Source organism: Mercenaria mercenaria, unplaced genomic scaffold (genome assembly GCF_021730395.1).
Source record: "Mercenaria mercenaria strain notata unplaced genomic scaffold, MADL_Memer_1 contig_907, whole genome shotgun sequence".
Classification (NCBI taxonomy): domain Eukaryota; kingdom Metazoa; phylum Mollusca; class Bivalvia; order Venerida; family Veneridae; genus Mercenaria; species Mercenaria mercenaria.
The window spans coordinates 1-71,237 of record NW_026463821.1 but is presented as its reverse complement, the minus strand read 5'-3'; the positions used below and the strand labels follow the sequence as shown (position 1 = coordinate 71,237).

Sequence of the window (71,237 nt, the reverse complement as noted above, 5' to 3'; positions counted from 1 at the left end):
CTTACAAGAATTATTTTCTTTAAAATTAGCGTTTCCTTATATTAATACATTATTAATCACATATCAAAATTTCAACAAAAAAATCAAACGATAAAATGATATAAATGTATCTGTTTTACGGCTGCAACCAGTTTGGAAAGTCACAAAAATACTCTAGAATGTATAGACTTTACAAACTACCGAAAAACGTAGCTAGGGAAGAAAATGTCAACTGTACATAATAAAGCGCCGTTCACGTGTCCTGTCGAACAAAATATTTTGAAATTCTTTCGTATGATATTTTACCGTTTTTATGTAAAAATAATCTACATTTCTGTATTCGTATAAATAGTATTCATCCGTATTCTGAAACCACAAATTTTACGTATTTTGTTTTTGTGACTTTCAAAATGTAGGATGTGGCAGAGAAAGAATTAATATTATATCTCTGCGTGTTTGATTGTTTTGATTTTTTATATATTGGTAACAACAAACTGATCTTAATATATGCTTAATTTAGAAAGAGTACTGTAAGAGCGTCTGAAGATATTGGCAAATTACAAATGACGGGTTAGCTATTTTGTTCAGTACATCCAATTCAGTCATGTAAAGTAATCTAACTCAACCGATTTTACCCTTTTATGTGATCCTCTGGAATGATACCGGTCATGGTAACGACGTCGTGACAAGGTACGTAACTATGTGGATTTTAAGGGATATCACTGAGCTTTTGTGTGTTCTTGGATGAAAAGTATTACTTAATAAAATTTCCATTCTTCCTTTTTTTAATTTTGAACTTGGAACTATTTTCAATATAGAAAAAACAAACTTTTAAGCAATTTGAAATATTGCGGTTGGAAGTTAGAAAGTGTTTTCTAGATTCTATACGTGCTAGTTACTTGATTTCGTAAATTTGAAGACCATTTGAAGATCTGGAACATATTGGAAGGGTATTTTATACACTATATACATGTATATTAAAAAAGGTACTGTCGTTGCTGTAACACTATCAATTTCAAGCTCAATAAATTTGTTTATCGATTAATGATATAAAGTGCTTCTATTCATAATAGTGTTATAAAATTAATTCGGAATGCGTATGTGCCCAATTTTAATGTCAGAATAATTTGTATATTTGATATATTGATAACGTAACACATAAGCACAGATAGTGATTGACTCCCTTTTTATGTTGTCCTTGCTATAATTATTGTTGAATTGCTGTAAATAACAGAATTTGGGTCATTTGTGGCTGATCTGGGTTCATTATGTGGATAGCTGGATCCCAGCATCACACATTATGTCATATACAAAAGTTAAACGGAACCAGATATTGGATAGAACAAGTACTCGTTGTAAAACGCTATGTTTAAATTTGGACCAAACAGAAAACAAGTTCTAAAAATAGCACGTCTGCTGAGGTATAAATAGGTAGATGGATGACAGAGAGGGAATTCGGTATCCAGCGGTGGAAGAAAACACATCGAGGATTCAATTAATAATTTATCCCAGTACCTTGATAAGGAGACTATTGCAGTTACCCTGTCAGGGCGGATAAATTATTAAAAGGAAGATGTCTGAAGTTCATAGAGTAAAGAAAAGTTGCAGAATTTCAACAAGGTTTGGTTCTATAGGGCCAGCGCATAGGAGTTTTACCTTAATGGTAGTCGAATACTATAGACGATAGCAGATATAGGCTGAGCATCGGGACGCTGAGACAGAGATCCAGAGTTTGGTAATCTACTGAGATAGTAGGAGAGTTCCAGCTTATAGACGGTTCAGCGTTATTGGCGAAGTACAGCCAAGGCATAGGGGATATACCTAAATGGTAGTTGAACGTACATGTGATAGCATATAGGCGCTGAGCATCCAGGAGTCAAGGCATTCATATAGAGTTGTAACTTCAATTAAGAGGACAGAGGCCGAGCATCTATGCGATAGGACTCTTATGTTGTTGACTCAAAGACATTGTCTTACGGGAACTTCAGCAAAAGGACCAGTCAAGTATAGAGTCTCCAGCCTATAGGAGTTTGAGCTCATTGAAAGTTGTTAGTTTGAAGCATTAAGTGTTTTGCCTGATCCCTGAAATTGTCAAGCTCACAATAAAAATCATTTACGAATCATTGGTACACGAATCATTTAGGCAAGGTAGCCAGAGGACAATCCTATATATGAGATATTTGGTCTCACCAGCTATACGTTTTAACAAAGGACATTCTATTTCGTTTGTCAGCTAGTCTAAGACCTAGTCACCTTAGGGATAGGACCCATTTTATTGTTCAAGATACAAAGGCGTAGGTACTTCCCTGGGTCATATAACTCGTATCCTGACACCATATTTAATGCAGTTTCAGATGTAATAATAATTATGACGTTGCTCTTAATTTTCATAGTGCTGCGTTAGATACAGGCATTTATTCAATGTCATAATTCTACCATCTTTTTCTAGCATTGCAAAAATCTAGCAATTTAAATATTGCACGTTAATTTTGAATCCATATCGGAAACAAACTGTCAAATGAAGTGCTAAGCTATATTGTACATGCACTATTTTTTCCTGTGATACAAAATCATAACTAATATGTTTTCGACACTATGTTAATCATATATTGAATTTACGAAGATATATACTAGTACGTTCGTTTTGATATGACCTTGGTCAAATTCATATAACAATACTTGTTTGGTATAACAGGATAGCAACATTTTTGTCCTCTGATATTGTGACAGTGTCTCTTCTGTAAGGTATATCGCGGATGCTCTCCGTGATGTTTAGGTGACGCTTTACGTTTTGCGATGCATTTAACGAAGATAATACTGTCTTTTTAAGCCTTATTTATATTTATCAATTTGCAATTCATAAATATATTATTACACTCAAAGCAACATTAAATGTTCCTTTTCGTCTGCTTTGATCTTTGTGATTGTTTTCACATCAGTAGTAGTATATCACTAGATATATAACATTAATGATGCCGTTGTAACATACATTTAAAATGCCATTCTTACATGTCTGTAAATAATTTATTTTGCTTAATATATATATATGTTCGGCTTTTTGCGACCCTTGACCCTGGAGAAACTAAGATAATCTGTCTATCTATCTGCTTTTTAAATGCAATCTAACTTAAGGGTTACAAATTTCATGTATTCAGCAACCACTTGTACATACTTCAAGCGTCTTATGTTACCTAGATATTAAATTCCTTTTATACTAATACATATTGTTTATGCCACTAAGGATTAGTTTTTTTTTTCTTTCTTTGACTACATTGTCTATGTTACATTTTCAGGGTGGCTAACTCACGTGAATTTTGGTTCTCAAACACTTCGCCAAACTGCTTTTCGTGCGTGGATTAACTGTATGGATGTCGTACACACTTTAGCAGCCGGGCGAATTGTTTGAGAAAAATACTGAGAACTAATTGCAGACGTTTTGTACGGAGGAAAGCACTTGCTTTCCTATTTTGGATGCTCTCGTATGAAAATCCATCCATGTTGGCCCATTTAAGCAAACGCCTGTGCCAATTTATTATGAAAGTAAAATGTTATTGAGCGGACCATAAATACTGCCTACTTGAACGTTGACTTTATCGTCAAACTTGACTTGCTTCTGCACGTTGACTCATTCTTTCAAGTATTTATGTGAAGATATTTATAAATCATCAAAAATGTTAAATGGTTCAGAACAAGCAAGAAATACCACCAGTTTGTCGTTGATTTCATCATATTAATTTGATCGTTAAGTGACACGAATGAAAATTTTACACCTCGACAATTATTCAAGAGTATAGAATGAAAATATACAGAGTTACGACTAAATGGCGGATACATACTAATAAACGATTAGAAATCTATGTAATAATTAAACAATGAAACTGTGCTTTTAGCCTGTGGCTCTGGTCGTTTCGGTGAGAACTGTGCAAACATGTGCCTTCACTGTTTATCTGGTACTAATTGTAACGGTGTGAACGGGAACTGGTTTCAAGGGGACCAAATGCGATATAAGTAAGTATACAGTATGATCCATTGTATCCTGAATTGCACCCTTGCATACAATCATCTGTCACTGTATCGCATGTTGGTGTTCCTTGTTTGCAGTTTACATTGCATGTAGAATTACAGCTTAAACCGAAATGTCCATTGACACAGCCTGAAGGAAAAACGACTGCTATGCAATGTTGGAAACTTAGGATAATACCTCAGGAAAAGATTGTTTCGTTCGTTTTCTTTTGCCTAACATATGTCTTTAAGAAACTCCATTTGATACAATAAGCGGACATTTACAGACCCAGAAGCACCGATTTCAGTTGTTGCTCATTTGCTGTCGGCTACAAATACTATTTTATATGAAAACATTGCTAAGAGTAGGAAACCGTTTGCATAAATGTTAACAATATATTTCTTACACCAAAATGGTTAGCAAGAACTACATGGAGTGGTATTGTTTTTATTTTCATCAGACAATACGAGTCCGCGGCAATCCAGTTAGATATTAAAGCAAAAACATCAACAAATTGCCTTTCAAACACACTGGATCCCGGAAGGATACAAGGACATAAAGATTATTCAGTATGAGAAAATATATGTTCAGACAGTGTCAAAAGTTAAATTATAAACCCGAGCGCTTTCGGCTTTAAAAAAAGTCTTTTTCAAGGGTAGAATAAATCAAAATGATACCGCAAAGTCCTGGTCTTTCCCATGGACCAAATTTCTTTAAACTTTATATACTGACTGCCAATGAAATCTGAAACAGAAATATAAATTTAAATGCACAGTTTTCTTGCCTTGATATTGAATTATCTGTCCTTGAAAATTGGATTTTTTTTAAGTATTTTCTGATTTTCAAGGGCAGATAATTCAAGATCAATTCCCGGATTTTAAGACATATTTCCGTTTTAAACTTGACTCTTAGTCAGTACACAAAGTTTAAAGAAATTCTGTACGTAGGGTATTCTGTATAGGTTTTACCTATATACATATAGAAAACTGTGTGATATGACTTTAAGTCCACACGTTTAGCCTTCGTATATTGATCAGGATGTGATTTTGTTCACACGATTTCTTATCTAACTGTTATTAAAATCCACCTGAAAAGATATTGTGATTAAGTACATATACATTCTGGTCTGTAAAATATTTCGGTGAAATCCCAGAACATATTACCAAATATAACAATTACATACAAGGCTTCTTTTATTAATTACGTGTGATTTCTTTAATGCGTTTACCAGTTTAGATGAAAATGTAATAAAATGTTTGATAAGAAGAATGCTATATTTCTTGCACGGAATGTTCAATAATTATTCTATCTGAAGAATGGCTTAACTGCGTGTAGTTTGTGGATGGCCGCCGTGACCTTATGGTTAAAATCTCGCTGAATTCTAGCTTATCCAGGTGCCAACCCGTGCCTAGATAATGCTCGGATGGACATGTGGTGTCTTCCTCCACTATCATAAGCTTGAATAAAAATTGTGATACGGGAGATGATTGTGATTTACATGGGGATGTAACCTGTAAACATCTTAATCAATCGTGCGAGCCAGGGTTCTCGATCCATAGATTCTTGAGGGATTTGTGATTCAATGTATTTATTTTTTCAGATTTGCAAGAAAATATAATCATGTTGAAGATTTCAGTAAGCATAAACAATAAACTCTTTCAGCAGAGCTTTCGTTGTCATGAACATTTAACATATTTTGCTATATTTAGTGTCGTAAATCCGATATGGTTTTAAAATGAATTAGCATTTTAAGACACTTCTGCGACAAGGCAGCGCAAAACCTGATTACTATAGGGATGTAATTTACAAACTTCATAAGATTTTGGATAATAGCAACTTTCAAAATATATTTGGCAAAATTATAATAAAAGTGTTATTTCAAAACGGATTATGACTGGGCTGCTTTGAGACACTTTGCATGTTTGGTAATGCGGAAGCAATAACAAGTGTTTCGTTTACATTTTTTGCAAGCCTAACGAAGACCGTATTCCTAAAAATAAGTAGTAATAACATAAAGACACCGGTTTGAAAGAAATACCGCATATAGTGAACATTACGTGTATGTTTTCCTGAAATCTGTAAAATGGAACAAAAATCCGAAAAAAAAAACAAGAGCAAATTTCCCAAATATATTGCCATTTTCTGTCTGTTGGCATAAAGCTAAAAACGCAGAAAACCTTGCATAAAAGCCCCCCAATGCCCCCCGATTGACCCTCCGTGCCTCACACACACACACACACACACACACACACATACACACACGCACACACACACATACACACACACAATGCCCCCCGACTGACCCTCCGCGCCTCACACACACACACACATTCACGCACGCACACACGTACGAAGAGAAATTTTTTTCTGTTAATTTCTGATCGAAACGAATAAATTTTTGGAGCCAATTTTTGAAGCTTCATATTGAGAGATAGGACACCATTTTGTCCAGATCAGCTAAAAGCTTGTTATCTGTTAAATTGTCTATTCTAGAACATCTTACCACAAAACCTGTCTTTATATTATTTTCATTACTATTGGGCGTATCTTTATTATAAGATTTTCATCCCGGCAAATTCGCGCCTGAAGCTGGAGACTACCAACTGGACGTTATGCTATCTTCATTGATTGTGTCTGATGGAACAGATGGAAGCTACCATGAAAGTCAGTTTTGGAAGGCCAATGGGACTGTGTCCATAGACATTTGTTTTCGTGCCTGCTTTGGCGTACCCCTGAATGGTGTTTCTCAGGACAAATGTTTTATTCTAGATTTTCAGGGTAAAGAAAACAGAAAAATCACATTCAAGGTACGAAGCTGCACAAACATCACTCCGCATGGCAATAGGATAAATTTAAACACGCGCACACCCAATGAGCATATAATTATAACCTTTAAATCATGACTTCCGGTGTAGTAAACATCCATGAGTTATAAACAGTTGAAAAAATTTGCTTTTAGATTGTGGCTCTGGTCGTTTTGGGGAGAACTGTGTAAACTTCTGTCATCACTGTTTATCTGGTGCAAATTGTAACGGCGTGACTGGGAACTGTCCAGCTGGTTGCAGTCCAGGTTTCAAGGGGAAACTATGCGATATAGGCAAGTGTCTCTATGGTATTTGTTTTCGAAGTAACATATTATTATCCTCAAAATCTTTTTCAGGAAGAAGCAAAAAGCAAAATGATAGCAACTTGCATTTTTTGTCTTACCTATCACAGCCAAAGGTTTACGTTTCAGGCTGTGAAAATGGACATTATAGTTTTAACTGTAATTCTACATGCAACAGAAACTGCAAACAAGGAACACCAACATGCAATACAGGGACAGGTGTTTGTATACAAGGATGCAGAGCAGGATATAATGGATCGTACTGTACACAGCGTAAGTTTTGAATAAGCACAAAGATCTAAGAATGAACTGACGCGTTGTTTTTTTTCTATCCTTTGGCATTACATATTCGGTCTGATATGAATTACAGAATATACAAAGAACGAAATATGTATTGTAATATCAAGAAATAAACAAATAGAAAAAGAGGGTATGCATGAAGCAGACTCTTTCTTTATATGATTAATACATTAAGTATATTTGTATATATAATTTGAAGAAATGTTGTTAATGGCGCACATAAACATTGAATGATATGAAAAAAGCATACATTTCATATAAGGGGAACTATTTTATTTAATTTTCTGCAATTTTTGCATCTATTTCTCAAACAACCTTCAGTAAAGACAACCTGCGCAGTTCCATTTACCAGTCAAATTAAAGTCGAGAAATTCGCTTTTTTTCCTAGGCCACCTATGTCCGTTTTCTTGGCCAAAAATATCACCTCATATATGCAAGTTGTCGCACTTTTTGAGTGTTCTGCATGCGTTCTGCAAATGTTTTAATTTACAGAAGGGAAAATAAGCACTACTTTTTTAAAAATGTCACAGATTTAACAAATCCATCGTGATTTCATGTCTCAATCATACAAATACGGGATTTGATCTGCAACAGATTTAGCGAAATTATCACCCCATGTGCGAAAATTTGGTCAACTGCTGCCACTTTTAGAAAAAATACCTGATTTGCTACTTATAGGGTACATACCAATAAAAGAAATTGTTCTTTGTTTCATATAAAATTCACTTACTTCAGAACACTTTTGATACACCTATTTTTCACAAGATATCCATACATTTGTTTCAAGAAACCGAAAAGGAAAAGGGGCGTTGAATAGTATGCAGGTACCCTCATATTGCCGCATTTCAGAAAGCGGTCCGCAGAGTAAACACCCTACTTTCGTTTTCAAGTAAACAACTTGAAAACATGCCAATATTAGCATGAAAAGTGTCTTATTTTATGTAAAATTCATTCCACGAATGAAATAATGCCCATTTCGCCACCGCAAATGCGTAAAAATGAAAACATTAGGATCTATTTATAAGGGATTTCTTTCTACACCACAGAAGCACATTTTTGACCGAATTACTGCTATATAACCCTCAAGTATTTTTATTAATTTTGGATCATGCGGCTGACTCAGTGTTGTAATATTTTCTTGTTCTTAGGGATTATGAAATAAATGTTTATGTGCTTTGGCCGGTGCTAGAGGCGAAAGTGATAATGCATGTTTTTATACCTCTCATAAACAGACTAAATCAAACTTAGTCTTCTACTATTTGATTGGTGCCGTATATAGAACGGAATTTCTGATAAAAAGCGAAATTGCAATCACAATATTGACATAATAGTTCCGATTATTGATAATCCATGTTCTGTTCTTCATATTAAACATACCTATTGTATTGCGTGATGCTATGAATATAATGTGCTAATTTGCCAACAATAAGTTATACTTAATCCGTAAAACAATTAAGAACCTAAGATACAGTTATATCCATCCTGTTTAGCTTGTGACACAGGGCGTTACGGTGAGAACTGCAAAAACATTTGCGGACGTTGTTCATCTGGAACATTCTGCAATGAAAAGACAGGAATCTGCCCAGCTGGTTGTGATCCGGGCTTTCAGGGGAACAAATGTGATAAAAGTAAGAGGTTACCGAAATTCATATTTCTATATTCATTATTTTAAGACATAATGATAAACATGCCCGTCAGATGTCATTTTTGATGAAAATCCGTTGTGTAGTGTAGCGACAGCTGACTACCTTCTCTGCGGCTGAATTAAAGATATTAGAAATTACACAATTTTAGGCAAATGTTATAACAACCCATTTATCAATTTTGAAACGTTTATTTATTAAAATCTTGAGATCTATTATCATTTTTATAGCCAATATATCATGTAATACAGAAGTAATAATGTTCTAAAAAAGAAGGAATCAATTGGATCTTTTTTTGCAATGGCTTACATGGTTTAATTGAACAGATTGAAATTTTTGTACATACCAAAATATTAGCTGTGTCTAAATTTTACAGTATGTGCAAACGGAACGTATGGCAAAAACTGTGAAAACCACTGTCATTGTTTAAATAATGCATCTTGCATTAAAACAAACGGTTCTTGTCCAAATGGATGTGACATAATGTGGGCCGGGCCATATTGTTCAGGAGGTAAGTATTTTTTAACATTCTTTCTTTGGAAACCATAAATGATGTACACTATTAACCATATAGGGTCGCTCAAAAGCTCATCAAGGCTTATGTTAATTGTTTCACAAAGCGACGGTAAATAAAATCTACCCTTACCTTTTACCTTTAATTTGTCTTGAAATTTGAGAAATTCATGTTTTACAGTACGTAATTTATGCACAGCTTTAAATATTGTATTGACTAAACTTACATTATGTTTGTATAGAATAAATGATGAAATGCCCTCCCATCTGACATAAGAGACTGTTAAACCTTGCCAGTGTTTTAAAAATGCGCTAAAGACGCATTATTTCCTATAACGCTCTGGGAACTAATTTCACTAATTACCTTATATTCTAGTGGGACAAAATAATATAAAATATAGAGACTTACCCTAAGCCCTCTTTACACAAGGGAAACAATCTGTTTATATAGTAAAATTGTTGAGTAAACACGGTTTGTTAATCCTAAGCCTGTTCATATTATATCAGTGCAATGGAAAAGCAACCTATCTATGTTAAATGCTATGCATGATAAGACAGTCATGCATCTAACAGTCCTGAAATTAATTTCTTTGATTTTCTCATAGTTCTAGATATTTTTCCCATACTTTGACGCATATGTATGGGTAGTAGAGATTATTTTTTTCCCAGCAGCAGCCTTTTCAGTATATTCTACCTTGTCAAACTCTGTGGGCTTTGACTTTTAAAAATAATCATCTGTTTGTTGACAAATTTCACCACAGGAATTGTCACATTTTCCCCAGGGCATTAACTTATTTGATCTTTACACTGTTATTTTCATTCAGGATACTAATCCTTTTGGCAATTATGCATGCCTTTATACTGCCAAGAGGTAAAAAGTGCATAGTTTGCATGAGATACAAGGTCAATAGCCAAACATTTTGACCGGGATCATTTTTTCAGCTCAAATAACTTTATTTTAAGAAAATGATATTTTAATAATCTTTTCAGTCTACGTATTTTGATAAAGTTAACTACACATATATCTAAAATAGATAGTTCCTACTTGAAATTTGTACCACTGCCTATAAATTATATTTAAGGTTATGATCTAATATCTTATACGTTGTGTATATTTCATTATTTTGTGGTTGTAATTAGGAGTTTTATGTGATTGCTTTTAATATAAAACGCTATGTGCTCGTAAAACCTCATTGTAACTATGATTATTTTTTAATAGTTTAATTGCCATGTTTTATGTAATAAAATCACTTTTGAACATATTTTATACGAATGAGTGATATATAAATTTGGCATATAATAATAATAATAATAATAATAATAATTAACAGCTTCGGTTCAGATATATCAAGGGTGTCACAATCTTAAGGCATGCACGCAATAATAACATAAATTAAGATTGCGTGTTTTAAAAAGACATCTTTCAAGTTGACAACAAAACTTTCAAAAACAACTTTTAATTGTTTCTAAAACTCATTTTTATTGAACTTTGTATTTGCTTTTAAATCAAAATCTAGAAATGCATTTTTTCTCGAAATTCCAATTACAATTAAACGTAGTCGTGTCTTCCTTAATGTTAGAAGATCGACAATCTGTCATTTATTATGACTGTCTGATATTCATGTATATAGACAGTACCTTTGTTTGAAAAAGGGTACTGTGGAAGTGTAAATGAATTTTTATTAAGCTACGGGGTTATTTAACACTGGTGAGTACCATTCGTAATTCTGTTGAAATCGTAAACTACACTGATAAATTACCTATTTTGTACACTATAATGAAGACTGATAAATTACTTGTTTCTTTTCCACCGTACTGAAGGAATGTCAAAAAAATCACAATTCCAAATATATTACAACAAAAGTTGTACATTCTCGCAATATTGATTTACTTTACTTAATAATAAATGTGTGCGTTATAAGGTAGAGTTTCTACAAGCATGAACACCAGAGAAAATAATGTAATCTTTCTTATTCCAAATAAACGTTTTCTAACTAAGAAATTGAGTGCTCACACAGGTTTCCTGATTTATTCTCGAATTTTACTGCTATTTACAGAAGAAATGCTTTGTTCCAATTGAGAATGGTTCTTTGTAGGAATCGTCCCGTGAAATATCGTAAAAGTTGTTAAGGACACAAATGTTAAAAGCTGACAATTCGAATACTGAATTCTAGTTGTAGTCATGTCGTAAAAAACAAAGACATCTCTTTGTTGTGCTTTATAGAGTGTGAAATGATATGGTTTATTTGGATATTTCACAAAAAAACAACAACATGCTAATGCACTTTTTTCGTTTTTGTCTGCTTTACCAATTAGAAACAGTATAATATACCGTTAGGTACAACTGCAGTTTGCATTTTATCAATTTGTCCGTTACAACATTTCACATAAACATGTCTGGTCTTAATGTTATTTTTTCCCGTCGTTTATATGACTGAAAAAGTGTTGAAAAGACGTTAAACCTGAACACACACACACTCACTTAATGTTTTAGTTCATTGCTTTTGGGTTCTTTCAAAATGAATAATAACCGTACACCGTCTCTTTTTATAAATATTGAGAATATTGTGGCCCTGTTGTACTTGTTATATACTTATTTTATTCTACTTACACGTATTCTTTATCTGAAATGTATTTGAAGACCGGAATTTAATCCGTCACATCGAAGCAAAGACATACCAATCTGGAACATTTCTAAATATAACTGATTACAATGCATCGAAGGCAATTGACGGTGTTGAAGAGTATTCGGTTGACAGCTGTCAATGTTGTAGTGTTGCAACAGCTTTACCTACTTCTTGGTGGATGATTGATCTTGGAAGACCATACCTGATCGCAGCAATTGAGTTATTTGGACGTTCGGACGGTAACTGTTATAAAAATCCCATAAAATCTGTAAGAAGATCCTAATGTTTTTAATTTCTATACACCCATTTTTAAAAATAGGGACGTATTATGTGTTGGCGGATGCGTCTATCCCTCCGTCTGTCTGTCCGTGTGTCCGTCATAATTCGTGTCCGGAGCATAACTTTATAACCATCAAAGGTATTGACTTTAAACTTGGCATATAGGTAGATGGCAATAAAAACGGCTCTGTAGGTCAAACGTCAAGGTCACAAATTGAGCTTAAAGGTCCAAAGTGTCCGTCATATTTTGTGTCCGGAGCATAATTAGATAACCATGCAAGACATTTGACTTCAAATGTAATGAATACGACATGAAATTTCAAGTACGTACTCAGTATTGGTCTTAATGCTTTAAGCTTAGTCAGACAGATTCTGTACATACTACTGTACATTTTGAATCAAAAATGCAAGATGTACCGTTGGTGTAATGCTAACAGCTAATGTTAGATAATGTTACTGAACTTTTATTTGCCTTATAACAAAGAGAATGTTTTTGTTTTAGTGTAAGATCTTAGTATCACCAAAGTAATGTAGTCACGCCCCCGCGTTGTCTGAGTGTCACAAGAAGAGCACAAGGTACAGCCAGACATGGACCTAAACCCATAGCTTCAGAGTAAAGTTTTAATGCTTGATCGACTGGGCTATTTGTCGATTTACAAATTTTATCCAAAAATGGTGAACTCAGTCAAAAAAGCTAATGTATATGAATGATCGATTGCATAACTGGTACGTATTCTTTAAAGCTCATTTTCTAAATAGTCCGTTTATGCGTAGTATATACATGTTTTCTTTTCGCTACACCAATCCGCCCATGTGACCATGCGCTGCTGTAACAATGTTTATATTTTTGTTTCTTTTCCCTTCCAGGTAAATCTAGAGAACAGCTTGATTTAGCAAATGTATATGCTGGGAATGACTCTTTGGCGTCCAGTGGAACACATGAATATCTGATTTACATCGTACCTCGTTCATCTGCTACTAAGTACAGTTTCTTGAAAGAACTTAACATCTCTCTTATAGCCCAAAAATTCCTCGTACGTTTGAACGATGTAGTTTTGACACTTTGTGAATTTAAACTGTTGGAAAAGGGTAAGACTTTTTCAATTAGCAGTGGCTGATATTTTTCGTAAACGTTAGAGTCACCTTAAACTTATCATTCGTTCGAAAGTGTAGTCGTCCGTTCTGTGGAATAGTGTATAAGAATTGCTTGTGCTATTGTAAAAACGAAAAAATATCTTTCGTGTACAAAACTGGCACTAAAGACGCATCCACGAGAGAAAATGCAAAATCTAGTGTTCATAAGAGGAAGACATTTACATGTAGATCTTGCATATAAAACAATAGTTTTCACAAATTGTTTACAGATATTTGTAACTAACGCCAAGTATCACGCTCAATATCATAACGTTTCACTACCTATACTAAGAAGTTTGATCTGTAGATATGACTGGCGTATATGTATGGGTCTAGCTTGATCCTATATATGTACTTATGCGCAAGTATTGAAGTATACGAAATCTTCTAACGCAACACCCAGTGTTATTCAATTTCCTACAAAATAATTAGCAAATTCATTTCAATTCAATATTCTTTTAGAAAACGGTGTCGGTCTTATCAGGTCAACATATTTAATTGTATCTTATCTAAACATTTAAAAAAAATATTGTAAAATACGCATTGAAATAATCTCAGTAACTCACTCATATTTCTAAAACATTTGTTAACGTTTTCTACAAGTGTCATTTGAGAAAACGCGTGAATCTGCAAAATGTAAAAGTACATAAACACTGATTTTGCTTGATGATGATGGTTTGTTAAAATTATAAGTCTCCTACTGGTCGAATATTAGGTTAGGGGACTATAGGATTTCGCTTTTACGTCTGTCCGTCCGTCCGCAGTTTCGTGTCCGGTCTATAAGTTTATCATTCATCAAGTGATTCTAATATTACTTGACACAAATTATCCCCATGATGAGATGACGTGTTATGCGGACAACCCGGACCCTAGATCCAAGGTCAAGGTCACACTTTGAAGTGTGATGTTAACGGGGCTTTTTCCTGTCTGGTCTGTTACTAAAAGTCCTTAAAAGGATTTTAATATTACTTGGCACAAAATACTCCAAAATAAGACGATACTTCATCCACAAAATTCAGACCTCTGGCTTAAAGGTCAAGGTCACGCTTGGGAGTCAAATGCTGATATTGCATGAACAGAGTCTGTTTCGTGACCGGTCCAGAATTCTGTCATCCATTAAGGGATAACAATATTACTTGTCATAAATGATACCTATAATGAGACGACGAGACTTGCGTAACACCTAGAACCCTAGCTTAAAGGATAAGATCAGAGGAGAAAAAAATGTCAATAGGATTTTCTAACTTTCTGGTCTATAACTTTGTAATACAAGACAGGATTTAATTCTTAGTTGACACAAGTATTTCCCTGGATAAGACGACATGTTATGCGCGAAACACGGACATTTAGCTGAGAGGTCAAGGCCACACTTGGAGGTCAAAGACCAACAAGGCCTTTTTCCTGTCCGGTCTGTAACTCAACAATCCTAACAGGGATTTTTATATTACCTGGCACCAATGTACCCCATAATAATGTCTTGTGCAACACCCAGACCCCTAGCTTAAATGTCAAGGTCAAACTTGGAGGTCAAATTTCTATAGGTTTATTCCTGTATGGTCAGTAACTCTGTCATCCGAGAAAGGATTTTAATATTATTTGGCACAAATGTTTTCCATTATGAGACAAGGCATCGACATAACCTTTTTATGCCTAGCTCAAGGGTAAGGTCACAGTTGGAGGTCAAATGTCTATATGCTTTCCCCTTCTGGTCTATAACTCTGTTATCAATTAAGGGATTTTAAAAGTAATTGACACAAATGTTTCCCATAATGAGACAATCTATCATGTGCAATACACAGACTAGCTTAAAGGTCAAGGTCACACCTGAAGGTCAAAGGTCAATATTGATCTTTTCCTGTCTTGACTTTTTCCTTGAAATTAAATCCTTTTTTATTTATAGATGTTATAAGAAATCAACAACTGTAGATGTTTGTATACATTGTATGCAAATTTTACTCCATGTGTTGTGTTATAAAATATTTTATCACATGTTTGACGTCGCGGGAGTGTAATAAAGCCATTAAATAAAAACGATAATACACTAGTGTTATAAAGCTTTGACGTCGACGTCGTTTATAGTAGTTGGAAACGTTGGTCAAATTGACTTATTTATATATTAAAAGAAAGTAGAATTTTTGATGTTTCGACAGGAAAGACTAACATGTAATGAAAAGAATATTACATTTGTGACTTTCCATATTGAATTTATTAAACTCGTTGAATAAAATTGATAAAATGCTTGGCATAGCCTTGCATTTTATCATTTTATTCAACTCGTTTAAAAAATTCAATATGAAAAGACACTCATGTAATATCCTCCATGTATATACAGTACAATAGTTTTTATGCATCAATAACAGAGTAGTATGTTATACTGCAGTAGAGAATTGTAGTTGTCTTCCAGTAGGAGACTTCATTCACTTGTCCCTACTATTTTACACTTATGATTTGATAATTGTATAATATAAGAATAATATGAATAAAGTTTCTAATAAATGTTTTGTCAGAAAAGATACCTTTCATCGATTCAAATGCAATAATGTTGGCTTAGATATCAAACGTTCTTGTGAGTTAATTCCTTCGCATCTGAATTCAAAATCGCGACATATCAGACGATTTAAAACGGGATTATTAGATAAGTAGAGTGCCTTTCCGTATCGAATGTATCAAATGAGTTGTGTACAATAATAAGATACGAGGCTCTTTCGAGCATTTTATCATTTTTTAGTTGCGTTTAATACATTCAATGTAGAAAGACACAAATGCAGGCTTAGCTTTTCCAGCTGACACATCAAAACTTCTTCGTCATTATTATAGATCAATTCAATTCGACCAACATCTCACATGCTTAAAACGACGCCAATGTCAAAGTGTTATTACTCTAGTGTAATACCAAAATTATGTCATAGCTTTATTTCATTTCCATTGTCTTAGGCCTACGATAAAAAGAAACTAAACTTAGCTTTTGACGAAAGTTTACAGTAAAACAAGTAACATCTAAAAATAGTAACAAATGACGTAACATCTAAAAATAGTAAAAAAATAACGTGACGTCTGTTTAACAGTGGTGTGAAACTGGATGCAACGGGAATGTGGAAAAGAAACTATACCACATTCAATATATTTGAAGTGAACCACATACATTACTGTAAGGTATGTACATTTTCTTAAGCTAGAATCACACTGCCCCGGATAGGCTTGGTGATGAGTTCCAAATTCCAATCCCCGGACTGCTCCGGATGTGTAAGAATAAAAATGATTTTGCGAATTTGTTACGTTATAAATCTCTAATGCAATCGTAACAGAACCTCAGTTAACCTTGTAAGAACCGTAATCGTAATAGCTCGTATGTTCTGAACACAGTGATTGTCTTCCGGACTGTTACGATCTTTTAAGATTTGTACGATCTTTTCAGGCCTGTTACAAATTTATTACGGATCCCTACGAATATATTATCCGTGGCAAAAGTTTGAGCATATTCAAAACAAAGGACCCTTGCCCCCGGATGCCCCCGATATCTGAACGGATACACCGGATGACTTACGAATGAGTTCTACGGATGCGTTACGGATTCTATCCAGAACTCATCCGCAAGCCCATCCGGGGCAGTGTGATTCTAGCTTTAGCAATAACTATTATAAAGATGAGGAAAGTATGAGGATGTTGGAATATCAATACAACGGCTTGTACAAGAGACGTGAAAATTACATGTTGTGCATGACTATTTTATTCATAATATCTGGAGATAGTGTTTAATTTGTAAATCCTATGCGACTCTCTTGAAATCAAAATTATGATGTTAAAAACAGTTCAAGAGTGTGTGTAAAATTAACATAATATAGCAATAAAAATAATTAAGAACCAACATTACTTCAAGCTAATGTCTTGATAACTGTCATTCATTTAACTATTGAGATTATTTAATAGGATATATGATACACGTGAGCGGAACAGTCAGTGTCGAAGTTAACATGATAAACAAAATATCTTTATCAATAAGATACATACAGTGTGTACCTACACCTTTATGTATATGAACAACATTGTGTCTAGATGGACAATCTCTACGATTTTGGGTCTTTTGCACGCAATCAAAGGTTGACTTTGGTGAAGCGTATCGACTGAAAAATTCAAAGAAAGATTAATTAAATGTTAAAAGAAATAAACTTTTTATGAGTTCACCAATATCAGCTAAATGAAGGTTTCGGCAACAAAAGGGATAATATTATCATTACAAGTAATTCTTCTCAATTACATTACCAACAACATCATTCGGGTACCCTTTTTCTTTAAATGGTAACGAATCATTAAAACTATCAGAAATAATAGATTTTTAAAACAATATTGAGTAAAAATTGATAAATAAGTAAAATTGATGACCGTCGTTACAACTGTGATAAAATTCAAATGTTAAATAATCAGAAGTTCGGATAAATACGAGATAAAATGGATTCATTTTATATTTTGTATGGACAAATGTGTTTATTGTCGTATAAACAACACTGGTATAATACTTTAAATGATTTTCCATTCAGCTAGATTGCACCTTTAATATGACGTCATTCACAAAAACATTAAGGAAATGCATCGTTTGAAAAATTAATTGAACAATGGATGCAAAATTTCAAAAGGGACAAAAATTATAGCTAAAACTAGTTGTTTTTGCGACGTTAATAGTCAAAATTGAATCGACACGGCTATATATTTTTACTTAATTTCACAGCGTTTTTTTCGACTATTGTTTTTAGATGTTGAACAGAACAACATTCTTTTCTGATACTCCTGTAAAGCAAAGCATTCATTTCTGGAACAAGCTCCAGTAAAAAATTAGATATAGAAATGAATGCTATTGCTATTTTTGTGCGTTTAAACGAGTACGAAATCACATTACGACTTCTTCAAACCACCAAAGAATCGCTCGCACTATTCACAGATTAGCAACAAACCAGAAAACATGTCATTAAAGTCTCGTGTGAGGTATGACATTTTTCATATTTCCTTATCACAATCTCAGCAAAAAATATCAATTCACTAATTATTCCATAAATACTTGCACATGGCATCCTGTTATGCTAAATTGGTCCATTAAATCCGCACGCCTAGAACCGGTAGGCCTACACGCCGAACCGATTACACGCTTCATTTACGGTAATTCTGCACGTTTGGATCGAAATTCATTCTACAACGTAGGATTTGATTAAACTCCAATTTTTCAAAACTTCAGAGTATACCTAGAAAATTCAGCAAATAAAAAAGGTAGGGTCGTGTGCTTGATTTTTTGCTAGGCTGGTTTGAAAAATTTGGACCTCACGCAATATTTCATAATGGGAGTCTATGGGAAAATCAGAACTTTCATAACATTTTTCGCCAATAGAATTTTTTCTACAATGTAGATTTTGATGAAGCTTCTCACAGTTGTAAATGAACACACGGCCTATAGTTTGGCGAAATAAAATATATAGGTAATATTAGAATCACTTGAAACTGAGAAAATTACAGAGAAGCAATACGGACAGTAGTTTAAATTATGGAAGGAACTTAAATGATACGTGACATTTCTATAAATAGCAGTGGCAGGACCGTTAGCATGAACGAACATAATGTTTTTCACAAAAGTATTGTTTTATCTTACCCTTAGTCTCTACATTTTGATTTAAGAATGGTATATCTTGATATATCTAACATAACCTTACGATAACTGGGCATAGGTTTAATAAGGTAAAATACTGAATCTCTCAACCTGGCAGAGTCACTTTTGCCAGATATACTGAAAAAAGTATGTTTTGTTTTTATTATATATCATTCAGCAGAAGTATGTCCTATTATAATATTAAAAGCACTATCGGTTTTTGCTGTTTTGCAGCTTTAAAAATAGAATAGGTATAGAACTTATCATAACGACAAACGAAGTATCCCCAGATTCATGAATTCCCACCTAGAACAATCATAGCATGCAATTCATTAAGTTTTTTTCTGCAGGTTTGAAAAAAAAATGTATAATGTATAAACTCTATTAAAGGCACTGGCCTCCAGATCGTTCGAAAACAAAACAAAAGGAGAATTTTAAGATATCAGGAAATTAATGCTAAATTTCTTAAAAATGTTTTGAAAGACTATATGTTACGGAAACACATGAGAAATAGTTGTTCTTACTTTTTACGATGAAAATTGAAAAGCGTTTGTAGCGCATTGCCTCGACTACAAATATCTATATTTAACGAGCATTGAACACTAAATCCTCTATAGCGTTTTGTTGACGACAGCGGAAAACCTTTTCATTGACGCGTCGGCCCGGGTTCGATTCCCGACGCGATCACTTTTTTTCTTGATTTGGCATTTTAAAATAAAAGTTTGGAAACAAAAAAAATTCTTATATTCTTATGTTCATAATATGACTAAAATTCAATTTGAAAGAAAGATCATTTTAGCCAACATCTGGAGGTCAGTGCCTTTAAATCCCAATTTTTACAGCATCTTTGTATCCGAAGGAAATTCAGACCGTTGTTTGTTTTTGAAAATGTTTGTTCTCCGGACAGTTTTCACAATAGGCTTTTACGCAAAACTTACACTTATGATGTATTATTCACATAAAGAAATAGTCTCACAAGGTTTAAGGTTGAAGTAGGTCTAAAGGCTTGCAAAGATTTTTGTGAAAACATGTACAAAATTAAAGCGCACCATTTCAAATAAATTGGATTGTCAGGTTTAAAACCAATGGATAGTTGTGTATCGTAATATATAGTCATTAATAAGTAAAACGAAGGGTTAAAGTTCAGTTATAAATGTTAATCGGTTCAAAGTACATGCGAATTCATCAGCATTATGTATATGTAACACAAGAACACCATAAGTAATGCACTTATTAAAATAGGAACAGGGTAAAGAACAGCGTAAGTATAGCAATTATTAAAATAGGCATAGGTTAAACAACATCATAAATAAAGCATTTATTACAAAAGGATCAGGGTAAATATTTTCAAATCAAGGAATAACCTAATGCGGTTTTGAATACAGGATATTTAAAGTAAAACTGATCGTGAGACAGATAAATTTGTTGTTTTGGTAAAATATATAGAAAGTTTTTCTCTGAACATAAATTCAGGCAAGTTACGAGGACTCTTCAAAAATAACGTAGACTTTTTCTTTAGCTTTTATGTACTTTAATGAAGCAAAACAAGAAATATACCATATTGATTTGCTATCTTTCTACTAACTGCACTGCAAATTTGATGTGATTATGACCATTCATTCAGAAGTTACGCCTCCTCGAAACAGTCACTTACACGGACCCGGCGAACGGCGATAATTTCAACGACGTTAACGACGTCGTGCCTTTAGTGTGATGCTTTCATTAAGTTTGCATTAATTCATATTTGTAAATTTATTTTAAAATTTTCGTGAACAATACTTAAGTCATAACAAGTTGTTAAAATGTATGAACACTTATGACACGCATCTCGGACAGGGTACTCAACGTGAGTACTTGGTCTCAATCTACGGCGTCATACATTGGCGTTAACGTTCATTCGCAGTTTTTCCTTTTTATACGCCCGTTTGAAAAACGGGACGTATTATGGGAACGCCCCTGGCGGGCGGATGGGCGGGCGGCGCCCACAGACCTTGTCCGGAGCATATCTTCTACATGCATGGAGGGATTTTGATGAAACTTGGCACAGTTGTTCACCATCATGAGACGGAGTGTCCTGCGCAAGAACAAGGTCCCTAGGTCTAAGGTCAAGGTCACACTTAGAGGTCAAAGGTCAAATTCAAGAATGACTTTGTCCGGAGCATATCTTCTTCATGCATGGAGGGATTTTGATGAAAGTTGGTACAATTGTTCATCATCATCAGACGGAGTGTCAAGCGCAAAAATTAGGTCCCTAGGTCTAAGGTCAAGGTTACACTTAGAGGCCAAATGATACAAGAATGAAAAATTCAAGAATGACTTTGTCCGGAGCATATCTTCTTCATGCATGGACGGATTTTGATGTAGCTTGGCACAGTTGTTCACCATAATGAGACGGAGTGTCATGCGCAAGAACCAGGTCCCTAGGTCTAAGATCAAGGTCACACTTAGAGGTCAAAAGATACAAGAATGAAAACTTTGTCCGGAGCATATCTTCTTCATGCATGAAAGGACTTTGATGTAGCTTGGCACTATAGTTCACCATCATGAGACGGAGTGTCATGCGCAAGAACCAGGTCCCTAGGGGTAAGGTCAAGGTCACACTTAGAGGTCAAGGATACAAGAATGAAAACGTTGTCTGGAGCATTTCTTCTTCATGCATTGAGGGATTTTGATACAACTTGGCACAAATGTTCACAAGCATGAGACGGAGTGTCATGCGCAAGAACCAGGTTCCTAGGTCTAAGGTCAAGGTCACACTTAGAGGCCAAATGTCAGATACAAGAATGACTTTGTCCGGAGCATTTCTTCTTCATGCATGGAGGGATTTTGATGTAACTTGGCACAATTGTACACCATCATGAGACGGAGTGTCATGCACTGGTCCCTTCTTTTGGATTACTTCCCTTTGCTGTTACTATAAATAGCTTATATTGTAACTTTTTCATTACAAGTCGTAGGGAAAAATCGAGACCACTTTTCTGTAGTACAACATGCATGTTACATCCAATTCTGAGGTGTATTTTGAGCTATCTCTACCTGGTAAGGATTTTTGTATGGACTTGTAATTCTTTTTTTTTTGATTTTTTTTTCTCTTTAAAGATTAACTTCCCTTTGTTGTTACTATAAATAACTTACATTGTAACTTTTTTATAACTGACCGTAGGGAAAAACCAAGACCACTTTTCTGTGGTACAACATTGATGTTACTTTCAAATTTTGGGTGTATTTTAAGGTATCTCTACCTGGTAAGGATTTTTTGTGGACTTAAAAAAATAAAAGAATTACAATAATTTCTAAAAAAAACAAACATTGTAAACAACTGGAAAATTAAAATTCCATTTGCAAATACAGGTGCTAGTGTAAAGAAATTTGCTGTGACGGGCATATATTGTGACATTCTGGCACTCTTGTTCTCCTTTAATTTTCGCTGTCTTTAAGCAATCCTGAACCACTTGAGAATCGTTTGTACCACTTGAAGATAAAGACACAACTGACTGAACATTTATGTGGCGTCTGCTTCATTAGTTTATGAATTTCAGTTGTTGTTCGCCAACATTTCTCCATAAATAAGCAACTGTCTGATTATCTATGCGAGACGAAGACGACATTACATGCATTATAAACAGTAATACACACTTAAGTTTAAACGTATTTTTCTTCCTCCGTCCATGTCGGAGTGACGCCATACTCTAGATGCATGTCACCCTGACGTGTTGCTGCACTTTGTCATATTTTGGGGTAAACAAGTATACTATTATTGAAAACATAAGCGATCGAATTCAAATCACGACAGATCAAAAAGCGGCTGCGCCGGTTATGCGTAGCTATGGTAATAAAGACGTTCGACGAGCTTCGCCTATCAACATTAATGTTACAAAAAATGTATGACCAAATTACAGAAAGATTCCGAATTACAACGATATATTTAACATTATTATTTACACAATATGCAACATTTGACAGCAAAAGTCTATTCTTTTTGAACAGCCCTCGTACACACCAGCTTATTACTTTCTATTATATTTGATTATCATTGTATAAACGAAAACCATTCGTTGAAGTTTTATTTTCTGTGTACCAATGGATTTTGATTTCAGAATGTCATGTTGGCTACTATGGTAATGGCTGTGCACGACGATGTAACTGTATGAATAACACGGGGTGTAATGCAGTAACTGGTCACTGTTTAATTGGTGCATGTAAGCCTGGATGGCAAGGGGATGCTTGTGATCAAGGCAAGTTATTTGTGACGGACATTATTATCATGTACATTTTAACATACTTCATTTTGTTAGATATGTATGTTTAACAAGTAATTGGACTGTTCTAGCCACAGATATCACACATGAGCTGGTATTACGTTTACAGTTAAGTGAAAGGAGTGTTTAATGCGCAGACAAAACAAATTACTGAATACTTCGTCACATTCACTTTTTATCTCGGCTTAACTCACTTCGAAGTTTTATTTATTTAGTACAAATGATACCGATTCTGAGTGATCACTCTAGAAATGCACCATATTAATTTGCCTGTTAAATTATTTTACAAATTAAAATAATAGTAAATTTTACATCATTGAATAGATCATCAATTTCCCTATCAGTTTTGAAAATTTCAGTCTTAATGATCATAAGGTTGTGTCATTAAGTTACAGTAAACATATGTATGTAAAGTATCCAGAGATCTTATCGATTATCACCGAAAACCCACAGGCATTCAAAGCAGATAAATGGATTAGTGTTGAATATTGATAGCAGTAATTAAGTGAAGATATGGCTCTTGGAATAAATAAGCTAACGGTTTCGTAAAAATGAAAACCAGTCAACTTTCATTAATTTAGAAGTTACTGATGATTTTGTCGTATTTCCCGATGCAATTGAATAACCTTAGGCTCAGGACCCACCCATACCCTCCTCAGCCCCTGCCAAATGTTAGCCAAATACGTTTGTAACATTGTAACAGGTTTATCAGCATTGATGACGATCATAATGTGGGTTTTGTGAGCTTACCTGAGCACTAAGTGCTCAATGATGAGCTATTGTGGTCAATGATTGCCTGGCGTCTGTCATCGTCCGTCACATTTTTCTTTACACAACATCTCGTCCTAAACCACTAAGTAAATTTTGATGAAACTCCACAGGAATGTTTCTTTGATGGACTGTTTTAGAACACATGCTAGAAAATTGAATTCTGTTCAGAACTCTGGTGTCCGTGCAGCCTTAAGGAAAAAAAAAACCTTTAAGAATATTCTTGTCCAAAACCACAGCTCCAGGAGCTTTTATATCTGGTATGTAGCATCATCTAGTAGTCCTCTACCAAGATTGTCTGGGGTCAAATATGGCCGCGTCGAGGCGGTCACATGGTTTATAGACTTATATAGGGAAAACTTTGAAAATAGTCTTGTACAAAACCACATGGCCTAGAGCTTTGATATATGGAATGTAGCATCATCTAGTGGTCATCTACTAAGATTGTTCAAATATCCCCCAAGGGTCAAGTATTGCCCCGCCCTGCCGGTCACATGTTTTAGAGAAAGACTTATATAGAGAAAACTTTGAAAATATTCTTATATAAAATAACATGGCCTAGGGCTTTGATATTTGGTATGTAGCACCATATTGTAGTCTTTTACCAAGATTGTTCAAATTATCCCTTTGGGGTTAAAATGACCTGGCCCCGATTCGTCAGAACATGGCCGCCAGGGAGCGTGGTCTCTTTTTCCTATATGCATATAGTGGACACTTTTAAAGTCTTCTTGCATGGAACTGCTTGTCCGATTTTAAAATAAATTCACATAAATGGTCCTTGTGTGATCATCTACCATGATGTTCAAATTATTCAGATTCCTAAAATATAAATGGCCACTTGAGGGTGTGTTTTTTCCCAATATGTATATATTGAAAATTTTGCTAAAATGTTCAAGATTAATGGAAAAGATTATTAGCTGACTGTTTTATATTTTGGAAAAACTCAGAGATTTAATTCATTTTGAAAAGATTTTAAATTCATTACATAAAGATATAAAATTCGTAATGCAACAGAGCACAGTTAAATTACCATTTCAGGATATAATGATTATTAAGAATGGAACTTCAGTTACCACATATATATATAGTTCAAAAGAACTGATTCCAAACAGTATCTAAATTTCAAATCATGCCATCCTAAACACACAAAACCAATCATTCCAATTTACTTAGAACGGAGAATATGTACAATTGTTTCAGACAAAAAGATACTTAAAACACGTTTGAAAGAATTGGCCGCCGTTGTCATTGAAAGAAAATATCCATTACAAGTTATTAAAACAGGAATTATCAAAGCAATGCAAATTCCTAGAAGTACTTTATTTTGCGTACAAAATAACAAAAATGAGAACATCACACATTATGTTTAAACATATAATCCTAAAAACACTAAAATTTAATGGCAACATGGATATTCTAAATAATGATGACACTATGAAAAGAATAATAAACGACACAAAAATTATAAAATGAAAAAGACAACTTCCTAATTTAAAAATACTTGGTCTTCTTATTAAATCTGAATTTAATGAAAACAGAACTTCTCCATCAGTACAAAAATGCAATGATTCTAGATGTAGTTTATGAGAGCGTCAATATTTAATGTAAAACTATTTACCTTGCACGACAACTAATGGTATCTGTGATCTAGGGTTTTGAGGCAGAGTAACAAAACAAAATGCAGTCAATGCTTCCCAACGAAATACACCAGATCCCTTGTGAAACTTTTCGACAGTTTAGAATTTTCGACTGAATGAAGCCATGTAAAATTAACAAGCGTCCGGTTTATATTGCATATCAAGTGGTTTTAAAATTACATGCTTCATTTAGGCTCACCTATAAAAATAATACCCTGAAACCTTAAACATATTCAAGAGGCATGCCGGCGTTATGATCCTTACACTTTACATTTTATATCATTTCAGAATGTCCATTTAGGACATATGATCAGAATTGTTTTTCAAATTGTCACTGTTATAGCAATACATCATGTACAAAAACTGATGGAATCTGTAAAAAAGGATATTGTGAAGCAGGTTGGCAAAGTCAATCATGCAGTCAGGGTAAATACAACCAAAAACGTCTTTCAATTAGACCTTTTTCCAACAAGTAAACTGTTTCCTCAAACTGTACAGAATAAAAACGATTTTCCATCAATTTTATTTCCAGTAGATAAATACATTCGCTAGCTTTTCAGAACGTAATGTAGATTAAACTGACTTTGAGTTTCAGTTAAAACCTTTGCCTGCTGAACTAACTGTATGCCATCAGAATGTCCATATAAAACATACCCGCATAATTATCTCGCTAGATTAATAAACAGTGCTCTCTCTAGTAAATTGGCAAGGCATCTTGAGAGTAAGCTCCGTAGCTAGTATTTGTTTTCCGACATAAACGGAAAAAAGTTTGATGCAATTTTTCCAGTAAGTACATATGTACTTTTAAAGCATGTAACGTCTGGAGGTGTACATAATTATATACAAGGAAAGAGTTCTTAATTTGGTATGATAATATATTTATAGTAGTAAAGTCAACAAGAACAATGATAATGACATTTTTTTTATATTACAGAATTCTAATTAATGTTGACAGCAGACCTGAAAGTCCAAATTTTGAGTGTGATCCTTTTTTCCAGTGTGCCCATTTAGAAGATATGGTCAAAACTGTACTGCCGAATGTCACTGTTTTAACAACACAACATGCAGAAATACTGATGGAATCTGTGAAATAGGGTTTTGTGAAGCAGGATGGCGAGGTGTAAGTTGTAGTCAAGGTACCGTACAAAGACACTTCAGTTCCTGTATTAACTCATTTGGTCGTCTTAGGAACACTTTATATGATGACACTTCTGACTCTTGTAGGATATTTATAGTCATAATTATCTGTTAGTTTAATTTTGATAAAGGTGTTCTGTTTTCGCAGCGATACAACTATTTGAGTATATATTAAATGGAAGCTGAAAACTTGATAGACAGTAAAAACCGCAAACGTCACTTCGTAGCTTGTTCATTATACCCCAGTCACACATACGGCGCGGATAGCTACGTCTAGCCACGGATAGAAACGTAGTAATCCGTATCGATCCGTACCTGAGCCGTACCTTAACGTAGTAATCCGTATCAATCCGTACCAATTCGTACGGCTCAGGTACGGATCGATACGGGTTACTACGTTTATATCCGTAGCTAGACGTAGCCAACCGCGCCGTATGTGTGACTGTGGTATTAAGGAAATAGAGTAAGATCCCATTCATAGAAATCCTGTTTTAATTACAGGTATAATGTCAGTTCCCTTTTACAGAAATGTTATTTTAAGTTTAGTAAATATGAGAAACCTTGAAAAACAAGCGAAATAAGATGTTGATCGCTCGAGATAAGATGTCGTGCGCATGAGATAAAATGTTTATCACTCGAGATAAGATGTTGATCGCTCGAGATAAGATGTCGTGCGCACGATATCAGATGTTGATCACTCAAGATAAGATGTCGTTCGCACGAGATAAGATGTTGATCGCCTGAGATAAGATGTTGATCGCTCAAGACAAAATGTCGTGCGCAAGAGATAAAATATTGTTCGCTCGAGATAAGATGTTGATCCCTCGGGATAATATGTGGTGCTCAGGAGATAAGATGTTGATTGCTTGAGATAAGATGTGGTGCGCTGGAGATAAGATGTTGATCGCTCGAGATAAGATGTTGATCGCTTGAGATAGGATGTCATGCGCACGAGACACGATGTTGATCGCTCGAGATAAGATGTGGTGTGCACGAGATAAGATGTTGATCGCTCAAGATAAGATTACGTGCAGTCGAGGTAAGATGTTGATTGCTCGAGATAAGATGTCGATCGCACGAGATAAGTTGTTGATCGCTCAAGATAAGATGTCGTTCGCACGAGATAAGATGTTGATTGTTCGAGATAAGATATCGATCGCTCAAGAGAAGATGCTGTGCGCTCGAGGTAAGATGTAGTATGTACAATATGTTTAACCTTAAAAACAATAATTGCATGTACTAAACGTACCGCCGTTCTAACATGTTTCTGTTAACATTTTGTAAATAGCGTGCATAAAATTTCACTGTTACAAATTTGTATGAAGAACTTCTAATCTTACTAAAAGCCATGGGGTCGAATTTCAGGGACTGGTATAAATTTAAAGCTACGGAGTTTTCTTGACGAAAGTTATTAAAGGGTATTTACACATGGGTATTTCTCTTTTTTTCATATTATTTTGTCTCTGATCCTGTGACGTAGATTTTTAGGGCTGAAAAGATTGTCATGGAAGTTCAGCAAAGATGATAACTGAAATACTACATAGTTAATATATCAGAGGTGATTTTTGGAGGGAATCGCTGATGACGTCAAAGTGAATTCATTAAATGATGATGATGATTATCATTGTTTTCAGCTGCTTTTACTGTATTGTTTCGAGTACGGAACTTTGCAAGTGTTATAATCCTATATATGTGCTAATATGAAATAAGGCACTGCCTCAATCGGGAATCGATCAGACTTCAACTCATCCCTTTAACATTTAAAAAAGACTGTCTACTAGGGTGTTAACAGGCAAATTGTTGAGAAGCACAATGACAGACTTAGGGTGATCACATCAGCTCACACTGTGCTCAGGTGAGCTAAAAATCATACAAACTGAAAAGTTACTAGATTGCAACTCACTGTTAACAAGACTGTAACAGACAGACACACATGTAACAATCTATTTGCACCACGGCAGGTTAAGAGCTCAGACTAGGGAGACATATTAGCCTTCTTGTGCAGGCATGATTTTTTGTATTTGTGTTAATTGTAATTGAAATTACTCGCTCTTAGTACCATGCTTGGTAAAACAAATCCTAATTTCACTTTTATATACACATTACAAAGACTTGCATCACACTTTATTTATTGAATAAACTGTCCACATGTTTATGTTTTATCTATATACACATTTATAATGATCACAGATCACATAATTCGTTTTATCCATACATGAAATAAAGCTGAACTGTGAATAACAACTTTTAATAACAGTACCGGATGCTTTTGTCAGGCTTTGAAATAAGTATTGTCAAAATAAAGAAAATGTGACTTGCTGTAATCTGTATTCCAAAATGCACCATTTCTCTTGCAACAAAAACAAATAAACAAGAGGGCCATGAAGGCCCTGTATCGCTCACCTGACCTATTGACCTAACGATCATCAAGATCAACATTCTGACCAAGTTTCATTAAGACATGATCATAAATGTAGCCTCTGAAGTGTTAAATAGCTTTTCCTTTGATTTGACCCGGTGACCTAGTTTTTGACCCCACATGACCCAGATTCAAACTTGACTTAAAGATCATCAAGATTAACATTCTGATTAAGTTTCAAGAAGATACAGTCATAAATGTGGCCTCTAGAGTGTTAACAAGCTTTTCCTTTGATTTGACCTAGTGACCTATTTTTGATCCCGCCTGACCCAGATTCAAACTTGACTTAAAGATCATCAAGATTAACATTCTGACCAAGTTTCATTAAGATATGGTCATAAATGTGGACACTACAGTGTTAACAAGCTTTTCCTTTGATTTGACCTGGTGACCTAGTTTTTGACCCTAGATGGCCCAATATCAAACTCATCTAAGATTTTATTAAGGGTAACATTCTGACCAAGTTTCATTAAGATTGGGCCAAAATTGTGACCTCTAGAGTGTTAACAAGCTTTTCCCTTGATTTAACCTGGTGACCTAGTTTTTGATCCCACCTAACCCAGATTTAAACTTGACCTATAGATCATCAAGATTAACATTTTGACCAAGTTTCATTAAGATACGGTCATAAATGTGGCTTCTGAAGTTTCCACTTTTCTCTATTCTAGAGTGTTAACTAGCTTTTCCTTTGATTTGACCTAGTGACCTAGTTTTTGACCCTACATAACCCAGATTCAAGCCGGACCCTGAAATCATCGAGATTAACATTCTGACCAAATTTCATGAAGATATAGTCTTAAATGTGACCTATACCGTGTTAACAAGCTTCTTCTTTGATTTGACATGGTGACCTAGTTTTTGAACCCAGATAACCCAATATTAAAATCGTTCAAGATTTTATTAAGGGTAACATTCTGACCCAGTTTCATTAAGATTGGGCCAAAATTGTGACCTCCAGAGTGTTAACAAGCTTTTCCTTTGTCCTGACCTTGTGACCTAGTTTTTGATCCCAGATGATCCGATATCAAACTCTTCCAAGATTTTATTGAGGGTAACATTTTGACCAAGTTTCATTAAGATTGGGCCAAAATTGTGACGTCTAGAGCGTTAACAAGCTTTTCCTTTGATTTGACCTGGTGACCTAGTTTTTGAACTCAGATGACCCAATATCAAACTCGTCCAAGATTTTATTAAGTGTAACATTCTGACCAAGTTTCATTAAGATTAGGTCAAAACTGTGACCTCTAGAGTGTTAACAGTCAAATTGTTGACAACGGACGGACGAACGGATGACGACGGACACAGGGCGATCGCAAAAGCTTACCTTGAGCACTTTGTATTCAGGTGAGCTAAACACTAGAGTTGTCACAGGAGTGACGAATTATACCCCCACAATATGGCCTTATCACAGAACTAAGCCAATGTCAAAGCAGCACTATCTTGAGCTTTGACCTAATGACCTCAAATTCAATACAGATCATCTGCTGGTCCAGATCAATCTCCATATGAAGTTTCATGATCCTCCGCCCAAGTGTTCTCAAGTTGTTGTATAGAAAAGGTTTAAATGTTCCGGGTCATCCTGACCTTTAGAACTCAAAATCAATACGGGTCATCAGCTGGTCAAGACCAACCTTTTACTAAATTTTGTGATCCTCATCCCATGCATACTGAAGTTATTGTCCAAAAACCGTTTTAAAGAACCGTTATTTATTTTGTTGGATTTAAAGTCACCCCGACACAGGATAGGTCACATGGCGACTTTCCAACTTTAATGGTGGAGGAAGACCCCAGGTGCCCCTCCGTGCATTATTTTAAAGAACCGGGTCAGTGTGACCTTGACCTGTGACCTCAACATCATTAGGGGTCACCTGCTGCTCATAATCCATAACAATTTTCATGATCCTAGGCTCAAGAATTTTATAATCTGAAAAACATTTCATTGTTTTGCCTTATTGTGACCTTGACCTACTGACCTCAAAGTAAAACTTGACCTGTAATTTCATGATGTAACACCTATGTACCAAACTTTATCATCCTAGGCTCAAGGTCTCAAGTTATCATTCGGAAACGGTTCAACTGTTCAGGGTCACTGTGACCTTGACCTTTGAATTACTGACCTCAAATTCAAACAACCTGTATTTTATCATGTTACACCTGTGTTACAAAAGCTATGATCCTAGGCCAAAGCGTTCGCAAGTTATCATCCAGAAACCATTTACCTGTTCAGGATCACTGTGACCTTGACCTTTGACCTACAGACCCTAAAGTCAAACTTGACCTGTATTTTCTGATGATACACTTGTGTACCAAAAAATATTTAAATCGGTCAAGCTTTTCCTGAGTTATCACCTGGAAGCCATGAAAACCAACTGACTGAAAGACAGACAAGCTTACTACATGGGGGTATAACAAAACTTTCTCTTTAAAATTTCATGCAAAATATTACTTAAATATAACTATGTTAATTAGTAGACAACCTTTACAAAATAAACCAGAAAACAATTATCTAAAATAAGATTAATGAAACTTTAGCATGTTTTATGAGCATAACAAAACCAATGTGATAATAGTACTTTATCTCTTAAAGTAACAGAGCTTAGTCCATCACTGCTGTTCTCAAAATAAATTTAGTTTCCAAGTAAATCCTGAATTCCTATCTTTAAAAGTTTTTTTTTTATTCAAGTTCCCTTGTTCTTCTGTCTTTTCATATTTTCTGGTGTTTCTTTCTTGCTTTTCAAGTATACTGGTTTTGTTGACCTTCCATTTTGTAGCTGCCTGCTCTCAAGAAGTGAACCTGTAAAACACAAATGAAACATTGTAAATTGATAAAAAGAGACCCCAACAAAAAAGACATGTTTTCATACTCAAAGCTTTCAGAAAGCAGGCAAACTAAAACAAATAAATATAAAATTTCTATTACAAATTGGACATTATTCTGAACAATTTGAAGTATTTTCAGCTGTTTCAATACAAAGTTGGCCAAAGTTTTTCCTAAACAAGTCTATGTAAACCATATGACCAAATGGCAGGGCCATATTTGACCCAAGGGGGATAATCTGAACTAATTTGGTAGAGGAACTTGCTTTTAACCGAAACGGAATGGCTAAGTCAATTTTGGTAGAGGGTCACCTAGAGATCATTTCCATAAAATAGTTTTGAAATCCAGCCAGGGTTTTTCACCAGCAAATTGGATAGAGGCCAAGGCCTTTAAAATTTGGAAATTTATGTGCGATAACTGTCCAGTTTGGGAAGAAATGCTATCTATTCAAGGAAAGATGGTGTTAGTGTATAAATTTGAACAGTAATAAATATTTTCAACTCAAATTTATTTTTTACTGTAATAGATTAGACTACAGCATTTTTCAGACTTCAAGTTTTACAAATCTAATCACAGGCCGTTTCTTCGGTGGTATTATTATCCGTACCCTCAAAGTTACGCCTTTTTACCCCAAATTCGAAAGATTACCTCCAATTTCTTTTGATAGATTTGCAGTAATATTTCCCGTTATATGACATTTTGTCAGGAAAATAATCAACCGCAAGTAAACATCAAAAGACGATTTAAATTTATCTCCCCTGAAGCACGGACTAAAATATAAATTCCGGGACAAGGAACATAACAGATTAGACTGGTATTTAAATGCATAACACGCAGTACTGTGCACTATAGTAAGACAAACAAGAGCTCCGCCAAGTGGGGCAATATACGCCCGAAGGATTACTCCATAAGATGGGAGCAAAATTTAAAGAACTTGACTGTTGTAGCCCAAAGGAGTGGAACAACAAAAGGAAAACCTCGAAAAACAAATCTAAGTCCACAAAAAAATATTCAAAGTCCACAAAAAAAAAATCCTTATCAGGTACAGGTATGCAGAAATACACATAAAAATCAGAGGTACCATCCATGTTGTACCACAGAAAAGTGGTCTCGGTTTTTCCCTACGGCCAATAATAAAAACGTTTCAATATAAGCTATTTATAGTAATATAAAAGGGAAGTAATTCAAAAAAAAAATTACTGTAAGTGAACAAAAAGAGATCTGCCAAATAAAAACAAGAGCACTGCAATGCAGTGCAATATACACAAAGCAGTCATATATGACCTTTGACCCTTAAGTGTGACCTTGACCTTGAAGCAAGTCATCCGGAACATGCGCTCTGCACATTGCCTCAGTGTGGTGAACATTTCTGCCAAGTTTCTTTGAAATCCTTCTAGCAGTTCACGAGTTACAGAGCGGACACGAAACAAACTGATATGACTTTTGACCCCTAAGTGTGACCTTGACCTTTAAGCGAGTCGTCCGGAACATGCGCTCTGCACGTCGTCTTGGTGTGGTGAACATTTGTGTCAGGTTTCTTTGAAATCCTTCAAGGGGTTCAAGAGTTACAGAGCGGACACGAAACAAACTGATATGACCTTTGACGCCTAAGTGTGACCTTGACCTTGAAGTGAGATATCCAAAACATGCGCTCTGCACGTCGTCTTGGTGAGGTGAACATTTGTGTCAAGTTTCCTTGAAATCCTTCAAGGGGTTCAAGAGTTACAGAGCGGACACGAAATTGCTAACGGACAGACGGACGGACACCAGCGTCATAACATAATACGTCCCTTTGGGCGTATAAAAATCGATACCCGAGAACCGCTTCCTCCGGTAATACTAAAATGTAAACAAAATTAAACCATTTGTTGATGTGATTCTTGGGAAATGTTACCTTGCATTTTGGGATGTTTCTCTGCCCAAGTTGAGAAAAAATGCAATATTTTTGGACTGGGAAGTGGCCGAATATAGGACTCTGTCATATAAGGATGAAAAGCCCTGCCGGCTAACAATTTCTGACAAGAAATCATTTTCAAAGTTTTTCTTTTCGGTTGCCATGGAACCAGATTTCTACATGGAATTAAATTCTTTGGGCAATTTTGAAAGAGGACTACCCAATGATCATTCTTGTGAAGTTTGGTGTAAATCTGCCCAGTGGTTCTGCAGAAGAAGATTTTTTACAAATTGTTGACACATGACGGGCATCAACTCATGTTGTCACCCTGTGACAGGACTGGTGTGCTAATAATTGTTTAAATTTGCATACATGTATAAAATTTAATGGTTTTGTCCAGAAATGTTTTTTTTTCATTCAGATACCATATCATGGATTTTCACATCAAGAAAATGAAATGGAGTCTTTACGAAGGCCTAAAAAAAACAAGTTCTTTGTTTCCGGTAACATGCTAAAAAAATTAGGGTATACGTAGGTCGGAAAAACTTTTTCTTTGGATTTTTTAAAATTATTTTTAGGGAGACTTTTCGGAAATTATTTTTGTGTCAAAAATGAATACAAATAGGGGGGTTATGCCTCTAGAGCATCATTAAGTTGATTTATAACATCACTGACCATGTTTAAAGCATAAAAAGTGCAGTTTTGCAACTTTTTGTAAAAAATTTGAAAAAAATGTTCTCCAAGGCCATAAAATCATTTATGGTCGGGCCAAAATTTAGGATAGGTCGGGATACCGGAAACAAACAATTTTTTTTTCGCCTAATGTTCCTTGATATTTGATTCTGGGCACTGACTCAACCACAAATCCTATCTACACAAATACTAATGATTTTACAGTATACCATGCTTTTTGAATGATTGAAACTGCTTCCCACTGCTGCAACTATAAAGAAATAGAAAGATAGAAATAAATACCTTATGAGCTGCAAGCAAGTGGTTTCAGTCTGTAAGAAGCACATTGGAGCAGTACAACAATACTCTGTATAATAGACCAAGATGCCTGAAAATAGTGAAAAGTGAGCAAATTAAGAAAACATGGACAACCAGCTGTTTTGAAATTTCTAAGGTCTAAGGGCTAACATCTTTTTCGCAAAAGCTGTTCTTTTTTTTCAGTTTTCATGCCAATATAAGATGACCCCAATTATATCATTGGCATGGCGGGAGAAATTTGTTAAATAAAACGTTTTTCAATGAAAATAAAACAGTAGCAAATTTTGTCAAAATGTATAATGAAACAAAGTAAATGCGGTTAAAAATTTCAGTTTTGAAAAAAAAAGTCACTGTACATGTATGAGTGGGTTTGTTTACAGGACTGACCAGCCAGAACGGGAGAACATTACTTTAACCCAGTGAATTCCATGTACCTTTTTGACTTGGTGGTCTATGACCTTCACTTTGCTCGATATCATTGAAAGGCAAAAACAGACTGGTAAAGCAGCTAGAAGAATTTGTTCTGCCTTCCTCAGTTTAGTATGAACATAGGAGCCGACAAAATGCTACAATTGTTTATTGGTATCTGACGGCCATGATTCATAAACGTATAACTTTAAACGTATTTGAGTATGCGTGCAGTGTACAAAATTCAGATTTCAACTAACCCATTCTGGCAACCAGATAGAAAATTTTCCAAGCCTGACACCAATTTCACATGCCTGAACTGAAAGCACCATAAATTATCTTAATTTTGCACCATAAAACAACTGGTCTCATACCCTCAAAATACTTCATCATATTGTTTAGGACATGCTCAATTGGGGATTCCTAGGAGAACAGGAACTGAATGCATCGGAACAGTCTTCCAACAAGTAATGTGAGCGGCTTCGGTTTGCATTGCAGAGCTCAAATTTAACTTTTTGGACCAATTGCAAATTTTAGCACGTAGCTTTTTTTTCTTGTTGCTAAATCTGAAAATCTACTTGCAAATTTAGACTTTCAATTAAAGATGTTAGAATATCCTAAAAAATCATGCTAGAACATCAATATTGTTTGCACGGTTTTCATTGGCGTACAATTTTGTGCATTACAGCTCAAAATGACCCTCAAAGTAATTCGGAACGCATCATTGATAGCGTAACTTAAGGAGGTAGGTTACCTTCATATTTGTAAGTGCGCATGTCCAACCGGAAGCTAACGTGACGATTTACGACGACGTTTACGACAAACAAAATGTGTTTGTATATTCATTTTTCTGAAAACAAATCATGAACCTGTCTTCGAGCTGATGCTTTATGGTTTAATAATATGGAAATAATGAATAAATTGCCGCAGAAACGCTTCAAAACAATGTTGCCTTTAAATGACGTCATTGACGTCATGACGTTACGTGTCAGTTACCGCGCAAAATTAATAGCTTTTATCTTGAAAGTACTTAATTCTGTGCATTTCCTTTATTTTAACTATTTTCAAATAACCATTATTTGCTAAAATATTTTTTATGAGTCTTTTGCTCAGAATAATAATCAATATTTTGCTTCTTTTTTGTAGTTATATTGAAATGTTATGCGGAATGTAAGAAAATGGATGATGGTAACCAATGTTATTTGGAATATAGTTGGGTGAAAGGTTACTTTTTACGGCCATTTTCAAATAAAAAATCTAGCAGTTTGATTTGTAAAACCTTTTTTTCAGGGTCCGTTGATAATTTGTTACTTATATACTAAAACTAAGATCTAAAATTGTTCAAATTTCAGTAGAAAATAGTGGTTTCTTAAACTGAATTGATGTTACCATGGAAACGAAGCCCGTGACCTATGTATCTAAATGTAAAATTCAAAAGCGTTGACACTGATCTATTTAAGAAACACAGTTTCGGCTTTTTATTTTCATTTCAACAATATCCATGAGAATAATAGCAGCAAGTTTAACGATTTTTCCATGAAAAATACCATACGAGGGGTACTGCTGTAAGTATTCTAACCTGTGAAATGTGTTTGAATAAATGCAAATAACACGAAAATGTAACTTACTTTAGAAATAATATGTTTTAAAGCCACATTAGCTAAAAAGATAATCTTATTCAATATTTTTTATAAGAAATTACGACAAAAAGCATGATAAAAGCTATTTTAAACATCTCTGTTGCCATGGTTACTTTAAACTTTAAGAAAAATAGGGCACCATGTAAAGTGCATGGTATTTTGCTAATAACATTACCCAAATATTCTATGATGGTCATTAACAGAATGGCACTGAAGCCGTCGAAAACCCCTATTTTTATACATAGTTGTTTAAAAATGAGAGAAAATGCGTTACCATGGAAACACGAGCCCCGCGACATATACATTTTAAGCTTATATTAGAAAGCTAACGTGCATACTAGTAAAATTATCAATTATGCAGACTTCTACGGATATCAGTGAAACTAAAATACTCTGAAAAGTGTTAAATTTCCGTATTTTCCTTCTTCTTTCAATATGAAATACGTTTGGAGGGTCATGTTCTTCAAACCTGGATAAAAATTGAACTTGAAGGGACAGAGAAAAACGAAATTGAGATTGTAGCAGTTAAAACTTCATATTACACGAAATACAAAAAAATGCTGCGGTTCAACTAATTTGAATTTACCCTTGTACCAAGGTAACCTACCTCCTTAACTTCAGCAAGGCAAATTTTCGTACCTAATATTATAAGTACCGATTCAACCGTATGTACGAAGTAGTAAGGTAGCCTGCATTCTAGATTTAATTATCCGATAGACCTCTACATCTCTTTATAATCAGTAATCCATTCAACAAAAAATGGCTAACCAACAAAAGATGTTGTGTTTTCTGTTATCTGCATGTGGGGAAAACACTGTCACTGCCTTTAATTGTCCTCAAATGAATGCGAATCTACAAACATTAATAAAAACCGCAACAATTTTGACTATTATTTGTATTTGCAAAATAAATTGTGTGAAATTTTTATCTTAACTCGTATTCCATGAAACCGACTTGCATTTAGCGAGTGCAAAATTTGAGCACTGTGATTTGTGAAAGTAATTACATCTTCTGCATGATTATGGTTCCGGCTAACTATTAAACTCTTGCATTTATGGAACAGTTTGAATTCAATTCCTTCATAATTCTGACCAACTAATCGAGCATGCTCGTATAGTTTCAATAAATCAATAAGTGTTCCTCAATCTGTACATTGTGCCATGCATTCTAGAAAAAAAAATAAATAAGTTTTATAAATGGAAATCATACTAAATAAACAAGATTTACGCATTTAACTAGCATGCTTTTTCAATCACATTAGGAAATAAATGGTATACATATATAGCCTGGTTGAGGTTGTATCTGCAGCAAATCAGTAGCACGAGCTGAAATTCTGTAGTCATTGGCTATTGAACTACCCCTAATTTCGAACACTGCTGCATTCACGGTTACGGGTAAAAGCATGTATATGCCTGGGACTCACTGACCTATTTTTAAATCAGATGTGCGAAATTACTGGTTTAAATGATTTCTTATAGAAAAGCTGATTAACGAGGTCAAATTTGTGTCCAGTCATGAAAAATAATGCAGTACATGCAAAATTCTGAGAACATGAAAAACCTTTTAAAATCTATATTTTTTTCTATAAGCCAATCCAATTCCCTATATTTAGGCTGAGCACAGCTTATGGGCAGAATCATTAGCTCAACTTAATTACTGTGTATGCAGTGAGGCTTAAGAAATAGTAATCTAAAAGGCCCATTTCAAATTTATGAATAAATAAAAATGTAAACAATTTCTATGCTTTTTATGGGTGGGGTGTTTGTTTACATTGGAAAGTTAGTAACTCACGTTTCTAAAAATGTCAGCAGGTCCAACCACGCACATGCTGTACTGGAGTGCCGTCCATATTCTATATAAAAGTAAAATAATTCCATTAATCAGTCATGCCTGCAAGTAAAATCACGGATTTCTTAATTTTAAAAAATCAATTATAGGCTTAGTGAGTAACAGAGAATTCCAAGAAATTAAAGTACCGGAAAGGGATTAAAATACGAACTGAAAAGCGACACAAAGGTGAATCTATTCTCTCATTCCCCGAGCTGAAGAACTCGTTGAAGAAAGTTTTTGTTTTCTCAAATTTTCAAAATGTCGGCGCCAGTGACAGTGTAACTGTATCTACTCTCACTATAAATCAATGTAAAGATAAAAATGTTCAAAATGTCGCCGTTTAAAAATGCTACTCAGTAATGAATAAAGCATGTTTGTATCCCAAATTATATCAGTGTAGTCATGTTACCGGCTGATTAGCTTGTGACGCAACAAAATTAACAGCTTACTGGGAATATTCTTTCGTGTCGCAGACATCTTATTGTGCGGATATTGCGTTTGGCCTACTGATCTGACGGACGCTTATTAACATTAGCGAAGACCGTGATATCCCGAATTTCATCGGGGTCGTCGCACGCCCATGGTCTAAACCGGAACTCCATATTTTTTTATTTGGATAGTATGTGTTGTTTGGATTACCTCGTATGTTACCGTAGTGGGATTCGATCCCGATTTTCGTCGCTTCGCGACGGAAATCGACAGGATCGATTCCCTAATAATTTAGGGAAAATTATGGTGCGTAGAACGAGGTTTTGTTTTAGGCGTTGGCAATATTTCATTGAATAACCCATTGGTAAAGTTATTTAAGCTGTGTTACACAATGGGTTATGTACTTTAATTGTTTTGTAAACCTGTATTTTGTGAAAGTTCCAAGATGTACACTATTTTCATGTGATATTTTTATGTACTATATTTACGTATTTTCTAAGCCACTGGAAATCGATGGATATCGGAAATATTTTGATTGGTTGGCACTGTATATAGTGATAAAGGTGTTTGTAGTAGTGAATTGCTGCATATTCATGCCCTGTTCTCGTACGGTGAAGGGGAATAAAACAACAACATCAAGACCCTCTTAGTAAATACACCAACGTAGTCGTCAGCATATAACACTTGAGTTATAATTTTCTTGACATGGCTATCTAATGTCCCAAAGCAAATAACGAATCAATCAACAACATTTGACCATTTTTACATGGATATTATATACGTTCACCTTATGGGCCAGCCCGCTTAAGAAAAATTCGAACTTAACATATCAAACTTATCATAGAATATTAGGTTACGTTTACAAGACACAGTTGGTTTTGCTTTTGAGTAGTTCTTGTAATTCAATGTTAAACTAGTATGAACTCCTATATGCTTGCCTCTAAGGAATAATATTTTAGGATATTTCTCTCTAAGGAATAATATTTTAGGATATTTTAGTTTAGAGGCTATTTCTGTCTCGGTTTTGTCCATAGAAGTCAAAGTATTTGCCATTTTATTAGTAAGTGTATTGTTTTCTAGTATATATGTCAAATAGCTCTTGGTAACGTATTTTCATTATGTTTAAGCAATGCCATTTTCTTTGTGACTCAAATGGAATATCAGCAGAATAAAAAATAATTTAATACCGTACACTACCGATCTCAAGGTTCTTAATTACCATGACAACGGGGATGTATATATTATCGTATACCTTGCAATGTTTTCATGATGCCTTTAGATTAATGACATATCTTCTTAGCTTTTTAAGGTTCATAGCATAATTTAACAGAGAAATATTTCTTTCATTTTCACTCATTTAGCTTAAAATACCTACAGCAGTACTAGTCATCTAAACTGTACACTGAAACTCATGCCAGTTTGCAATTATTATTCCTAAATTAAGCTGTTGCCAAAGATTTTGAAATTTAAATACAATTATTCGTTTCCCTGTTCACGTCACGAAATCAGTTTTTTATGCATAGGTATAATCTATTTTAAGAATATCTGACCAAAATTGAAACTGATCAGTAAAACACCAAGTTGACTACTTTATCTTGAAAGGGCCGTTGTTAATTTTGTACCCACCCATTCATTTCAATAAAACAAGTCTTCAAACGCTTTAACTAGATGAAGTTCTGGTCGTTGTTCATAAGAGGAGATTCATGAACACATTTTAGGATATGAGATGTTAACAGTTTAAATGAAACATATTGTCAAAATTCAGGTATTGTGAATATGAAACTTCTGAATTATGCACGTTATCAGAACTGTATGACGTCATATCAACAAAATAACGTTTTGAAGCATCTTTGTGATAATTTATTCATTACTGCACCATAACGTATAATTGTTCACTTTTCAAACTGGAGCTATTGTTTTCATATCTCGTAAGTACGGTACTCGCGGAGTACTCGCGTTTATAAGTACACTACTCGTTTGCTTTTAATTAGAGTGCAGTGATGCGTGGAAATTTCAGTTGTTCAATGTGCTGCCATTTGATAACTATTTTCTTTCGGTGGAGTGTGAAATCTATGGTAGTTATCAAAAATCGATTAAGCCGATTACCGTATAAGTATTATTGTGGTTTCACTGGACGGAATTGTCTTCGACAATCCGTCAAAAAAAGTGCTTGCATGTCTGGAGCGGAATCTGAAAAGGGATTGTTTTTAAACTTTGAATATAGTTGGTTATTTCCTGTTTCATTTTTGTCTTGTGTCCGCACAGTTCAATATTTCGAATGACAACGTTCATTGACATCAATAATTATTTTTCATTCACTTGGTAACACATGATCTAAGTGTTCAGTATATACACTTTGAGTTGAAATGTCAATATCATATTTTCTTTTGATAAAATGTGTAATTGCGTGAATATTTACATGAAATCTAAGGGTTACACCAATGACGTCAAATTATAAATGGGCCATCATAAATATGTTTGGCAGGCATATATACGATAGCATTTCGTTTGGAATAAAAAAATAAAGGAAAGAGACAAATGCTGAGCTGCGTAATATTTAGGATAAAAAACTTTTTATCAGTGGAACGGGCGTCATCAAAGTTCAGGAGAGTACCGCTGACGGACGTCAGAAGACAGTAACGCTGAGACACACTAGTCTTTGAAAATTACTGAGCTCTTTGATACGGATCGGTTCATCATACTTCAGTGTCCTACTTCGTCAGAATATTTTACGAACGTTTTTGGCAAGTAAAAAATGCACTCTAATGCGGGAAACTTTGGAAATCATGAGTTTTATCGTTTTAATGTTATGTGATATGACAGCGTCATAATGACTTTTTGCCGTTTTAGTTGTAGTTAATGACGTTGCCTTGGAAACGGTGAATAGGTTAAACAAATCTGTAATTTGTGTTCGAATTTAACAGGTTTTTATCTATCATATGTTCAAATGTCAGAAAAGTTGGAGAAGAAATAAAAATAGAGCACTTTTCTTGGTAATTTGTAACACCTCTACTAATTATCTATCATGCAATATCTTTTCTGCATTCTGTTAAGCATTTTTATAAATCGGTACTATCACATTTGTATAATTAGTTATGTATGTATAAAGATTTTGTTCTTAACCAAAATCTCTGTGATGTTTCCTCCATTTTTACATTTGGAAAAGGTTGAATTTCTAGTTTCTGTTATTAAGCAACAGCAAATAATGAAATTATGTCTGTTTATTACGTAACAAATTGCCTTTAATATTATTGATGATATCCAAACTATTAATTTACCACTGGCATTTTTATGCAGTGTCGCAATTAATGAAATGTATTTTTTTTCAGACTGTCCGGATAGGACATTTGGCCGAAATTGTTCTAATATTTGTTATTGTTTTGACAAATCGGCATGTAACCCCATAAGTGGAACCTGTCATAATGGATATTGTGAAGCCGGCTGGCAAGGTTCTTCCTGTAGTGAAGGTAACATTTGATTGTTGTTGAGCGTACTCAGAGATTTTAAGGAAACAATTTAAACGCCATCGAAGTAATAATGCCTTTTGATTGCACGCACATATTCATAACCATTTATAAAAAAACTTGTACATTATTATCACCAGAAAATGTGTACTGAACATAAACTTATTTCATTTTACTAATAATGTTGATATTCTTTGATAATTACGCAAAATGTTCATATATTGGTACACTAGTAAACTACACAGTGCACATTCATTTAAATGCTACCTTTTCTCGATGTTGTAACATTCACTTATTGTTTAGCAATTGACCAAATGGTATTATATTAATGTATTAAGAGGTTGATTTGTGTTAACGTTTAAATATAACATATTTGCCCGTTCATTTTTCCTGTACTTCAGCGGATTGGCTGAATAGAGCTTACATTAATCATTTAATGCATTTTCTGTATCTTATTAAGTCGTTTTATAAATCGGTATACTCAGATTTATAAAAGTTTGCTCCTTGACATTCTAGCATAAACTGTTTTTGTCACTTTTCGAGTATGTTTTAACAGGAAAGAAAACATGTGTAAACAGAGATTCTCGCCCTCATGTGTTTTTAATATGTGCGTTCCATGGCTAAGCGTAAACGGATAATTCAAAAGGAAATGACGTCAACGTGATAACATATTTACCCGTTCATTTTTCCTGTACTTAAGCAGATTGGCTGAGTAGCACTTGCATTTATCATTTAATGTATTTTCTGTATCTTATTATGTCGTTTTATAAATCGGTATACTCCGATTTGTAAAAGTTTGCTCCTAGCATTCTAGCATAAACTGATGTTTTTGTCACTTTTCGAGGATGTTTTAACAGGAGAGAAAACATGTTTAAACAGAGATTCTCGCTCTCACGTGTTATTTTAGCACCTTTTAATATATGAGCGTTCCGTGGCTAAGCGTAAATGTATTACGGCACCAAAACGGATAATTCAAAAGGAAATGACGTCAACGTGAAAACATAACGTTGACATTCCATCGCAATTCATGAAAATTCAATGACGTTGAGGGACAACATATTCATTTATTTGATTTTACGCGTTTTATGCTAGAATAGCGTTAGCGCATGTTCATTTAGGAAAGCATTTGAAAAAAAAAACAAGAAAAAAAAAAAAACATCCATTAACAGCACGTGATTTGCTTTGTTTTTACACGATTCTCTGCAAGAATACTACGTTTTAAAGTTTTGTTTGACTAAAATAATTTAAACACTTGCAAGGAGAACATTCTAATAACTACGTTAAAAACAACTTTTTCTGGTCGCAATTTTCAGTACATCTGTAAAATATTTTCAACGTCATACAAATGTCTTATTCCCTCTGGGAGTGTTTTTATATGACGTAGTAACTATACATAACTATTTGATTTATTTTCAGAACAACTGTCTTCTTTAAAAAATAGGAGAGGTTCTTCAATTACAATTAGTCTAGTGTCTTTGCACTTGGAGAGAGGGTTTTGGCCATTTTAAATCTCCCTCAAATTAGTCTTTGAAACAATATCAAAAGTGTTCGGACTTTGTGTATTAAAAGAGTTTCATGCTCTCTCATGTTTGCTGTAATCGCAGTTAGAGTAACGATCTGTGCCAGTGTAAATGTTGAATCTTTGTTCTTAGATAACGCAGTTATTGAAATCTGATTTTGTACTCAAGTCTGTAAAAGCTGGTATGTTTTTATTAGTACCTTCCTGTACGGGATACCTCTGCTATATGATTTCGTTACTTGTTCACTAGACACATCCTCTTACTTTATGCTGTGTGGATATTCTTATGTAGGGATATTTCGTTGCTTTTCTGTTAGGATTTCCTTCAATAGATGCATTACTTGGAGACCCACCGTTTTAAACAAGTGACATTACCGTTTGTACATTCTGGATTGTATTTGGTCTTTATGATGTAATGTTTGCCGTTCCTTAATGATCATGGAGTCTATTTAGTTATCGTTAGAGGACAAATCAGCTTATTTTTATGCCAGGGACGTGAGGGGTGTTCAACATTTCATTACCTCTTATGAACAAGCTCAATCAAACTAAGTCTGCTGTTGCAGTCTATGCTTGCTTCCAAAACAACTTTTACATTTTGTTACTGTCCTATTTGATGTAGAGTGAGAATATCATTTGCCGGTGACATAAACTTTTTTGCAGGTCAGATACTGGGTGATGTTTTGTGTGTTTCTTTTAGTCTTTTAGACTCAGTTTTGTTTTTCAGTGCAAGCAGTTTGGGAACGTGTTGCTTTCCTTTCACTTGTTCATCCTTCCCTGTATTACTGAGAGATTTTAGACTTTTTACTAACAGTACGCCATATCATATCTCATTGTTCTGTTTATCTCAATTAATTACAGTAGATTTTGTTTTGGAGACATTTTAAATACGAGGTCAATGCAATTTACTTCAGTGTATGTTAAGAGGTTGCATTTGGTGACGTAGTTCAGCATTTTTCATACGTGTGTTAAAGATATGTTCATGTTTTCAGATTCTTCTCTAGACAATGTTTCATAGGAATGTTTGACCAGGCTCTTTCTGTACTATTTCATCGTGATGTTTACCCTACGTACGTCCAAATGTAGAACATAGGCCTGCGCTTCTGGAAAGGAATAAATTTAAGTAGAGCACAATGCCATGAATAGAGATATGCGGCCGCGGAGAATGTTTTTTCTCGACAGCTTTAATAGGAGCATCAGCTCTTTGATTGATAAACGAGTAAATAGTCATAAGTTAGCATGCAATAAACTGTTGGAACAGGAAGAGAGGTTAACATACATAGGAACAACTTCATTTGATAGATCCATCACCGGCCATTCGATCTAACCTGATATTTTCTCACTTTGTAAACAAATGTGCATAAACAGACAAGTATCTAACAACAAAAACTGTGATTCGCTCAATCAAATGAAGTTCTAAAGTAAATGGAACACTGCATTATAAATAGTAAACTGTAAAAGATTACCTAATAGATATGTAAAATGAACTGTATATCTGTTTCCAGTCGGAAATATATTGCTGAAACTGAAAGGTCAAGTTAATACACAGATGTCTTCTGTGGCTCATAACTGGACGGCAAATCGTGCCATTGACGGACGTGTTGGTCCAGATCCTGATACATGTCACTGCTGCAGTGGAACGGAAAATTCTCAGCTTTCATGGTGGAAGCTTGATTTAAGCCAAAAAATTTCAATCAAGTCGATTGTCATTTACAGCAGGGACGAAGGTCTGTATTAAAATTATCATATGACTTTCGAATAAACACAAGTGCTTGATCGTCATTTATTCTTTTTCACACTGACATAATTATTATCCCTCATAAGCCCCACCTATCATCATCAGCATCATCATCATCATCTATCATTTTTAGCATTATCATAATAAAGCCCCTTGCCGGCGGGGGGTAGAAAATGCCGGCTGTATCTCCATGCAGAGGGGTACGACTCCCCCGAAAATGGAGCCGCCCGTTTGCCGTGGGTGGCGGCCCGTAAGCTGGAAGGGGGGTCCTGGATGTTGAGGTGCCCCATAGCACCCCGTGAAGGTGATGCATGCTTGTTTACATGTGTGCATCCCCTTTTCGGGGTGTGGGTGCCAACACATATTTTTGGCCTCTAATTCGGTCTGGTCATGCCAAGCCCTAGGAAATTGCACTTTAATTACTCTTACATCTTCTAATTCGTCATATCAAATTGCATCTGTTTTTTTTCCTTTTGACCATGCACAATTATCATCTTTTGGCAAATTAACGTCACACAAAATCAAATGTACTTTCCTTCTCTCGTCAAATTTTACTGCAGTCAGCAACTTTCATAGTACGTTCACACAAAAGTATTTAACACGTCATGGCAATATGTATTACAATTTCTATTTCCTAGAAGGCGGTGGCTTAGGGTCAATTGGTTTGGTAAAGTAGCAATCCCGTGAATCCCCTTATTGCATTTTTGCAATACAGCTGGTGATATAAACAAAATTGTAAAATACCTGGCCGAGTATATCACTACAGTATCCCTAACATGTTTGAGCTGGATATCCGCTCTGCTTACATGTTCCCTTGTTGGACTCCCCGGCGGGTGGGGGCTGCGAGTGACGAATCTAAACAAATTCAACATGGAAAATCAAAATAAAAACAAACGACCGCCTACCGAAACAGACTCAGATGGCACGGAAGGTGAGAATCCCTCTCACCGACCATACACATCCAACATGGCATTTCCAAGATTTTTATTAATCCTGTAAACTGATGAAACTTTTAAAAGGACAAGTCTTTCTCCATTCGTAAAAAACACTTCAAGGTGTAGCTGGTGTTCCAAAGTCCGTTAAAAGGTTACGCACAGGGGATCTGCTCGTTGAAGTATTAAAAGCAGCACATGTTCAAAATCCTTCTTCAGCCGGCCATGTAAATGCGTTGCACACTGCACTCTGAATTCATCAAGGGGGGTCATCCGCTGTCCTGATCTTGCTGGGGTTTCGGAGTCGGAAATTGTGCACGGCCTTTCTGATCAAAATGTCACGGCTGCTAGGCGAATCAAAATTAAACGATTAGGAAAAGAAATTAACACAAACACTATTATTCTTACTTTTGGCATACCTTTCCTTCCTTCAGTCATAAAAGTTTGATACCTCATGAAAAAAGTTACAACCTATATCCTAATCCACTTCAATGCTACTGCTGCTTTAAGTTCGGACACAACGAGAGAAACTGCAAAAGTGATCACATTTGCTGTCGAGATGGCCATTTCCATGACGAGGATAAGTGCAATTATACAGTGCGTTGTGTGAATTGTGGCGAGCCACATTCAGCCAGGTCTCGCGCTTGCAAGACATGGAAACTCGAGAAGGAGGTTCTTCATGTCAAGTTCACACAAGGCATTGGATTTCCAGAAGCCAGGCAAATTACCAATGCTAGATGTACATCTCAATCACTCGCACAAACTTATTCATCAATCACTAAATCTGTTGTTAACAAAACAACACAGTGTATTGCTGCTTTTACTCAAACAGATTCAGTGACCGTTTCTCAAAATCATGCCCCAACTTCGGAACCCAGTAAACAACAATTAAATGTACAGACAAATCCTCAAGGTAAAGCTCCAGCTGCAATACAAAACATCCCTAATTACAAGCCACAACAACAACGAACAAACAATGTATCTAACAATTCAACAAGTACTTCATCATCAACAAAGGTGAATAAGACACCTAGAAAAAGAATTGAACTTAATACCGGTGGAGTGGGGAAGGGATCTAATGATCCAATTAACCACTACAACCGGTTTGAACATCTAGCAGTAGATGTAGATATGGAGGATGAGGAGGATGGACGTTCGATGGACCTCCTAAACCTTTGACGGAGAAAAAGATCACTAGGATGTCTTCCCCTGAGAAGACTGAATAGTGTGAATATCATGTTCCAGATAGAACATATTTATGTCGAATAAAATTATCCTGTGGAACTGTCGTGGACTTAAAGCTAATTATAATGAAATTCTCCTTCTTCTGTCAAAATATAATCCCTCTTTGATGTGTTTAAGTGAAACCTTTTTAAAAGAAAGTGACAACATATCCTTTAAAAATTATTCAACGTATAACTTTATCAAAAAAAGCTCAGAAAAGGCTTCTGGTGGCACATCAATTTTAATAAATAATGCACGTCCGCATAGAGAAATTGTTTTGAATACTACTATTCAGTCAGTAGCATTGCATGTAACTATGGATCGAGCTATAACATTTTGTTCGATATATATACCTCCTAAATTTAAACTTAATCTTGAAGATCTTGACAACCTGATCAATCAACTACCGTAACCGTTTATTCTGATGGGAGATTTCAATGGTCACCACGAGTTTTGGGGCTGTTCTGATAGCAATACTAGAGGTCAAATTATTGAAACCTTTATTGAAAGAAATTCTCTCTGCTTACTGAATGATAAATCCAAAACATACCTACATCCTGCTACAAGACACTACTCTTCTCTTGATTTGTCAATTTATCAACCAAGCCTTTTTCTTGACTTCGAATGGAGGGTGTTAGATGACTTACATGGGAGTGATCATTTCCCGATTATCTTATCAAGTATTGTTCAGCAAACGTCAGATGAGTCCTCTTATTTTGAATTTAATAAAGCTGACTGGCAGCCATATCAGTCTTTATGCAAAAATATATTGTCTTTGGAGAATTTCGCCATTTTTTTTGATCGGTTTCCTGTTATTTTATCAGATATTGCAGACAAGTCAATTCCAAAAACTTCAAGAAATGGTAAATCAAAAAATAAACCATGGTATAATGATGATTGTAAGACCGCTATTCGAAAACGTAGAGTGGCCATGAAAAATTTAATATTCGCAAGGATTAATTACAAACTTTCAAAGCGGCTTTCGCAAACAACGCAGCACAACTGATCATCTTGTTCGGCTGGAAAATTTTATTCGTGATGCATTTATTAAAAAAGAGCATCTATTGTCTGTCTTTTTCGATTTAGAAAAAGCTTATGACACTACATGGAAATATGGTATTATGAACGATCTTAACGACATAGGTTTAAAAGGTCATCTGCCAACATTTATATCACAATTTTTATCTGAGTTTTAAAGTTCGTGTTGGTGATACCCTATCTGACTCTTTTGAGCAAGAACATGGTGTTTCACAAGGTTCAATTTTATCTGTCACACTTTTAAGCATCAAAATTAATAATATTGTGAAATGTTTGTTACAAGGGGCAGACTGTTCATTATATGTTGACGATTTTTTGATATGTTATCGTTCAAAAAATATGCGTACGATTGAACGCCAATTACAACAGTGTTTGAATAAAGTTCAAACTTGGGCCATGGGAAATGGGTTTAAATTTTCCAAATCGAAAACTCAATGTGTCCACTTTTGCCAATTACGGAAACATCATTGTGACCCTGAGCTTTTACTAAATGGTACAAAAATACCCGTTGTTGACGAAGCAAAATTTCTTGGTGTTATCTTTGATAAAAAGCTTTCGTTTGTGCCGCATATAAAATCCTTGAAAGCCAAATGTCTGAAGTCAATGAATCTTTTAAAGGTAATTTCAAATACTGATTGGGGAGCTGATCGCACGGTTTTATTAAGACTTTATATGGCTTTATTAGATCTAAGCTAGATTACGGTTGTATTGTTTATGGTTCCGCAAGAAAATCTTATTTACAAATGTTAGATACCATCCATAATCAAGGTCTTCGTATTGCTCTTGGTGCATTCCGAACATCTCCAGTTGAAAGTTTATATGCTGAAGCAAACGAACCATCTCTTTACACACGCCGAGAAAAACTTTCATTGCAATATGCTTTAAGAGTGGCTGCCAACAAATCCAATCCTGCTCATGAAATTATTTTTAAACCAAAGTACTCCGATTCATATGAGGAAAAACCAAAACAAATCAGACCGTTTAGATTGTGCATAAACTCTTCTATGAATGAAACTGACTTTGAATTCGATGGTATTAAAGAAAATTCAATTCCAGATACACCACCATGGACCCTTAATACACCTACAGCACTTTTCGATTTGAAAACTGCCTTTAGAAAGTCTGAAACAAACCCTGAAATATTTAAGTCCAAATATCATGAAATCAAATCAACTTACAAGGACTATTTTGCAATTTACACAGACGGTTCAAAAGATGAATCAAAGGTTGGCTGTGCTGCTGTCAGCCTCCTTCATCAATCAAAATTACGTTTGCCAAATAATGCAACAATATTTTCAGCCGAGGCCAAAGCTATTGACTTAGCTCTAAATTTTATATAAGAAATAGTGAAGAAAAATATATTATTTTTTCCGACTCGCTTTCTGTTTTACAGTCAATTCATAACCGAAATATGGAAAAACATTCATTCAAAATATTATTCTCAGGTTTCATGAACTATCTTTAAAAAAAGTCTATCATGTTTTGTTGGATTCCTAGTCATGTTGGTATTCATGGAAACGAGGATGCTGATATTGCAGCAAAGAAATCCCTTTGATTATCACAATCTAATTTGAAATTACCACATACCGATTTTAGGCCCAATATATAATGAAATACACTTTATCTAAATGGCAATCGTCATGGAACAGTGCTTCATTCAAAAACTTCATGATATCAAACCTACTCTAGGGGAATGGTACCAAGGGAACAGATCTGTTCGCAGGGAGGAAGTTGTTCTTTCTCGCTGTCGAATAGGTCATACCCGTTTGACTCATTCTTATCTTTTGAATAAAGAAGATCAACCTGAATGTGTTTCATGTCAAACACCGCTAACTATTAAACATATTCTAATCGACTGTGTGGACTTTGATACACAACGCAGTAAATATTATGACGTTCACTCTTTGAAAGGTTTTTTTTGAAAACGTTTCATTCGGAAATGTCTTATCGTTTTTAAAACAGATAGAAATATATACAAAAAATCTAACATTTCATTTTTTTTTGTTTACATCTTGCAATATTATTATGTTTGCAGCTGATATTTTAACACACACGTATATACATTTTTACAGAACTGATTTTAGATATGCTTTACATTTTTACATGGATGTTTTTAGATATGTTTTACATTATTCATAGTGTTCTTTAGATTTTTACATGGATGTTTTTGGGTATGCTTTACATTTTTACATCAACGTTTATGCTTTACAGTTGGCGTTTGCAATATGACTTCTTCTCGGCGATATATGACCGTTTTGTGTCGATTCGCCGTAAAACCCAACTCACTCACTCACTTATCATAATAACATATTTATCATCGTTGTCATCAGTATAAGTTATCATCAAATATCATCACTCATCATCATTTTTAGTTTTTAAAGAACAACATATTTGATTAACATTAAGATAATTCATCATCGTCATCAACATAACGCATCATCACCACTTCGTTTTACATTGTATAGACTTACCGGGGAAGAGGAAACTCATGAGAAAAAATACTTGATCTTTGACAAGAAAATACCAATTGCATTCCAGCAGGTAGCATTTTTTTTCATGTCATTTTCTTAATCACAGAACCTAACCCAGTGACCCCGTGATATACAATACACGACAATTGACCTTGTCGCTTATAGTAACGATCGCACGTCATGTTTTCAAAGTCATTATACAATATTAAAGTGAAAATATAATCGAGCTATTCCTTCAATCATAATACGTGTGTATCCTATGTTATTGTCTACATGTATGTCACAATTTATGTAAAAACTCCAGTATGCAGACTAAAACTCAAATACATATCGCTAAAAGGCGGCGAAAGACAGATATGTCATCATGAAAATGAACGGTCACATTCAGATTTTGTGTATATAAACAATTATTTAAGGGTCAATGCAGCACTTCCTGATTCCAGGGATTTCTTTCTTCATTTCAAAGACCCACGACAATTACACCGGGCATTCAAAATTTGGAACGTCCATTGCTTTCCGCAAAAACTTCTTTAGAGGCACAAAAGGTGTAAATTCCCTTGCGCCATGATTATTATGTACACTTGACGGAATTTTCAATATACGATTTAAAAATTGCAACCCTACTGTCTAAAATGATTAATTTGCATGCATTATACATGTACACAAGAAATCATCTCTACTTCAATAGTAAATGAGTGAAATACTTTTAGCTAACCATTTTAAGAAATGTTGTGATACTATTACTTATACAGTATGTGTAGTAAATCCATAAAGATATAACATGTATCTACCTGGCTGTTTTTTGACCTACATGTATGTATCACGGATAGGATCAAACAGTGTTTAAATAAATTTTCATCAGCATGTATTATTGCCTTCACAAAGCGTAGTCGCCGATACTAATAATTAGTTGTTGACTTATAAAGCACAGAACAACTAGTAACAATAAGGCTATTGATAAAATTGAATACAAAGATAACAGTATCATATAATAAAACAATTTTTGACTAATGAACCATACACTGCGATATGATAATTACAAGATGAAAGTGATATTGACCTTGGCTTCGCCTTGGTCAATTTAACCTTCTGCCAGTGAATTATTCGTTAACCTGACTCTGTCTATAGCCAATTTTAAGGTAGTTCTGATAAACCGGAAGTGATGGCGTAACGTCACTTATCCGGAAAACGTAGAATAAAGCCTGGATTCTTCGTCCGGAAATGAAAGTCATTTATGAAACAATAGCGACCTGTGAATAAATTTATTACAATGGTACTGTTACTGTCTTTCTAAATTAAAATATGATATTAAAACGTATGACACGTTAAAGAATTGAAAATAATGTCTTAAAGTTAGCGTGAAAAGTGCGGTTCACTTTAATCATGGTCAAATATCTCAAAATTTAGCACACGGACATATACATTTTATTTCACCATTATAGACCATATGTTTATATACAGCTGTGGGAAATTTCACTAAAGTCTACATTGTAGAAAATTTTCTATTCGTGAAAATGTAATGAATGTTATGATTTTCCCATAGACTTCCATTATGAAATATTATGTGAGGTCCAAAGTTTTCAAATTAGTCTAGCAAAAATATCAAGCACATGACCTTATCTTTTTATTTGCTGAATTTTCTAGGTATATTCTGAAGTTTTGAAAAATCAGAGTTTAATAAAATTCTACATCGTAGAAAAAATTTCGATCCAAACGTGCAGAACTACCTTAAGCATTCATTTGAAAAATATAGTGCTTAAAGACTCGGTTTAATTGAGTTCATGAGAACTAAGGAAATATGCAACACCCTTTACGCGCCTAGCACCGGCTTAAGCGGAATATTGTCATAGAACATAGAATGTTCTCCGTGGTCTAAAAGGACCAGAAAACATAACAACACTGAGTAATACAACTGTTACATCATTCAACACGGAATTATTTTATCATGTGCAGAAATGTATTGGATGGCCATGTGGTACAATTGCTTATCGTTGATACGGAGAGAAAACTAAGTGCAATATAACTGTTTCCTGGTTAATAATAATATAAGAAAAAATATCTTCTTTGCATTAATTCCTGATGGCTAAAGTTCATTATAGAGGCAATATAAACCAAGGCATGCATATTAAAACACTTACAATTCAGATTAAGTCTATTCGATATTTTCAATAACGAATATTGCTTCACAAAGCTATAATTGATTATAGAGACAACTTGCCATAAATCAATAAGTCTTTCAAAGACTTTTGTAAAGAATATACCTACACAGTCATATGTTTTACATTTTCAAAAGTAACAGACTCTTGTAAGTAAGGGGTAACATTGTTTTTTGAAATGTTTCTTGCTGGCAGTTGATAGTATTATACATGTATATCCCTGTAAATGTGCGAGAAAAGTGGCTGTTGTGTAATGGGTCAGAAATACATGAAGGCTTACTAACAGATGAATAGTTTTTTATTACCTTTTTATAAGTCATACAGGAAATGAAAAAGATAATATTCTCGGAAGCATAGAGCACCAAACACAGCCTCAGAGCCACGCATTTGCAAAGTAGGCCCACAACAAAAATGAAACTGTAATGGAAAAATATTACAAACGGATTTGTTCAAAAATCTAACAAGTACATATAAATTTACGCCATATATAGATTGAGGGGGTGGAAGTGGTAAGGGTATAAAAGTTGGGCGAGGGATGGGGAGGAAGTTGAAGGGGAAATAGAACAAGCATGAATATACAAAGGGAATGCTACGTTCCTTAATTTAACAGTTACACTACAACGTAAACCACAATAGCGCAGACATCAATGTACCAAAGATAAACGCACAACCACATCCAACTAACAAACATAGAGAAAAAAATACAAAGACAAATATCAAACAGGTTACAATTACCTTTCAATCCAAAGCCAATTCTAAGACGTGCGTTTATAGCACATATACTCAATTTATTCAGCTGTAAACGGAAAGAATTTTGTGTTAACCTAAATGTAGGTATTGACTGTAATACGTGTGACTAATCAAATCCATGTTTGGTGATTGGAACAATCTGGAATGTAAATTATATCTGTATATACTGTTGAAACGTTTTAAAGCCGCTTCATTTAGTTTTCTCGTATTTCTAAATATTTGTGTGTACATTTTGAAATATTCTTACATTGAAAACAATTGTATATACACCGAATTTAAACGACTACTTAACGATGTTTTAAGCTAGGAAGTACAAATTTCGGAGGATATATCAGCCAACAAAGTATTACTTAATGAAATAAAATGTAGGTAAACAATTATTTAAAACAATGCATTTGTGCAATATTTTCTATACCGTTGGCGAAAACCTAAAAATCCCAGAGAAAGTCTATGCGATAAGATATATTAAGATGAAAAAAAAAACTGACCAATGTACTATAAGAGATAAAATGAGTGAGACATTTGGATTTTACGGCGAATCGACGAAAACATATCTCCGAAGAAAATAAGGTATCCATAGTCATTCTTCAATACTCATATAACTTTTAAGTCTAACTGTGAAATGCGTGATTAAAGTGGGATAGTATATTTACGTTATGACCAGGTTTATTATACTTTTATACATAGGGATAGGATACAACATGTAAAATATCACTTTCTGGTCTGGTGCCTGTGTGCAGTTAACCTAACCGATGTTCTGGGATTCTGTACCAGCACGGACCTGTTCAAGCTAGTAACTGTCAACTTCTCTACATGAATCAGTGAGGTGGGGGACTAATGATATCAGACACAGTATCTTTTATAAAATAAAGTATACGCCATTCCCCCGTAGATCTGCGCTCTCCCTATTGCGCTGACCCGACGGAATGAACTTCGATGCTGATGGTATTTACAATTTTTGAAAGACTCAGGGTATCGGCAAGTTATCGCTTGCATTCCGTGAAATAACTAAACGTTTATTAAAACAGTTTATGAGCCAACTGTTTTTATATAGACTGCATGTTTGCAATGCAGTGCTATTTCAGTTGAAGAGAAGATTTTATTAAGATTGTTTCTGATGGAATAAACGAAATACCCAACGATATAAGGTAGCTCTTAAAACCTGCGTTGGCAGTTTTTTTCAGACCCTTTTCTTCGAAGCTTTAGCACTGTTTCTCAAAGAACTCTTTTGTCTACATGCGTATGAGATTCTGTAGGTTTTCTTTTGATATATTTAACCTGGTTATTTCTTCACCATTTTGTAACTTTGAAACATGGACCTAAGTTGGTCGGGGAATGTGATAGGGGGCGTGTAAGAGGTTTTGCACAGTAGACCTATTATAATATGTTTTAACTCCGCGTTTGTTTGCGCGCCACTTACCTTTCCCACACTTGTAATCCGGATAATACGAAATGCTGTGATAATTCCAAAATGCTACAAACTGGATGAAATGTCAGACTTGGTAAGGACATTGTTTTTCTTCAATATTTCTAATTACTCATTCTGATTGTTTAAAATATTTTAACTGATTCAGCATGGTTTAGAAGCAGTACCATTTGCACTAAACAATTTGCATATAGGACATATTGTTCACTATGGAAAACCCTAAACAATGTGTACATTTTGCTTTTGAGAATGAGTTTGGCGATTCAAAGCGTTGTTGTCAACCTCATTTAATGGACTTTCGGTAATGAATATTATTTTGTATTTTTCAGTCATTATATAAACAATGATATGAACATATTCAGAAGTTTTTATTTTAGATGAAATAACCCACATTGACAAATATATAAGCATATGTAGTAGTCGATGGATATTAACCCAAGTGTTTATAGAAGTTTCGAAGATAAAGCCCGAAATGTTATGTTGATAATAGCCAATATTGTAGTTTGAAATTTTGCGTATGCTGTTCTAAACATACCGATTGTTGTATATTGAAGAAGTATACTCATAAAATGTGGTAACTGATTGCTGTAGCATGCCCAAGGTAATGTATTATACCCACATAGTCAGTACCAGATGTTCCTGAAACATTTTATCAAAAGGGTAAATGTCAATATGTTTGTAAGATTCTGTCAGCTGTCAGAAGGTTCTAAAGCTTATACATCTGTATCTTTCCTGCTAGATTTTGGTAAAAATATAAACAAGCCAGAACAGGTAAGTTTAACACATGAATCTAAATGTGCAGATTCCATAGGGGGAGGAGGTAAACCCATATTTACAAATTATGTATGCTAAGGGTCTGTCAGCATTGTAAGAGTGTGAAAATAATGGCACTTTAACAGGTCAGTTTTGCTTGACTATGTTGAATACTGCTGTGAATTCATAGAAGTACATTCCCTTAGCTGATAGTAGCTTGATACTGTACTTAATGATTGTGTACACTTGTTAACTTTTCCATACAAAGTTGTCCCCCTTAGTATGTTTAGCCCACCAAAATTTCATCTGCAATACAAGACTGTTATCACATACATTTCTATACTGAAATATAAAGAGTTGGTCCCAGAGATGTATAGGAAGATCTACGTTCATTAACTTAATATTAGTTCAATTTGTTCAATATCCCCTTTCCTCTTCTTCTGTAAGTTCAATACATTAAGTTGGTGTTAGGAATTGTAATTGAGATCAGTTTTTTTTGCTTTGTTTCTTGGGCTGTAATAGCCATGGTATTTTTGACTGCTGTTCAAAATCTGTGGTATTTTTAGTGGTGTTGAAAATCCTGGGTATTTTGAAGACCGTATTATACGTCTCGTAGATTTCAGTAGGTTGAAGAGAACCTTCAGCCAAACTCCAAAAGTCATTTCTAAAGGAGCCAATGATCTGTACAGGTCGACTGCCTGGTACTCTCCCCACCAGCACTGAAACAAGCGCCAATATATGGCCATATCTTTTCGGCATTCAATATTGGGTCTTTATCCAAAGTCATCGTTCGGACTCTCTCTGTAATTGTAAAAATTACTTCCGTGGATGGAGAGTGTTTTTCTTTCCGATAACATGTGAGGCGAAAACTCTTAATCTGAGAGAGACCTTGGTGTACCAATATGTACACCTAGGTATTCAGAACGTGAACAGGGTTTGTGATATCAGTGATTTTAAAAGGTAGTTGACAATTAAATAAATTTATGTATTTTATGAATATGGAAACCGTGGGGTAAAATGGGACAGGAAGGGACAATAATATTTACACATGTCTACTTGATACCAGGAAGGTGCAAATTGTACGCCTGTTACCAGTATATAAATCGTTAACAGGTTCATATCATCATGTTATTACAAACTCATTCACCAAAACATGTCCACACACACAAAACTGGTCAATGTGTAATGGAATGTAAATGAAAAAAATCAATGACGGCTATTATCCACTTTCAAAGACAACACATGTAGGGCATTATCCATAGTCATTTTCGGCTTTTATCCATTTTTCACACAAGGAACAATATAAATGGTTTTGACATAAAAATGGCAAACGTAAACAACTTACTCTAAACTATGTCAGATAGTGAAATAGTAGAGCCGTATATACAGCGAATTACAAGCATAAAAAAAACAACTCTAAATATTTTTTATGAATTTTCAAACTAAACTTACATGGATTTTGTAAACTATTTAACATATTGTGTATTGTATTCACAAAAATACAGTAAAATAGTTTGAGTTCCATGGAAACAAATCACCATTCGTTCTTTTTGCAACATCTGGTGGTTAAAATCTCTTATCAAGCTACAGCAACTTGCCGAAAAACCTGAAATTTTCAGAAGCGTTCATCTGCCATTTTATAGCATTTTGGAAGTATCACAGCGTTTCGTATTATCCGGATAACAAGGGTGTTTCCAAGGTTGAACAAAACTCTGACTGTATTTTTTGTTTGTTTTGCTCATGTTTTCAATGTTTTACTTTATCTACGTATTTTATCATAATTACTCTATTCCTTTCAGATCTTTAGATGAATATGATTTCAAAGGCAGCGCTAGCAGTTATATTAAAACAAATTCTTACCTATATTTACGTGTGCATTAGAAGTACTGCTAACTTTATATTTTAATTTTCATATGATTGACAGCATAATAAAACTCATGATGGTGAAACACCATAAGGTATATGAACCACAAATACGATGCTTACTTCTTTTGTAGAAAGTTATTACCAACACTTGAAAGGCTTTCGGTTATATCTTACAAACAACACTGCGCAAGACTCATCCGCCATAAATACCAATACCAATACAAACATTACTGGCAACGCTTACGAAATTAATGTACCAAACACTTTGGCAAGATATGTAACTATAAAGAGACCAGGGGTGCTAACAATATGTGAAGTTATGATCTTTGAAGGAGGTAAATTGTTTATGCTGTGTTTCTGATTTTCTAATGGTCACTTGCTTTTACATTAGAAAGTAGAAATCAATACAGTATAGGTTATGTCTCTATTGATTGTCGTACAGTACAATGAACCGTAATGGCTTTTATTTTATGCTAACTAATGAAATACTGTATTCTATCAGTTAAATATTTTCATATCTCATCACTCACACTGTGAAAATATAAAATCTATATTTTCACACTGTGAGAGATATAGCTCCGCCCCCTCATACATTGTGTATGAATTTTAAATTATTTGCTTAAACCAGGATGTAAATTGTAGTCGCACTTTGTTCTTTATAGTATATTTTTCGATTCGAATTATTTTGCGAGAATTTCAAAACGTTATGCAGCAAAAAATAAAATAAAATGGAACTTTAAGTTGTGTGGGTCTTTCTAACATCACAACAGGTCTGACGTCATGTCTGTTTACCGGCGTCTGTTTCCCGCGCTTATATTAAAATTGTTGCAAAATGCACATCTCAACGTAATTGAGCATAAAATAGAAAGCAAATTTGTTTGTTTTTCGTGAATAGGGAATATATCTCACCTCGAAGTGAGAAAATTTTCACATTTTCACTCGCGCTGCGCTCTCGTGAAAATAAGTATTTGAAATTTTCTCACATCTCAGTGAGATATATTCCATATTCACTCAAAACAAACAAATATCCTCTATTTATTTACAAAAAAAAATTGAAACCGTACGCTACTTTCTTTTGTAACTCCAGAAACTGATTTACATGTAATAAACTTTAAACAGTATTACGTTTTAAGAAATTTGAAGTAACAAGCTTGCGAATAATTTTGTTTTCTGGAAAAGATTAATAACTAAACGCTTTAGCATCATTACTACCTGATAGCGGTTCTAATAGTTAAAACCCTATATTTGTAGAGTGCAGGATGGGAACATATGGTGAAGAATGTATGAAGGAGTGCCACTGTGCAGACAACAAACCGTGTAATAAAGAAAGCGGACAGTGCCAAACATTAATTTGTAAAACAGGCTGGAAAGGAACGGCTTGCGACCAAGGTACTTTCGATAGTGTATTACTGTGGAAGATGTTAGTTGCCTCCTACAAATAAATAGTTGTCTACTAGGGTGTACATCTTTTTAGGGTTTTTATAGGGTTTGTGGGTACATCTTCATGGACATCTCCAATTCTGTGCTATTGTATACCAAGGAAAAGCGTCATAATCATGTTTTAACAATTCAGAATATTCTCAATAATGTCTACTTCCATAGCTTTAAATTATGGAGCAGGTAACGAATTGAATGTTTTCTTAATTATTTTCTAACGGGTTCAAGCGTTGATACTAAACAGTGCATGGGCAAACAGTTTGTGCGCTTTTGGTGTAAACAATACATGTTCATGTCTACAACACATGCTATGCAAATAATGATAAAGGCAAAATATATTTAAAAGAAATTACAAAATAACACGATTTATTATATTTTATAGTAGGCAAAGTTTTGATACCTTATTGAACTTATCTCTGTCTCAAAATATTACGTCAACATACTTCAACGGAAATATTATACATTTCTCTAAAGTCAGAATGCTATATCTCTTAAACAGGTTCATTCAGAATAAATTCCCCATTGTTACTTTTCTAAGCTAACACTGATTTCATTGTTGGTTAAATATCCATGGCAGAGGTTGTATTTTTCAATTATGTGTTACAGGATGCCCACAAGATAGATTTGGTGACGGATGCAAAGAACGCTGTTTTTGTGCGGAAGATACCTGCACAACTAGCTACGGTGCATGTCCTGGCAACTGCAGGCAAGGGTATCACGGTCCTCATTGCAACATAGGTATAACTATCTTAAAGTCTGTTATAAATGATAAATAAATGTTTAATGATTCAGCTAAAACATTTCTTTCTGCACACGATAATGTGGGAAGAAAATACAGTATAAATGTAATGAATATTTAGTAATCTTTTGAAATTTGTCAGACACATTACAAAATCACAAAACGTGGGCATGGAGCGTATTGGTGAAATATTGTGTCACTTGGAATTTTTAAATCTATTAACAGTATTGGAGAGGGATGGTATTACTAAACAAAGTGAGAATAGTTCAAACAAAGTTGCAACCATAGGAGGATCGGTTGGAGGATCTGTCGCATTTCTTATTATTGTGATTGCTGCTGTATACCTATTCATAAGATATCGAACAAAATTAAGGTAAGCTGAATAGATATACGTAGCACAGCGCAGCGGAGCTGCCTTACATTTAAGATATTTAAGTCAACTCAAAGACGGTACAGATAAACCATTTTTTTTAAACAAATTGAAAGCAGATTTTAACAAACATACTGTTTAGGTGATTAAGGGTTATATTATAAGGCATTAGTTTGGTCCACTTCGAAGAAGCGGAGGTATGTTGTCAAGTCGGTCGTTGGGTCGGTCCGTCGGTTGGTAGGTAGATTAAACTGTTTCCAACACATAACCCAGACCATTCAAATTTGATATCATAATTGGGCTTATAAAGTAGATGACCCCAAATGTTTTGTGGGTTAGTTGGTCAGGATCATGGTGATTACTGGAGTGAAAATTGGACATGGGGAGCATACGTATTTTACAAACAGCTCTTATTAATGAACGTTTCTTTGTTTTCAAAAAGAACACTAATACCATTTTTTCTTGTTTTAATCAAGTCGACTAGGATTTAAATCGAAATTTATCCAATGTTGGGAGATTGCCTAATAAAGTAAGATAATTGTGTAGCATTTTGTCACGTTATATTCAAGTAAAATACTTTGGTCAAAATCTATTATATACAACACAGAGATAATGCGCGATGAACGTTCTGTATTTTGAATGACGAGAACATCTTGGCATTTGAATTTAAGATATAAAGATGAACACAAAAATGACTACACAGCTCCGTCAGCTTTTTCTCAACAGTCGGAGAACTCGGATTACGACACACTAGAAACTGTACAAGGTGGGTAATTAAAAAATAATGCTATGTTCTTATTGCTAGTGTTATTAATATGCCAGAACATAATTTTGTCTATTGCTTTTAATTAAAAGGCAACCTTTCACCGAATGTCATGCATGTTACTGGTTTTGTGCAGTAATATAACCCATAACATATTGTCACATGAAGTATTTCTGTTAATGTGAATGGGTCATTCTAATTATATCTCAGTAAGATAGCATATCTTTCTCCTTAACAGAAAAAAAAAAACACTTTACAAAATTTACTTTCTGTAATAAAAAAGTTGATATTCTGTAAATACTTTTTATACTTGTAGATACATCTGGAGTTGATAACAACAGTCCATATGTAAATGAACAAGTAACTGGCGTATAAAGTTTCAACAACGATTGGTCGAAAATGGAAATCTCTCTTTTTATGTCTGAGCATTATTAACGAAAACGACATTCTGTATGGTGGACTACGTTGTGTATCAGGGCCCTGCTGCTTAACATATAAATTATATAGTAATAATATAGAACTTACCAAGAGGCACACGTATTTCATCATCAGTCACATACACTACGTTCTCTAACCGGAAACGTTATGCAACGTCATGAGAGAGATGTTTAGTTTTTTTGTGTCTTAAAGTATTATTTGGATGTTATTATAATTCTAGATGCAAAAGATATCTGTAAAAAGATATGTTTAAATACATATATGTTCATCAATTTTTTGGACTGTATATATTTAGATCAAATTTGAAACCTTGTAATTATTTTCAGTTCGACTATTAGACTTTTGTTTGGTTCTATAATCAGTGTTAATATACAAAGTTATGGTAAAATTTTTAACGATGTACATGTATAGATTTAGAACAAAATACCGCCGCAAAATTGTATTCTGTGAAAACAATTACAATAAGAGGAGTGGTTATATAAATGGTATGCGTTTGATGACATCGTTCCTCCCTCTTAGATTGCATCACACATCAAGATATTTGTTTGTTATTTTGATTCTTTTAATTACATTTTCGTTAAATTCATGGTTGTGCTTAAGTGAAATTAATCTTTTAAATCAACTGTTTTTATGTTTCTGATTCTACGTTTTTTGCGAGACGAAATTTCCTGCCTTAGCCCCGTTCGTCCTTTCTGTCATCCGTGTAGATTGTCTGTACCCTTACCGGTTTAGTTTCAATAAAATTTCACAGAGTTATAGCCCCTTAATATCATATATGATCAAATATATCCGCACTTCTCTTGTACTATTGTGGGACTTCGGTGAAGCTCCAAAGGAAATATCAGTTTGAAACCTAGCTTCGTGAATGGATATTTTCCATTGAGTTATGGTCCTTTGATTGTATGCATAAAGACGACACGGCCCAGTGGCATGTGAAAAGTTAAGGATACTTATATCTGTAAAAGTTGATAATTTAATTTCCACAATCTATTTCCTAAAAGAACTGTCTTATCAAGATTAAATGCACGGACAGAATATTTCCATCTAGATAATCTTACCCCATAAACATTTCTAAAAACATTAAAACAGTTCGTTTTAAATTCAAACATAGTAAGTTGTACGATATAATTCGCATGCGATGTATCTGATATAACATTTTTCATATTAATGATCTGAAGCCCGATAAATGTCCTGGTTTGTTTCAAGTACACATTTAGAAAATGAAAGAAAACAGTTTCAGGACTGTCAGATGCATGACTGTGTTATCATGTATAGCACGTAACATAAATAGCTTACTTTTCTATTGTACTTGTATAACATGTACAGGATTATGATTGTCAAACGGTGTTCACTCGACAATTTCACTCTGTAAACAGATTGTTTTTCTTATGTAAGAGGGCTTAGGGTAAGTTTCTAAATATCATCATAGTTCATTACATGAGTAATGTAATGACGCCAGGATAGATCTTCATGTTGCCAGTCCGGCAATCACTTCCACCGTACGTCCGCCCGTCCGTCCGAAATAATATGCATGTACCTGGTCGGAATGGACGTGCAGTACTCAATTTTACTAGCTATATAGCCCAGTTTAGGGTCAAATGTGGCCTTTGATTTAGATTTTTGGTCCGTATCTTTTAAACGCTAGGAACATGCATAGGGACGTCGGTTACAGGAAAATTGCTTTCGGACGAGCCTTTGCAGCGGATTGCTGAGCAAAATGCCAGGCTTTCAGGACGTTTGCGTTTTCTGTGTTTTTTACCATTATCAAAAGTAGGGTTGCATTTCAAAAATTGTTATATCTATTCAATATTTAACGTATATTTGTAAATAACAAAATAAACCCAATGCCATTTTGTCTCGTTAGTGTCACAGATTTCATGACACCCAATTTGTCCATGTTACGGATTTCCGTCTATTGTTTGTGCTTGATTTCCATATACAGTATAACAGATTGATATCCTACAAATATCTATAGTTTAGGCACTTTCTTTATTGAAAATTTGTGCGGTACATCAGACAGATATTTCATGTATCGGTAAGTTACCAACAGGTCGCTTACGTTTTTCAGTTAAAGCTGGAGATAATTATACCCGAACAAATTTACCAGCATCTTTACGTAACTTTTTAAAACTTTAGGAAATGCCAGTTGCATATTTGTCCTTAACAATCTTTATGAAACTTACAACAACTGTATGTAGCTACAGGAAATCTCGTTAGGTGGTGGGCAAGGTTTCCCCAGGGATACTGTTACTCTGCGAGATTGTTATGTACAGTCGTGTTACCTTGAATCCGGGTGAAGATTAAGTTATGTAAATCTTACCAATGACAGAAATAAAATATGTTTAACATTCAGTGCAATTGTCAATTGTTCTCAGGAAATGTTTCACATAGACTGTGCAAATACAGGTTCATAAATATTGTTTTGCTAATCCAACTTCAGCAATAGCTTTGTCTACTGTTATTTAAAATGTATGTACAAGTAAGTGATTGGCTGTCAAATTGACGATATTCATGACCTAAATATTGCATGGACACTAAAACCTTCCAAAACTGGACTGCCTCTAAATTGATCAAACAACATTGTCCAAAGCAAGTCCGAATGCGAATTGGTTTACTGTTATACTGTCATATCAATAATTTGACAGTAGTTTTTGATGAAATCAAACTAGGCAATCATATCTTGCCGTTTCGTTTGTGTTATTGTATTTATTGATAACAAAGATTGGTATGTGCATGATCTTTACTTCAACAGTCAATTTTTCTAAAATTACTAATTACTTAAATTGTTACGTCCACGATCGTCACGTATTGCAATGGTTCCGGCGAACTTTTGTAATTTTACTACTTGTAAGATGTGATCAACAAAACAATTATTCATTTAAGCATGATTAAACATGTATCTCATTTCAACATGTATTAGTTAGTTTGCAGTCCTGTAGTTAACTTTCAAAACTGAACAGCGTGTATATTGCCTAGTTCTGGCTCTATTCTACACTGAAATGTGTTGTTTAAGACTATTTTTGTTTTCTTGTACTTCTTAAAGTAGATCAAAATTATAAAATCAAAGCTGGTACTCATATGTTTGTTTCTCAGCACTTTACTCTCTATCCCTCTGTCTTTGTCTTTGTGTCTCATTCGAAAATATCCAACCATAATACAGTATACGAATAATAATACAAAACTATTGCTTTATGCTAAAAGTATACTTTCATTTCTTTTCAAGATATTGGCAAAATATCAGATGTTGCGTTTGAAGATATGATGAATGTATGTACTATACAATTCTGAAATATGATACAAATATGTTCGACTTTTGCAGATGCGTTCAATGCATAACTAATGTAAAATATATTGTATCCAACACATGCTCCTGGCATCAAACAATGGAACCAGATTAAACATTGCCTTTAAGGTATCCGATCCGCAAACAAGCAAATTCTATATAACAGTGCTATTAAAATATAAAATATTGACGCCTGGTAAGCTTTTATATTTTTGGAATCATTTAAGCACATGAAACATTTAAATTAAACACTGCGATTTATATACCAATAACTAAGATATGAGTGTATAACATTTCAGCTTCACGTAAATAGTATTTAAATTCTTCTAAGTACTAACACATATTTTACCATCGTTTTACGATTTGTTATGTTCCCTTTTTAACTCCCATTGGACTAGGTGTTTTATATTTTATTATGGTGTTTATATCCCCGTTGCCTGTGGACGAAAGAAGTGTTTTACATTTTATCACTCTGATGAACAGACGTAATTAAACCATGTCAGTTGCTATTTTGCTGAATTCCATTCTATGGTTCAAAGTCATTATTTTATCTGGGGACCATACGCCGCTTTTCGTAAAATTGCACATTGAAGTGTCCATGTGAACCACTGTATGAATACATCTGCGGTGGCACCTAGATTATATTTTAGTATTTATAACAAGAGGGCCAAGATGGCCCTAGGTTGCTCACCTGAGACCATAAAATAACAATGTAAACATGTTTGACCTAGTGATTTCATGAAAACAAATATTCTGGCCAATTTTCATAAAGATTGGACCAAAAATGTGGTCTCTTGAGTTTTAAACGAGTATTTTCTTAGATATGACCAAGTGACCTAGTTTTTGACCCCAGATGACCCATATTCAAACTTGACCTAGATTTTATCAAGGCAATCATTCTGACCAAATTTCATGAAGATCAATTGAAAAATACTGTCTCTATCGCATACACAAGGATTTTCTTTGATTTTACCTAGTAACCTAGTTTTTGACCCCAGATGACCCATATTCAAACTCGACCTAGACTTTTTCAAGGCAATCATTCTGACCAAATATCTTGAAGACAAATTGAAAAATACAGTCTCTATCGCATACACAAGGTTTTTCATCAAGGCAATCATTCTGACGTAAATTTATAAAGATCTTTGAAAAATACAGCCCCTATCGCATATACAAGGTTTTTCTTTGATTTGACCTAGTGACATTGTTTTTGATTCCTGATGGACCATATTCGGTCTTGACCATGATTCTATCAAGGCAATTATTGTGACCAAATTTCATAAAGATCAATTGAAAAATACAGCCTCTATCGCATACACAACGTTTTTCTTCGATTTGACCTAGTGACCTACTTTTTGATCCCAGATGACCCATATTCAAACTCGACCTAGATTTCTTCAAGGCAGTCATTTCAACTAAATTTCATGAAAATCAGTTGAGAAATACAGTCTCTATCGCATACACAAGATTTTTCTATAATTTGACCTAGTGACCTAGTTTTTGACCCCAGATGACCCGTATTCAAATTTGACATAGATTTTATCAAGGCAATCATTCCAACTAAATTTCATGAAGATCAACTTAAAAATACAGCCTCTATTTCATACATTAGGTTTGTCTTTGATTTGACCTAGTGACCTAGTTTTTAACCCCTGATAAACCATTTTCAAGCCTGGCCTAGATTTTATCAAGATTGTCATTCTGACGCAATTTCATAAAGATCAGTTGGAAAATACAGCCTCTATCGCATACACAAGGTTTTTCTTTGATTTGACATAGTGACCTAGTTTTTGATCCCAGATGACCCATTTTCCAACTCGGCCTAGATTTTATCATTCTAACAAAATTTCATGAAGATAACTTGAAAAATGCAGCCTCTATCGCATACACAAGCTAAATGTTGACAGACAGACGCTGGACATCGAGCGATCACAAAAACTCACCGTGAGCTAACAATCATGTGTAAATGTTGAGTTCTGCTCAACCCAGGGCTAGAAGGTGTGGACGGTAGCTCCTATTTCCACTACCGTCTACGAACAGGCCCAGTAAAACCAAGCCTGAAACATTTTCGTTTATGTCGTGTTGGGCGACCTGATGTATTAGCCCATCTCGGTTGAAGAAAGATATCTTTATGCATTATCATTCTGTTTGTTTTTCAAGTCTTCGATAATTTTATATGCCCATATATTGAGCTCATCCAAAAATCACTTTTGAACTCCAACGCGAAATCAGCGATCGTTTGACCGACTTTACATTATCGTGCTTGAAATTCGAATAAACAAAGACAAATTATGTACATATTTTAATGTACGACATTTATGATAATAATTACATAAGAACATGAACAAAGATATGTATGGTTTTACCATATTAGACTGTATGTGAACGCAGAAAGTAAATAACACTCAAGATGTGATTAGATATACATTTGTACACCTAGATAACACTTAGATAAGAAACTATTTCGAGCACATTTACGAGTATCAAAGCGTATTTGCACACAGTCACTCGATTACCTACCTTATCAAGAAAGAAACGTACTTGCGTTGATAAATCTGCAAGATGAATATTTTGATTACAGACCGAATTAGGTCCAAATGTTTTACTTTTATATTAGCTCTATAAAGGGGCGATGACGACTGGTATTCTAAAAGTAGCTGACAACTTTCCTACATGAGTCTCAGTTCTAATCTAATGGTAATCTTTTCTAAATGGTCCAATATCATTCCGCTTCGGGATCAAAGATTGTTAAACTGTGTAATACTTAAGATACTTTTCCCGGTTTCAATGAAACGTTTCAAAGCCATTTCCTACGGTGTTCCGTTAGGGCCAGCGCCTGCTCCATGTGAAGCGCGAAGGTACTACGGTTCGATTGCGAAGCGCGACAGTACGATGGTGACAACACGATAGTGTGATGGCGAAGCGCGACAGTACCATGGAGAAGCGCGACAGTATGATGATGACAGTCCGTCGTACTGTCGCGCTTCGCCATCTTACTGTCACGCTTAGCCACAGTAGTGTCGCGCTTCGCCATCGCAGTGTCGCGTTCACCATCGTTGTGTCACCATCGTAGTGTCGCGCTCTGCCATCGTACTGTTGCGCTTCGCCATCGCACAATCGCACTTCACCATCGTAGGGACACAATCGTACTGTCGCGCTTCGCCATGGCATTGTCCTGCTTCACCATCATAGTGTTACCATCGTTCTGTCGCACTTTGCCATCGAACTGTTGTGCTTTACCAACTTTTCTCTGTTTACTTAAGGGCCGACTTTAATGTATAAATTTGTACGGTCAGACCGAGGGACGTGGTTTGGATTTACTGACTAATAATCTTGTTTAACATACGTCTACACTTTTATCCAATACGTTTCATCAATCAAAACTTTAAGGTCAATGGCAAAAGGACAGGGTCGGTCTGGTAAGCGGAAACAGACAACTGTATTCTAGACCTAATTAACACTTTTGCATAAAATTTAGCCAAACATTTATACAACAGTGTGTTTTTATTACTTTTAGCTGACACTACATACTTTTATCGTTTCATGGCTTGAAATATATGAGCTGATTAAACAACGTTTTCTCACAAAACAATTAATGACATGTAAATACATTATCATTTATTTTTCCACAGGGAGGTTTATTTTGAATACAATGTCATTTTGTTCATAAAACACTCGCTTGGGTGATATTCGTTTTTATTATCACTCAAGTAAACAATGTAAAATAGCCATAGACCAACGGAGCCTATTTTGGAATAATATATTTCAAACAATGTATGGTATTTTTAATACATTATTTCCCGGACAATAAGCCGCTGCTCCGTATTGGCCGTAGCCGTATATTTTAACAATATCAGAAATAAAATTTATGGCATAGGCCGCTCCGGCATATTGGCCTCGGCCTATACTCAGCAATGCGGCGAATTTGACCATGTCGTATAAAGGCTGTCCTTGATAAATAGTCATTGAAGTCGGTTGAATTTACTGGTAAACACACTTGTTAATTCGTCAAATGCAGTGAAATGTTAAGTCTGAAATGTAAGTTTTTGTGAGCTGTTTTCAAAGGCACTCTCGGCAAAATTGTCCATTTTGTACATTTTACTTGATTCAATCGGATAAGCAAAACTACACCAACGAGAAAAATTGTCTGAAATCGACACTGGAATATCCAGCGCTAGTCCATCTCAAAGAAAAAGTTACACTACTGAGTTCAAGCTGAAAGTGGTTGCATACGCTGAAGAGAATGGAAATTGGTCTGCTGGTCGCTACTTTGATGTCAATTGTAAATATTTTAAAGATGAAAATCCATTCTTTATTTAAAATTTCTGCACAACAATTTTTATAAACATGGTAATCAGATTACACATATTTGACGCAATACCGGTAATCGTTTGTTTGTGTTTATCCATCCTTTGTCAACAGAACAATAGAGATGCGAAACAATTGGGCTAATTTCACAGTTTGTCTTTTGTTGTCAAATATACGCTGTAATTGTGGAGATTTTACCGAGATGTTTATAACTTTCGAGATTTATAGGTCGTTGAGAAAAGCAAAAAAAAAAAATGCAAGTGAAAAATTAAAACTGTTGTATAGGCCGCATGAAAGGCCCATTTAGAAAAAAATAAAATGGCGTATAAGCCGCTTCGACGTATAGGCCGCACCACTGAAAATTTCACTTTTTTTAACGTATAAGGCGCGGCCTATTGTTCGGAAAATACGGCATCATCATGCCAGATGATATTAATTTGAGGGATAATAGGGTATTTTCATTTGAATAACATCAGGTCTGGTGAAATTCATTTCAATACCCGTGCCGAAAAGCGTTCCAATTATTTGATCATTGTACAGAGTTGACAATACTATACGATACAGGGTTTAATTAAAGTCGGCCCTTATGTAATCAGAGAAAAGACAGTGAAACGCGACAGTACGATGGTGAAGCGCGACAGTACGATGGTGAAGCGCGACAGTGCGATGGCGAAGCGCGACAGTACGACGGTGAAGCGCGACAGTACGATGGTGACACTACGATGATGAAGCGCGCCAGTGCGATGGCGAAGCACGACAGTAGGATGGTGAAGCGCGAGAGTACGATGGTGGCACTACGATGGTGAAGCGCGACAGTGCGATGGAGAAGCACGACAGTTGGATGGTGAAGCGCGACAGTACGATGGCAAATAACCATCGTTGTGTCACCATCTGTTGCGCTTTGCTATTGTACTGTCTTTCTTCACCATCATAGTGTCACCATCGTACTGCCGCGCTCCGCCATCATACTGTCGCCATCGCAATCGCACTGTCGGTTGTCACCACCGTACTGTCGCGCTTCGCCATCGCACCGTCTTAACTTCACGCTACGCGTTCACAGGGAGCAACCGGTGACCCTAACGGAACACCGTAATTTCCTTATTTACGAGTACATCTGGTGATC

At 34.8% G+C, this 71,237-nt stretch overlaps 1 protein-coding gene and 1 long non-coding RNA gene across 2 annotated transcripts; both read left to right on the top strand.

Annotated features, from left to right (window-relative positions):
* The first annotated feature begins 42,864 nt into the window (after positions 1-42,864).
* On the top strand, positions 42,865-60,989 carry LOC128554967 (uncharacterized). The gene is made up of 6 exons (XM_053536307.1): positions 42,865-42,909; positions 43,423-43,513; positions 45,928-46,149; positions 58,908-59,111; positions 60,028-60,165; positions 60,820-60,989. The coding sequence occupies exons 1-6, from the start codon at positions 42,865-42,867 to the stop codon at positions 60,987-60,989; spliced, it is 870 nt and encodes a 289-aa protein (XP_053392282.1).
* A 192-nt stretch (positions 60,990-61,181) lies between these two features.
* On the top strand, positions 61,182-62,491 carry LOC128554968 (uncharacterized). The gene is made up of 3 exons (XR_008369745.1): positions 61,182-61,325; positions 61,994-62,088; positions 62,402-62,491. It is a non-coding gene; the product is annotated as an uncharacterized LOC128554968 (long non-coding RNA).
* Positions 62,492-71,237: the final 8,746 nt, after the last annotated feature.

What these genes read in the sequence shown, in the direction of transcription:
- LOC128554967 (XM_053536307.1), top strand. Translation starts at nt 42,865, where the DNA reads ATGGATATTGTGAAGCCGGCTGGCAAGGTTCTTCCTGTAGTGAAG. An exon ending in CCCTCATGTGTTTTTAATAT is followed by an intron (nt 43,514 to 45,927) that starts GTGCGTTCCATG and finishes ATCTGTTTCCAG; the next exon opens with TCGGAAATATATTGCTGAAA. An exon ending in AGGAACGGCTTGCGACCAAG is followed by an intron (nt 60,166 to 60,819) that starts GTACTTTCGATA and finishes TATGTGTTACAG; the next exon opens with GATGCCCACAAGATAGATTT.